Genomic DNA, 72,089 nt, shown 5'->3' with positions numbered 1-72,089 from the left:
ATCCAAAGATGACCTGGCTAATGGACGTTGTTAGGGAAATGTCTGTTGCCCGAAATATCGCGACCCCCCCGCCTCCCCACCCGGCCACTGAGTTATGTCATTATGTCAGTGTCGAAAAATATCCCAAAGTTGGCTCGCTGAATCGGCCCCGCTCAAGCCTGGAGGTGTCGTTCGGCCTTTTCCCGGAGCTAAAGGGCATTAGCCGTTTTGTCATTTCCCTCCCCAAATAAGTCGTCCACTGCTTGACAACAACAAACCACCGCCGCCGCCACCGCCGCCCCCCCCCCCCCCCGCACCCGGGGAACGTTTCATTCCCGGAGCAATAATATGCGAGTTGTCCTGCGAGACCCTCCTGGAATCTCGATGAGGTATCGGGGAAGCGGCCATCAGACTCGGAAAAACCTCCGCTCGCTCAACGTTCCCTTTTAATGACCCTCTTCCAGCGGCGCCCAACGCCGCGATACGGGGCGCCCTCGCCGATAACTCGGCTCGCTGTGAAGCTCGAGCTAAGTGGAACCGAAGAAAAAAAAAAAAAAAAAACTCCCAGAGAGAGCTATCGTGTATCTGTTGGAAACCTGGCCCTCGGGTTTTTGGGTTTTTTTTCTCTTACGCATAACACTTAATCCCTGTTTTTCCATTATGAACATATTTCACGAGTGGTGGTGGGGGTGGTGGGTGGATTTATATTTATTCTATTTTTTCTTTAACGCTGTATTTTTCCATAAGAGCCACTCGCAACATCTGAGGTGAAAGTGAAAAAGCGTCTCCGGTTTCATGACTTATTTCCACAAATTTATTTCATTTCGCGGGGCTGTTTTTAGTAGCGATTAGCGGCGGCCAGAATGACTTGCACCCTACCACTCGGCGTGAGTATGTGTGTGTGTGTGTGTGTGTTTTTTATTTTTATTTTTAATCATCCCTGACCGAAAGCCATCTCGCCGATGCCGTTATGGAAGCCAGGGGGCACACATTGCAAAAAAGTAAAGGATGAAAAAAAAACAAAAAAAACTTGAGATAAACAGCTCTGTGTTTTCCTCCCCTTAAGTGTGCTGCCGAGGGGAAAATGGTGGTGGCTCGTTTTCTAAGCCATCCCTGAGCGCTAAGGCCCTCATCATCCCTCCACCCTAATGCATAGGTAATCACACGGGGTGTCACTGCCCACCTCCGCTTCCCCACCCGCTGACAGCCCAATCCCGCCAGCCACTCCGCGGCATTGAAAGCATCCCCTTTCAAAAACATGGCTTTTTGTGTCTGCGCTTCGGGCGTTGTTGTTGTGTGTTTTATTTTTTATCCGGCAAACCCGTGATGGACGATCGGGGTGGGGGTGGAATGCACGCGGAGGGGGTGGAGGGTGGGGGTACTGTGTGACACTTATGGGGGGGGGGGGTTGACGGGATCATTTCCATGAGTAAAATATCAAGCCCCTTTTGGAGCTGTCAGCTCTGACACGCATACACCACTCCAAGCGCCACAAACACACACTCACGGTCACGCACACGCGCACACACACACACGCACACGCACACGCATACGCACACACACACACACACACGAGTCTGTCTTCACAAGTATTTTTTATCCTTTTTTATTTCATTCTACCGCCTCGCCCCGTCCCCCTTCGGAGCGGCAACGGCGGCGAGAAAGCATTCTCATTCACACCGCTGACACATCCTGGGGAAGCGGCGGGGGCCGCCGCTCGCCACTCACTGTCAGGGTGTATTACACTTTTTTTTGGTGGGGGCGGAGGATTGGAGGGGTGGATGGTGTGGTGATGGTGGGGGGCGGGGGGGGGGGTTAAGGGCCGAGAAATGGCTGCACTTAGCCTCGGCGCGAGTCATTTCGGGGGGGTTTTTCCCTCTTTTTCAGTCGGCACCACTTACAAACACCTCTGTGGGCTCGCGCCCTAAGAGGATTTTTTTTTTTTTTTTTTTTTCGTCGGCCATTTCCCCTCCAGGTGTTATTTGGCTTTCCCTGCACTCTTGTCGATTCTTCGCTTCAGCCGCCGCAACCTGTTTGTTTCGGAGTGACGAGTTTGCCGAGACCTCACGCGGCGGCGTGAAAAGCTGGGGAGCCCTCGGCGGGCGGCCGCGCCAGAAGGGGTTGCGTGGCTATTTCCTTATTCCTGTTTCACCCTCTTTGGGAAATTAAAACGACGCCTCTGCGGCTGTTCTGCAGCTTGTCGAAATGCGTCGACTGACAAAACGCAACATTTCTCAGTTAAATTGGCCATTTTGGTCTTGGCGGTCTTCACTATAACCTGGACATCGTCTAGACACCCCACCTCCCAGGAGGGCCGCAGGTGCCCGGTGGAAGAAGCTGGAGATCGGGTCATTAGCAGCCAGTACTTTCCAGGCCGTGTCCATTGATATGTTTTTAGAGCGGTAAAAAGGTACTTTTCCACCCAAATGTAAGGTCCCAGGACACCTGCTGTGGAAGAATACACAACACTACAGCACGCCCCCTAAAATGTGCCTATAGGGTTAGTTGACCCATCCGTTCATAAATTAGACAACGGGGAGGACCGGACACTGGCTTTGTGACGGGTGTTGTTGTTGCCAACCTTCTCCGTCCCAAAAACAACCCTTCTACCCCACCCTTTTCATCCGCCATCCATCCAATCCGCTCCCTATCCATTTATCTTTGTATCCCTCCATCAAAACCTCTCCCTAACAGTTGATCTATCCACCCATTCATCCACCCACCATCCATCCATCAACTGATCCATCCATCCATCCATCCACCATCCACCCATACATCCATCAATCCACCATCCATCCATTCATCCATCCACCATCACTCTATCCAACCATCCGCCATGTATCTATCCATCCACCATCCACCATCCATCCATCAACCATCCATTCATCCATCCATCCAGTCATCGGATTCTCTCCCTATAAGTCGATCTATCCATCCCTCCAACCGGCCAATGAATCCCCTCCCTCTTAGGTCGAGTTAAGGAATTCACTCCGAGCTCTGATGGAGGACATGAATTAAGCTTATCAGGCACCGGGGGTCACCACCCGACTCTGGCTACATTCCCCGGGCGCTGGTGGAGGCCTAATAAGGGAAGCAAATGCAGCGTGTAGCTGCTTCTTATTTGAGGGACCATCGCTGCCGATGAGCTTGAGCGATAAGCGAGCGGAGCTGGTCGGGGGAAGAAAAACTCCGGGGTTTCCTCGTATTTTTATTTTTTTTTGTTGTTTTTCCTCCCCTCCTGGTCCGGCAGGAGGCTCACTCGCTCGCAAAGCTCGAATAACAAATGTGTTTCGCTGCGGATTTAGCTAATCATCCCAGGCCCCTGGCGCCCACCCCCACCCCATCCCCACCGCGCCCCCAACCCCCGGGACAATCCCGGACTTATCGCGGGCACCGAGAGACGGAGTGGGAGTCAGGCAGACGAGGGTCCGAGCACTTGAACTCCGGACCCCTCGTCCTTAATTAGTGGCGACCGCAAATGAAAAGCAGCTGGCAATAATTACATAATTAAAGTGCCTTAAAGGTGGGGAAGGAGGGGGAAGAAAAGCATAATTTCTGCAGCCGTCGCCATAAATCTTGTGCTGTCCGAGCCCATACTCTTAACATGAACTTTTCCCGAGCAGGTTAATGCATTACTCATATATATATATATATATATATATATAAAAGCACAGTATCCCTTTGTGTTTTGCTTGGACCTGCTTAATACCAAAGAAGCAGGGGCCGAGCCGGGGGCCGGGCGGGGGCCGCCCGCTCCCCGAGAGCGTCTCGCCGACTCTCTGGTGGAGCATGGCAGCGCTGACACCTTCGCTCTAGCTCCATGTGTGAACTTTCTCTCCTACCATTTTCCCCCTCTCTTCCCCCCGTTCTTTCGCTCGTTCTCAGCACAGGTCGGGCCCTCTGCGCGGCGCTCTCCCCAGGTCTGGGGCCCCCCACCGCCTCCCGGTCTCGCTCGCTTACCCGCACCGTAACGCATACTCTGACACGCCTTGTGGCCGGGAGGAGACGGAGTTTTGTGGCGGAGCTGAATTCCGGACGGGCGTGTAAAAGAGAGAGATCTGACGACGGATTCGAAATTAAATTCGAAAGACAAAATGTTGGTTTTTTTTTTTGTTGTTTTTTTTTAATCGAAATCTTTCCTTATTTCCCTAAAAACACGTCCTCCAGAAGACGAACTTCCCTCCGACTCCCAACTTAGGACGAGCAACAAACACCCTTTGGACCAATTGGACATTTGGTTTTACTTTGGGGTAATTCTGCTGAAACTCAAGTCGCGGGTTTAACTTTTACCCCAAAAGACGCCACTGCAGATGAGCAATTAAGCAATTACGGTCATTCCGCCAAGTAAGACCATAAACACCTCCTTTAAGTGTAGCGCAGCACGTTCCGCCGGCCGCTCTCTTTTTGTCAGGATGCCCCTCGCGCCCCTGAGGGGGATGATTAATAGTTTAATTTCTCGAAATTATTTAGACACACAAATAATTTGATACAACGAGGGGGCTATTACCACATCTTGTAATGGACGTGTTACCATGATGAAAGCTTTAATTTGTTTTCAGAGCACTTAGGGGGAGGGGGGGTTTAGAAAAGCCATCCCCGCTCCCCGTCATCAATCATGTGTCACTTAACAGAAGTGTTATATTATGGGGAGTAATGCAAATATTCCAACTTAAGTGGATGCCGTTAGACAGCTGGCTTCCACCCCCACCCGCAACCCCACCGGGTCTTTGAATCCCTGCTTACTGTTTGCGCTGTAAAGAAAATTACAAGTAGTCGCCTGGAAGAGGATATGTCGGCGGCACGAGGGTGTTGGGGGGGGCACAAACGTCGACTTTTTTGGACTAACTTTCGGGAAGGAGATCATTTCGGGATTTATTGATGTGCGGTGAAGTCTTTATTATCCGGGCGAAATGTATTACGTAGGCCTACGTGCAGATTTTTTTTTCTCGGCGTCAGATCTCTGATAAAATGACATTTACTTCCACCTGCAATGGAGTCGAACAGTAACGAAAAGACATTTTAGAGACATAACGATGAAAAAAAAACAAAACACAACTTCGCTTAAAGGTGCAGTGCGTGGAACGTGGCGGTGCCACACGGCCGCCTCCGTGAAGCGTGGCCGCTCCCTATGTAGATAAAAGTGGCTCATTCGAAGGTAACACCAACACAACGATTCAAATTTTAATGGGAGTATGCAGTAATTAAAACATACTTATGAGTATTATATTCCATTTCTGCCAAGTCCGTTCCGTAAATATGCACAATTTCCTGCTCTTGCAATTCGGATTGTTCATACAGAGGGAGATTTGCTGGTATATTGTTTTACTTTTTCTTACATTTATGGTTTACTGTATTGTTCAAATTGTCCTAATTTGTCTTTTCTATTTTTTGGTATATTTGCCCCCAAAATAATTATTTCATATTTTTTGTGAGCTTTTGTTGTGGATAATTTGTTTTGATGTGAGCTGCTGTAACACCGTAATTTCCCTCTGGGGATGAATAAAGTATCTATCTATCAATCTATCTAATAATAATAATAATAATAATAATAATACATTTCATTTTGATAGCACTTTTCAGAGTACTCAAGGACACTGAGTACAGAGACACAGAGTACTCACACGAAACAAAATAAATCACACCATAAAATACAACATTGCATACAAACAACCTACCTACCGCCTACCCCCAATCAAAAGCATTTAGGGCGGTGTAGGTGAACATGACGGAGAAAAATCCAACCAAAAATTCAAAAAACTCATATAAGAAAATATAATAATAATAATAATAACAATAATAATAATAATAATAATTATTATTATTATAAATAAAATAAATAAATAAATACATAAATAAGAGAACTTCAATGTCGCTGGGATAAAGTCCAAACTTAATTTTCCATTTTTATTTTATTTTTTTACTCTAAGTGGATTACATTGTTGAGGCGATGCTCGAGGCCCCCCAACGTTCTTCCCCCCAGGTTGAGGTCTCAGAGTCCCCTCAAATACGGGGGGGGACGGGGGGGGGGGGAACGGGAGTCGTGACATGTGTGTGTGTGTGTGTGTGTGTGTGTGTGTGTGTGTGTGTGTGTGTGTGTGTGTGTGTGTGTGTGTGTGTGTGTGTGTGAAAGTGTGTTTTCTTTTCCAGGAGCGCGGGCAGGCAGAAGGTGTCTTTACCCCGGTCGTCTCTGTTTGAGTTCAAGAGGCGGCGAGCCACTACAAAGGCCACGACGACGGCGACGACGACGACGGCGGGAGGGAGTCAATTAAAGGTAATCAGCCCAAATCTGAAGCAGATTTCTATGCAGCGGTGGGTGAGGGAGGGAGGGTTGCTTTATACAACCAATTACATGCACGGCGCACATTCTCCCTCGGTTTACAGTAAATTAGTTTCTCATTCTTTTGCCGTTTTTTGGGTTTTTTGTTTTTTTTTTCCTCCCTTATTTATTTATTTTTTGTATTTTTCCGGCTCAGCTGCGCTTGTTGACACATCAGCGTGCCACCGCTCGGGGCCGTGAGCATTTTCTCCTCTTTTTTGTTTTTTTTCGAATTTTCTTTTTTTTTCTTTTTTCTCGACCACGCTTCTGACAGACTTCAGGGTTAAGATGTTCTGAATTAGATTTGAATTACAACCGCTAAATGCCCCTGTCAAGGCTAATTACGGCTGACACTCTCCATGTGCGCCTTTTTTCTTTGCTTTTTTTTTTTTTTTTTTTTTTAAGCCGAGCCGGGGTCTTTCCAGCAGAGAAACGGGGGTTTTAAAACAAAGACGAGCGGTGGCGGCGGCCCACCAGAAACTGTCACAGAGCAGAACTTTTTTTTTTTTTATTATATATATATTTTTTTTAAAGGCGGTAACATGGAGGTATTTCTCGGCTAAGAATGCTAATCCAACACTCGGGGGGCCCCGGCAGGATTTTGGGCGAAAAAAAAAAAAAAAAAAACCCCAAAAAACGGAAAACAGCTCCGCGAGGTGTTTTCACCGCCAGAGGAATACGAACGGAAATCGGCCAAGAAGCTATCGAGCGCCATTTTGAAAGACGGAGCGTGGATTCAGCAGAGCCGTCTGATTTGATTTGATTTGACTTCATTTGATTTGGCCTCGTGGGGGGAGACGCTGTTTATTTTCATGCAAGAAAGTGACGGTTTGAAAAAAATTCACATTATGGATTCTTCAACAGTGGTTTTCCATTTTTATTTTTATGAACTTTTTGAAGATGACAAACCGTCCTAATCCAGTCAACAATAGACGTTCTATATCTTTTTAACAATTAGCAGAGAACATTTTTTTCACAGCCACTTCTGCATTAAATGCTAAATGTTTACTAAGCCATAAAAATGGGTTTATATAAGATATTTCTATAAATGGATAGAAATATCATATTGAATTATTTTAAAACACTCATTAGAAATTCATTCAAATTCATTTTTGTTTTCATTGGCGACCCAACTGGAACCTCCTGCGACCCACCAGCGGGCATCGAACCGGAATTTGACAACACCGCTCTGAAGGAAATATAGATAGAAATATAATGTTAGAGACTAAGACTAAAGCGGGGTGACACGCGAGAAGATAATTAAGCCGAATTTGGGCCGACAGTTGTGAGGAAAGTCAAGATTTTTCGCAAGTATTAAAAGTGCTCAATATTTAAAACCCGATATCCTGTCGTGCGGGTACAACCCACAGGACGCGGGCCGTGGATCGCCACGTGGGAAAGACCGAGAGCCGACCGGGAGCCAAGCTGACTGAAACGGAAGACGTTATGAACGCCACAGCAGCCATAGCGGCCAACGCTGCAAAGCATAAAGCTGCAACATGTACAGGCCATGTTCCCGCCGCCTGCGTGACTTCATCCATTGTTTTTTTCTTTTTTCCTTTTGGATTTTCTGTAATCAATAGCGGAAATAAAAAACACTTGTTCTAGCCCGTCGCCCGCCACGATTGTTTCCTCTAAAGTCACGTTTGATGGCGTGAGATTTCCGGTTTTGAGAGCCGGGACACTCGGGGTGATCGGGCGGCGCCGCACCTCTGTGTAGAGATTAGGACTCTGGTTGGCTGATTGGTGAATGGGATCTGGTAGCGTGTGGTGCTGTGGGAAATCGTTGCTCTCCACACACTACAGGAACAAAACGGTTAAAGTCATCATGATATGTCGTTATGTGTGGTCTGTAAAGATTTGGAAAAATCTTGTCGTGTGGGCCAGGCTGTAGGAAGAAATTCTCCAGTTTACAGTTTTGAAGCATTTAGAAATATTAAGGAAGAAATTCTGCTATTTTATTTATTTATTTTTATTTTTTATTTTTTTTCTAATCGACCCAACTGACATCCCCCAGCTCTGCGATACCTCATTCACCGCTACAGTTTGAAATCCCCCAAATCCCTAAAATAAACGAAAGAAACGCGCCGATATCTCGCCAGCGCGCGTCCAGGACCCTTCACATCCCTCACTCACACGGAGAACCTCTCAGGACGGGGCTAAATCGCTCAAATCACTCGCTCGGCGGCCGCAGATGTTTAAGCTCACGCTTCCTGACACGCTAATTGGACACCGTCCTTAAACAACGGCCCCGAAAGGAACGGAGAAAGAAAGAGAGAAATGAAAGGACGGCGAAATAAATTAAAATTCCTGCGTGAAAGCGTGAAAATAAACAGCGTGCCTGAAATGGCACAGAGCGTCCGCGGGGAGGAATCTGCCATTTCTCAGCCGCCGGGACTACCAACGGCGTGGGACCCCCCCCCCCCCCCAAACTCCACCACCTCTCTCTCTCCACCTCTCCCTCTCTCTCTCTCTGAGTCCCAGGTGTGGAAGGTTCACTTCAACCGACTCAAAGGCTTTTTCGCATCGACCGATGTTGAAGAACCAACCCCTCTGACTGAGTTCACCAGAGCATATATATATATACATATATATATATATTTAAAATTTTCCCCTCCTGTGTGAGTTGAAATCAGTTATTTTCCCAAATCAAAATGATTAAATGGTTCAAAAAAAAACAAAAATAAAAACGGTCGAAAACGCTGGTTTTGAAGTTCGTGAAAGACCATTTCTTTCCCGGGCGTCGCAACTACGACATGATTCACTCACAGTGGAGAGTTGGGAGCACTAAATTTGAGTTTAAGTACATATAAAAATAACAAACAAACAAACAAACAAACAGAAAACCCCTCCAAGCTTAAGTACAAATGCTAAAATGGCAAAATGAGTGTATAAATGATACTGAATGGAAGTTGTTTCTTTTTATTTTTTCCACTTTTTTATATAATTGTTACAGATTTGTCGGGCTGTAATGACCGCCAGAGATGTTCCCATTGAGCCCTCACGGAGGAACGCTTTGAGGACTTTTTGGAAAGAATTCCCAAAATGAATAATAAGAAGAAGAAAAATGGTAAAAAGTCCCGCGACTCATTCCTGCCCTTTCCTTCTGTTTTTGTTTGCGGCGGGGAAAAAAAAAAAGCGACAACGACGACAACAACAACCAGTTGAATGGCAGCTCACTCCCTCACCGTGTGATTTACGTCATTTTAAGTAATATTGCTGCTTGCCCTTGGTTTTATTCGACCTCGGCAACGGCTCTCATGGGCTCCGATGATGTAATCGGGCCCTAAAAAGAGAAACATATATATTTAAAATAATAACAATAATAATAATAATTTCAAAATCCAGGTCCAGCAACACCTCGTTATACTTATACCCCGGACGCCCGAGCCAAGCCCTCCGCCGCGTGAGGTGCCCGTTTTCATGACGCAACCATCCACGACCCCCACCGAGAGAGAGAGAGAGACACACACACACACACACACACACACACACACACACACACACACACACACACACACACACACACACACACACACACACACACACACACACACACACACACACACACACACACACACACACACACACACACACACTTTTATTTTTTTCTCAGATAACCATCTCCTCCACCCGAAAATCCCTGCGTCCCCCAACACCCCAACCAACGTGGCACCTTAGCCTACACCCTCTCTCTCACCCATTTTATTTTCGGGCGGGGGAAGGTGGTGTGTGTGTGTGTGGGGGGGGTTACACGGGTGTGCGTTACATGCGACGGGTGCACATTAGGTACGGCGGTAAAACACACAGACACACACCCAAAAGCAAAAAAAAACACTATTACGGGGCAGTTATTATCAGGGGGGGGATTAGAGCAGGGATTTGGCCGGCTGTAAATATATCACAGCTTCGCAAAAAAAAACCACACACACACACACACACACACACACACACACACTGGGGGCCGAGCTGCAAAATAAAATAAAATAAATGGGGAAGGGAATGAGGGAGGGGGTGAGGAGGTGTCGTTGTTTTTTTTAAGGGGGGTTTGGCTTTTACGCAAGGGTACCTGGAGGTGGACGAGGCTTAGCTAATGCTGTTATTCTGGACAAAGGGGTTGGGGTTACGGATGTGGGGGTCTCGGGGGTGGGGGCAATGGGAGCCTCGGAGTAGCAGGAGAGCTGGAAGAGGGCCTTGGCATCCGAGAGCACTTCATTAGGGCATAGACCCCCCTCCACCACACACACACACACACACACACACACACACACACACACACACACACACACACACACACACACACACACACACACACACACACACACACACACACACACACACACACACACACACACACACATGGCTCTAAAGAGGCATTAAACAGCTGAGGGCGAAAGCTGAGAGGCCAGAGCGACCCCCCTCCTCATACACCCAAACACACACACACACCCCCACCCACCCACACACACACACACCACCCAAAAAAAGTGGAGGCCTCTGATTTGGGGCGTTTAGGCCTCATCACGGGGGCCTGGCGGAGCAGCTCGGCTTACAGCGTTGTGGGAGCGCCGCAGTCGGCTGAATTAGCTTTGATGGCGTTTTTTAAGGATATTGCATAAACAGACGGCCGCGAGTTTCGGGGGGATTACTTTGTCCAAAACGATTGGGCTTGATACGCCCCACGAAAAAAGGTGAGTGCGGGGAGGGAGGGAAACAGAAAACAAAAAAGAAAGAATTTGTATTTAATTCAAACCCAGTTTGACCCCTAAACAATCAAAGTGACATTAACATTTTTGGCAATCACCGTCTCGCCTCCAGGAGTCACTTTCTGAGTTTTAGATGAACATTGACGATCTTAACAGCTTTGTCCAACCATTAGTTTGTAGTTTCACCCTTCATTTACCCATGAACTAAGAATACAAATTAGTTTGACATAACTGGTTCTGATATGTTTCTCCTTTAAAAACTGAAAACAAATCATCATACATCCACTGACCATGGAGGTGTCCTGTAGCCCTATGCTGCCAAGGGCCTCCACACACACGCAACCACGCTGATATCTTGTTTATTACTCTGAACAGATACCGGACTCAGTGTTGCTAGAGTTGTATGAAAAAAAGTTGGATGGTCATCATTAACTATTTGAAATAACCTGAATGTCTGTGTTTTCATATATTTTCATTTACCATGGAAACTGCCTCCACATCCAACATCCTTGATCAAGTTCAAGGCCAATACGCACTCCTCCGTAACATTGGGCTGGTTGGTTACGAAAGGTTTTTTTTCCCAACACTGCACACTTTACGATCGGAATGAACTGAAAATAGACTTCAAGTTAGAGACACCTTCATTGAGATCGGTCGCGGAGGGTCGGGATATACATACATATACACATATACACACACACACACACACACACGATGGCTATGATGGCTGGACGACTGAGTCAGAGCATCTCCAAAACGACAGGTCTAGTGGGGTGTTTCCGCTATGCAGTGGTTAGTACCTAACAAAAGTGGTCCAAGGAAGGACAACCGGGCGACAGGTAAACGGGCGACAGGGTCACGGGCGCCCAAGGCTCACTGATGTGCATGGGGAGTGAAGTCTAGACCGTCTGGTCTGATCCCACAGAAGAGCTACTGCAGCACAAATGGCTGAAGAAGTTGATGCTGCTGTGATAGAAAGGTGTCAGAACACACAGTGCATCACAGCTTGTTGTGTATGAGGCTGTGTAGCTGCAGACCAGTCAGAGTGTCCATGCTGACCCCTGTCCACCACTGAAAGCACCTACAATGGACACGTGAGCGTCACAACTGGACCGTGGAGCAATGGAAGGTGGTGGCCTGGTCTGATGAATCACGTTTTCCTCTACATCATGTGGATGTTTGGGGTTAGGGTCCGATCTGATGGAGCATCTGTGGGATGTGCTGGAGCAACAAGCCTGATCCATGGAGGCTCCACCTCACAACTTACAGGACTTAAAGGATCTGCTGCTCACGTCTTGGTGCAGATACCACAGGACACCTTCAGAGGTCTTGTGGAGTCCATGCCTCCACGGGTCAGGCCTGTTTTGGAGGCACGAGGGGGAGCTACACAATATTAGTGCTTATTAGTAGTGGTTTTGATGTTGTGGCTGATCAGTGTATATAAGGGATCCACCAATTTATCAGCCGTACGTCGGTTTTGATCGGTATATTTGCCTTGTTGACTGCCATCGGTCTATCCGCAAATAAGATGACGTTCACCGATGGCACCGATGTTTATCCAGTGTTTCCCACTCATAGGCTTTACTTGGGTGGGCCGCCCATGTAAATTAACGGCCGCCAAAGTATTTTTGGCGAACCCATTTTAGCATTTCAATTATTTTGATCTGTCCAAGAGAATGACGCCGTCCACGATTTTAGAAGACGTGAACATGCATCTGCAGCGCAGTGACGCTGCGTTCAGGGAAACTTGGAACACATGAGTATCGGCAAGAATTTCACAAACGGTGCATCCCAAATAAATAGATACTGTATATTTTTAAACAATATATATAGTGTAGGGTGACAACATTCTCCAACTGCCAAACCGAGACCCTTAAGGACCTTTACGGTACGTTCATGTACACGCACATGCACATACACGTGCATATCCTGATGGCGCTGAATTATTTATTATAATTATTATTAATTATTGTTTGTTTTTAGTAATTATTATTATGTTTGCCCATCTTAATATTATATTTCATGTCAACATTTCCACCGCGTGCGACCGATACTCTTGCAGTGTGTGCAGAACGCAGCATTTTTAAGTATAATATTATTAATATTGTTATTATTATAATTGTGGTGACAACCGAGACAATTTGGTAGTAAATGTTGAAAAATGGGACATTTTAGTGTTTTATTTATTTTGTATTTTTTGGGACCTGGGACACACAGCTCAAAACCGGGACCATCTCGGACAAACCAGGACGTCTGGTCACTCACTGTATTTACTGTAAGTGGTGGTGACGTTGACGTAATGTGACGGGGGTGTGGTTTGTTTATAGCCTGACGTTAGCCTTTCACTTCTGGCGTTGCATTTAAGCTTCATTTGTGAAGATTATCTTGCTGAACAAAACGTGTACGTATCAAACTTTTGTTTGCCTCGCGGCTCATTTTCTGCAATAATCCAAAATCCAATGGAAAAATCCCATTGGCTTTTTGACCAGGGAACCAGGGCAATGCCAACTTCCGGGTTGGCCAACAGAGATACATCATCCCTGCAGCACTCAATGCATGGAAAAAATAAAAATAAAAATCCAAATCGGGGCTTAGCAGGGGGTTCTCAGATCGAATCTGGTTTGATGGATCTCTGGTCTGATGGTATGGTTAGGGACCGCTGGCTTTGGACGACTCAAAATCTTTCATTTCTGCTACTCTTGATAACAGGATTGTGTGGCTGCTGTGACTGAATCACATTGTTCGTACTGGATGTCCGGATGCGTGTGCGTTATGTGTGTATTTTCATCTCAGTTATTTGTCCTCAGGTTTATCTCGAGAGAGGCTCTGGATCCCTCGATCTTCTCCAAGTGTGTCAGTAAACTGCTGTCAATCACAAAGGCGACTGGAAAATGTTAAATATACCGTATATATTAAATATCCCAAGATGATCAACTTCACGGCAGTTTGATAAAGGCAGGTACCGGGGGCTCTCGGTCATGCGATTTTACTGCAAAAGCGAACGATTCTAAATGCCAATAACATCCATATGCATTGGCTGGTGAGGGCTGCACACAGGGAAACCTGCCTGGGAGAAGCCCCGCCGATCAAACAAGCCTTTCAGAAAAATAACTTCTGGCCGGTTTGCATATTTCCAGCAGAAGCATAAAAGTAATAACGCGCGATGACGGAGGAGCCGCCCCGAGCGCCACGTGGTGGCGCGCCCGCCGCGGGGCCGAGGGCCTCGCACCGATACCGCCGCGGCAAATCATTCCGACGCCGCAGCCACGCGGGGACCGGCGAAGAGGTCCTCGCGGCGGGGCGGAGGGGGGGGGGGGGACATATTAGAGCCCTGGCAGCGCTGTAATGTTACACTCGGGCTTATTTTTCCTATTTGCACGGAAAAAAATAAACCCTCAATGTGTCATGTTGGGCACCTTCCTTCAAATATGAGTCGAGGGTTTCTCCTCGCCGCAGCGCTCTCTATCCCGCTCGCCAAACAAAATCGAAACCCGGCTCCCCGTCTCTCCGCCGCCCTCCCCTCCCCTCCCCCAAAAAAAGGGCTGGTAAGAGGGGAAAAACAAGGGGGAGACGGGAGGCTTGGATATCAGATTATCATCAAGTAGCGCCAGAACCCCCGCTATTTTGTCGGAGATTTTGGGTATTAAATCTCCGCTTCAAAGTAGCTAATTACGCTAAGTCCCGATTTCATGGTCACAGCTGCACTGTATTACCAATCACAACAGCCCTACGTAGACAGCTGCGGGACACCACCCCCACCCCCCCCCCCCCCCCCCCACACACACACACACACGCGTATATACACACCCCTCCCCACGCTTCTTCAGAGGGGCTGGCGAGGAGTGAAGTGGATGTTTCAGGGTTTATCTCTGGCGGTATCGATGTCGCTGGAGCTTTGGACGCGGTGGTGGAGAAAGGCTTGGCACTGGCAAGGGAGCACCGTACTACACTACACCACCCCCATATATATGTACACACACACACACACACACACACACACACACACACACACACACACACACACACACACACACACACACACACACACACACACACACACACACACACACACACACACACACACACACACACACACACACACACGACCTGGGATGGTATCGCCCTGAAAATGATGAGTGGCCACCAGGAAAGTACGGTGGCCCAGAAAAGCAGTCAAAGGGCAAATGCGCTGTTTCCACGACCGTTTTGCCCATTTCGTTGGAAGCCCAATACCAAAGAATACCGAGCGTGCCGCGACCACCGAAACCACGGGAAAAGATGCAAAACGGGAACCATGGATACCGTCTATCCATCCTGGTTTTTTGCAGTGCCAAATTTCTTGCCGCATTTTGTATCAATCTTTCGATCGCCGGTCTTGGCCCGCCGCCGGGAAAGTCCAGACATTCCAGAGAACCCAAGAGGTTAAAATATCCGGGGAATATCAACCTCCGTACCTACCTAAATCCCCTTTAAGGGTTGGGGAGGCAGACTATATTTCATCGTCAGCCATCATCCTGTTATCTGCACCTCACTCCCCCCATAAATCCATTTGATGACTCCTCTCTCCCTCTCTCACACACACACACACACACACACACACACACACACACACACACACACACACACACACACACACACACACACACACACACACACACACACACACACACACACACACACACACACACACACACACACACCAAAAACGGCCACCGCCAATCCGAGCTCTGTCGTTCGAGCTGCTTCGTGATTTGCAGCGCAAACATGATACTGCAGTCAGGGGCTTGAAGTGATCGAGTCCTAATTGGAGCAGACACGCCAATTGCTGCGGTGCAGCGGCTCAAAGCGCGCAACAATCATCCCCGCTCGGGCCCTCCGTCCTAATAACGCCGCGTCTGCTGCTCCGGTGGCGCGCCGCGTCTCCCGGAATGCCAGAGGCAATCAGGCTAATATTGTTGTCTCCAATTACAAATGAGTAATAATCATAGGTTTAGATAATGGAAAATAATAAGGTCAGCCCGCTCAAACGGTGAGGGGTCATGCCGTTTTTTGTGGGTATTTTTTTAGAGATGCCCCGTCTCATTGCGATGCAAAAAGAAACCTGGATAAATGCAACCGAGGAAGTGACTTGCATATTGGGTGGGTAATGGAAGGCTGCGCCAACGACTGCTTGACAAATGTCCCTCATTTTAAGGGGGGGGGGTTTACCTAGTTGATAGGGTTGCCCTAGGTGGTAAATAAGGGAATTCTGTTTCCTCTCACATGGCGGTGTTGCCATCATTTACATTCCAGGGCTCAGGGGTTGCCCAGTTGCCTCGGCAACCAGATTTGGGAAAGTGTCGACCATTGACCGTCTCGTTTGCCCCGTTGTCAGCCTTGTGAAATGTAGGGAAACATAGTTCCAACTGTACAAAAAAAAACTAAAAACGAATTAGACAAGATACTGATGGCTGCATTGTTTACCTTTAAGAAGACAAACTCTTCAAGAAAACACCTGAAATATAACCCCAATACATTTCTGTTAATCAATGTTTCCCTCTTCTCTATATCACTCTCTTGATATTGGAATATGGCTTAGAATTATATACAGAATCAGTATCACTCAGTGACTAAGTTATCACAATTCAGCAACCGTCCTGTCAGGTCTTGGCAACCAAAAGCTGATGCAAGGTTGCCGATTTGGCCACCGCTTCCAAAAGTTAGTGTCGGGTCCTGGGTTCCCCAGGAAACCAGTCAAACAGTGGAGCCTTGTAGTATGGAAGGAATAAATACCTCAAACATTCAAGACTTAAGATAAGACCTAACTAATCATTCATTTTGTCTCTGAAACCTCCACGACGTCTTCACTTCAAACACTTATTTTTGCGACAGGGATCTTGCATCGTCAGGACCACTTCCAAGCTGACCCACGTTGGCAGTTTGATGGACAGCTGGGCGGACCAATGAGAGTGCGTTGGGGGGCGGGGCTCCTCGGCCCCGCTGCCCTGGGGCTTTCAAAGACCTTGTTCCGGGGATCTCTGCTTTTCGGAAGAGACAACGTGGAAACGAGGTTACAGAGGGAACTTGTCTGTCCACACACGGATCAGGAGACCAGCTCCTCCGCCTCCAACGCAAATGCTGGGACGGACACACACACACACACACACACACACACACACACACACACACACACACACACACACACACGTCTGAAATAGAGACAGAAGACATTTGTAAATAACCCTTGAAAGCTACACTCCCACAGACATCGAGCATAGGTGCTCAGCAGGCTCGTGAGTGAAATCACACACACACACACACACACACACACACACACACACACACACACACACACACACACACACACACACACACACACACACACACACACACACACACACACACACACACACACACACACGACATTGCTTCTCTCCCCCAGGAGGAGAAGTCAGGAGTCAGGCTGCTCAGCATCACGTCTCATCAAATCCGTTGTCACTGCTTGTGCTCTGGGGAAGGGGGTCGGGGTAGGGAGGAGTGTGTGTGTGTGTGTGTGTGTGTGTGTGTGTGTGTGTGTGTGTGTGTGTGTGTGTGTGTGTGTGTGTGGAGGGGGTTTGCAGGGAAAATTACCTCCCCAGATGAAAGATGATGGGTTTGGCGTGTCCTTGACCACAGCAATCCCCCTGATGTCAAAGAGCGAACCACTCCTGTTGTGTTGTGGAGAGTGTGTGTGTGTGTGTGTGTGTGTGTGTGTGTGTGGGGGGGGGGGGGGGGGGGGTTTACTTGGTTTACAGTAGTCTGCAGTATTGCAGTAAAATGAGTATGAGTATGAGGTATGAGTGGGGGGGGGTTAAGAGTTCACAAAGGGTCCAACCCAGCACCCACTGATAAGTGCACACTTGTGGGTCACTCAGCTCTGGGCTCCAATCGCTGATCTGATCGCTAAAAAGACTCGAACAGGACCCGCTATTTGAGTTCTTGCTTAAATGAAAGTGCTTTTCTCCGTGTGCGTGTGTTGTTTTCTTTATTTTCTCCCAACCTAATGTGGTTCAGTTGGTTTATGCTCCAATGCTCCGCGGCGCATCATCGTCTTCTCTCGCGGCCCTCCTTACATATTATGTGTTTGAATTATTATTTTTCGTGTTGAAAGTTTAACATGTTTTGAACATTAGTAGTGTCACATTTGATTTTCAAAAATGCTGTTTGAAGCAGTACGTCCAGAGCGCAACGTTCGCTGAAACAGGTTGCCGGTAGGATGCGATGCAACTTCCCGTTTCTAGTCTCTTCATTTAGTGCAGACTGAGCCAAAGGTGGACTGTAGATTTAATGTGATTTTTTTTTATTTCGATTAACCGTTTGCCCCGTTGGACCGCATTGAAGCCCAGGGAGAAGCTGCAGCAGAGCGGGACACATTCAACAGTCAAGCTACGGGCGCTTTTAGATGACGGTGGTCGTAAAACAGCCAACCTGCCCTTTAATCGAGTCTCACCCAACACGGAAAGAACGGAGAGAAACGTACCTTTGGTTTCACCGGTGGAATTGAAACCCTGCGACGGCGGTCGCGGGGAAAGGGTTAAACTGGGATTTGAGCCTTTGCGCTTCAGGGTCAATTCACTTTAAATCCAACAGATTTCACGTCAGCAGATTTATGCCCAGAGACGGGCATCCCTCGATCTTTTAATCAGCTTTGGAAAAAACACCCCTTTCCCTCAGGGAAACCTTCCGGACAGAGCCCACAGATGGCTTTTTAATACCGACCTAGTACCTTATCGGTGGAGGCAACAGGTGGTATATATTTAACAAGGATATTAGGAATCCCGTATCGTTGTTTCCCATCGTTGCCTCAGCGCAAGAATCAAAAATCACTTTATCAAGTACATTCACACACACACCCTGCTTTTCCACTCTGCGTTTCGGAGTGGGGATCAACATCCAAATATTACGGGGTCGGGGGCGAAGGGGGGTTTGGGGTCGGAACAAAGGGTTCAAACCCGGGACTAAGCAGTAAGTGCAATAAATAAACAGATAAATTAGACATAAAATTGAAAATAGAAATTTCATTTGGATCAAATTTTTTGGTTGATCGAGCCTAATATGTCCATTGAGCAAAAATCCCGCATTAAATGTAACGGCCCTTCTAGGCCGCTACATTTTGATTCGGCTTTCCCGAGGGCCTACACCTCTCAACCAATCACTTCATTATTTCGGTTAAACGCCAAAACTGAACTAAAAATGAAGTAGAATGAAAGGTGTAATTAATATCATAACTCGCAGATGGGGATATCTCATTCGTCGACGCATTCGGTGCAGAGCGTCTCATTTTAAACCGGCGGACCCCCCTCGTGGAAAAATCTTTTCCCGGGGGTGGGAGGGCGTAAATTGAGAAAAATACTATTTGAAAACGTATAAATGGAAAGAAAGAAATTAAACACCGCGGGGGCAAAAAAAAAAAAAAAAAAAAAAAAAATGAAGTGAATGTGTTACTTTCCTGGATTTCTCTAATGACTCCCAAATGGATGCCTTGGATGGGAGGGGATCAAATCATGGAGGGGATTTATTTTTCTCTCTAGGACCATTACTGGGACATGTTCTCCGTAATGAGGAGAATAGCAGAAGGTGGAACTGATTTACATATGTATTATCTGTGTAAAGACGTGTTTTCCCCCATTCCCTCTCTGGTTTAGAGTGGGAGGGGGGGGGGGGGGGTTCAAACTAGTTTTGGGACTTTGTGGGGGTCGGATTACTTGCTGTTAAACTGCGATCGGAGCCCACTTGGGTGGGCTAATAAAGTTTGGATCAAGCACATGAAATGATAAGTCGAGTGCTTCATTTGGTGAATGTTGTTTAATTCTACAAACGGCGTTGCCAGGACTGACTAATACCTCAGGGGCCTCAACTAAACTGCATTTGATTCAGCTGCATTACTACTAATATAGACAGTGTATCGTAAACATATAGATAGTAACTCAATGTGAATATTTCAATGACAATATTTCCAATTTTCTTTCTAAGATTTTTTTACAATTTATTCCCCCCCCCCCCCATATGATCTGACCTTGGCTGGCTGAATCTGGCCCACAAGCCACATCTCTGACGCCCCTGTTTCACCAATTGCTGGCATCACAGAAAATAACTGAATGTGAATATTTTAAATCAATGCTTTTAAGCTTTTACAATTTATTCCCCAAAAAATAAGCATTAAAGGTCTCAAACAAACTGCAATCGTATTCCGCCGTTTCTGTTATTCATAATAATTGCAACGTTAAGATATAGATCATAGCAAATGACTTGAACGTGATTTTTTTTTTTCTTCATTATAATATTTTCTTTATTTAAAAATAAATAAATAAATAAAAAATGTATTTAAAAAAGGTATTTTCCCGCAGATATAACGACCTGACCGTGAATCCTTTATTTCTTTGTGATCATTTTTGACTTTTTCCCCCCAAAATTGATCCTGGCGGGCCCTCTGATGGGCCCCAAATCCAGCCCACGGAGCCTATCTTTGACACCCGCGTGCAGCGGCGGCGCGTGTCCCCGTCCCTCCATTAACCTAATATCCTAGTATTACGCGCATCGCGCCGGTGATGAGTCCTCTCCCGTTGATGGCAGATTTCTCATTTGCGTCCAATCTGCGGGACGTGGCCGCGGCCCTAAACGCCGCTCATTACCGCCTTCGCGGGAGCGGAGAGAGGCAATTCACCCGCGGCGCGCTGGAAATAAGCCGCGCAGGGGCCAAAACGAGATTCTTAATTACGTGGGCCCCGCCACTGCGCCGCTGCTGCTTCACGCTGCTCCAGAGCCCGACCCCCACGCTCCCGGTGTTATATGAAATAAAAGAGGGAATAGGGAGAAAAGGGCGGCTGCGGCGGCGCGGCTAGGAGCAAATCGGCCGCGGAAACGCAACGATCACGGAAACGCGACATTTCCTTGATTATCTCTCTAAGAGGACGAGTTTTCCTCCGAGCTCCAATCAACGTCTTAATTCTCACGGTGTCGGGGGATTTATCAGGACTATTTGTTTTACGGTGCAGTCTTTGTTGTGGATTGTATGGCCTTTAATAGGCTTTTTATTTGAATTAGTATCATATTTTTACTCAGTTTTTAAGACGCTTTGGCAATATTGTTCTAGTGACTTGTACTTATATTGTTATTATTACTATTATTATTTAGCCGCCTGCGCTTATAATGAATAACAAGGGACCGGTAAGACCTGGCATATCAAAAGTTACAGCAGTTACGGTGTTAAGGTGCGGCCAAACATGTTATTCAAGATTCTCATGTGGTGTTTGGATTTCAATGTACAGTGGTAATCCATAAGATCGCCTGTGTTGGCTGGATTACGCCAAACCTCCCCGATTCCGGGTTTTTTTTCCATTTGTCGTCACTTCTCGAAAGTTAGCCTTCTGCCAATAGATCGATTCGTTAGTTTGTTTGTCTCGGGGACTTGAGGTGGCAGGACTGTTTTGTTCCCCCCGTATCGATAAATCCACCGCGGTCGCCTTTGGCGTCTGGCGCATGGCCAATCGCTGCGTTTCCCACACTGTGGAAGACCCCGGCGACAACAAGGCAAATACACCGAATGGCTGTTTCTTATCAAATCAAATAGGGGATTTCAAAAAAGATTCTTATGGATTACCACTTTAATGGCTGTGTGTTTGTTATTCCCCTTTAGAAAGGCATAAACAGTCACAGACCAGAGCCTGCGGAGTGGTAAATGCGGCTTCACCGACTGACCTCGGCGGAGGAACGCGTATACAAAGCCTCCAAAGTGCCTATTATTACATGTGGCCTGTGTGTGCATACAAATAAGGATCTGCACGCACCCGCGCACACCTGGATGCGGTTAGGGGCCGAGGGAGGCCCTCCCCCGCCGCATGAAGGGCCATCAGTACCGTGGCCGGGTACTTACAACGGGGCCACCGCTCCCTTCATCCGAATTGTCCGGCTGCAATTTGCCGTCGTCCCGACGTCCAAGCACCTCCAGCGTGAGGCGTGCGATTCTGACGACGCCACTCGGGCCCACCTCCTGGAGCTCGGGGTGGGGTGGAGAAACCCCACCCCCACCCACACAACGTGGAAAATAACAAGATGGCGCAAGGTCGAGAGGGCGACGTGACTGAGCGCGTGCTTGCTGAGTGACAGGACAGTTCAGTGCTATCTGGGGACCGGCGTCTTGTGCGGACCCTGGTGGGGAACAATGCAAGCCGCCCCCGCACCCCCACCCCCGGTCATTTTTAGTTATCCGTCGTCTCTTTTGTTTTTACAGCGTGCAGGATAAATGGCTGGAGTGACACGGCATGCGCCTGCACATTGTCAACACAGGTAATAAGTCACCATTAGGGCCAGCCTTTCCCACACTTTGGCCCCGGCAGCCAGATGAAAAAAAACACAAAAAAAAACCAAAAAACACCCCTCTGCCTCAACTTTACTGATTAACTCAACTTACTGAGCTCAAAAGATCAATGTGATCACTTTTCTAGAAAAAAAAAATAAAAATCTACTTTTGTATGGACATCGCCTTCCCAAGTTCCAATGGATCCGTTTAGAGACCTATAAAGAGTCAAAAGTCATTCAGAGCACTGTTTTTGACTGGGCCGACGGGCGGGGTCGCTGGGGATTTGGTTTGGGTCGCCAAATTGCTTCCTTGAGGTTTTTAACTTATATTTCCATCCACGGTAAAACCTTCCAGCCACACGAGGGAGCGTGATGGCCAACAAAAGGCAGAACGATGTTCAGAAGTAGTCGTTAAGGACACATTTGCTTGGCCAAAATTCTGCAACTTATTGAAATATGAAATGCAAAGGTAAGGTTATATGTGTGTGTTCGTGTGTGCGTGCAAATCTGTGACTTTAAACCCATAACGGAAAGATTCTTTGCAGAATATGGACATTGGTATTCTATATTACCCTTCAAGTGTTCTCCTAATTTCAGTCCCATTTAGATGACGATATTATTGTCTGCAGCCATTCGCAAAATGTCAAAATGCATTTATATCTAATAATATATAATTCTTTGTTCTATATCTCAGTGAGTTTCTAGAACATTGTGTGAAGTGAATATACACGGTGTAACTACACTTGAAATTCAATTGTAATTAACGGGATATGATGATGAGACCCATTCAGACTCGCTGATTCAGAGTGGCTGTGCACTGGACAGTAAACCAGCAGGAAATAACACTGCGGCACAGGAAGTGATGCATTTCATATCAAAATAAACATATTCACACACACACACACACACACACATACATATATATATATATATATATATATATATACACACATACACACACACTAACACGTACATACATACATACATATACACACATATATACACACATGAGGCGGGTGTATAGCGTATATAGCATATAGTATACATATAGAGTATATAAAGTGTGACACGCAAGGAGATGCTTGATGCTGAGACGCCGCTGTATTGTACGCAGCGCTCAAAACAGACTGGTCAGAGCTGGTCTTTAGTGCAAACGGTTACACACACACACACACACACACACTAAAACCACCTGCCTGAGCTTATATTGTGTAGCTCCCCCTTGTGCCACCAAAACAGCTCTGACCCGTGGAGGCATGGGCTCCACAAGACCTCTGAAAGAGTCCTGTGGTATCTGCACCAAGACGTTAGCAGCAGATCCTTCAAGTCCTGGAGGTTGTGATGTGGGGCCTCCCAACATCTTGACTCTTGTGATTTTTCTCAAAATTGCTGAACCATTTTTGCAGTGTGGCAGGGTGCATAATCCTGCTGAAAGCCATGAGGAAATACCGTTGCCATGAAGGGATGTTTTTTTGTCTGCAACCATGTTTAGGAAGGTGGTACGTGTCAAAGTAACCACATGAATGCCAGGACCCAAGGTTTCCCAGCAGAGCATTGCCCAGAGCATCACACTGGCCCCACAGTCGACTTGCCTTCCTCGCATAGTGCATCCTGGTGCCGTCTCCTCCCCAGGTAAACGATGCACAGGCACCTAGTCATCCACATGCTGAAAAGAAAACATCACTCATAAGACCAGGACACCACATTCCATTGCTCCATGGTTTGCTCTGACGCTCACGTGTCCATTGTAGGTGCTTTCAGTGGTGGACAGGGGTCAGCATGGACACTCTGACTGGTCTGCAGCTACACAGCCTCATACACAACAAGCTGTGATGCACTGTGTGTTCTGACACCTTTCTATCACAGCAGCATCAACTTCTTCAGCCATTTGTGCTGCAGTAGCTCTTCTGTGGGATCAGACCAGATTGGCTAAAATTCGCTCCCCATGTGAATTAATGAGCCATGGGCGTCCATGACCCTGTCGCTGGTTCTCACCTGTTGTCCTTGCTTGGACCACTTTTGGTAGATAACAACCACTGCGTACCAATAACATCCCACAATTGTCCCACGCCGGCCATTTTGGAAATTCTCTAACCCAGTCGTCCAGCCATCACAATTTGTCGCTTGTCAAAGTCCCCCAGATCCTTACGCTTACCCATTTTTCCTGCTTCCAACACATCAACCTCAAGAAGTGCCATTGGTGCCATTGGAAGGAGACGATCAATGTGATTCACTTCACCTGTCAGTGGTTTTAATGTTGCGGCTGATCAGGGCATATATACAAAAAGTTATTTGTGCTGCAATTTCGATAGACGGAAGGCATTGTAAGAAATCAGACAAACTATTTGTCGGGAATATTTCAAACCAAAAGCCGTTGGGTCTGTTCCAATTACTGGGATGCAACGTGCCAAAAAATATTACCGCTATTTTGGAACCTGGAAAATGCATGGTTCTAAGTGCGTCAGGGTTTAACAGACGGAATTCTGCGAAAAATTGGATTCCGTTTGGAGTATCCCTTAGGTGGAGTGGATTCGTCCAAATCCTGCTTCTTTACATTCCCCGTTCAGGCGAAGGGGCCTGACACAGCAGCGACTGGCCCAAGGCTCCAGCTCCCGGGGTCAGGGGGCGGTGTTGTCGGCTCACCTCAGACGGTGCAAATATAGCGGGTGCTGCTGATGAGCCTCAGGCCCCCGCACGCAGGGAGAACTTCTGGGAGGGCGCGGGGATCAAGACGGCGGGATCTGAGCTGCGGCGGCACCGTTCATTTAGTCAATGCTTGGATTGACGAGCTGTGGAGTCCTGTGTGTGGGGAGAGGATTTGAGAGGATATTCCAGTAGGATAGGGTGCTGTAATAATCCACGACTGTTAGTGTAATCATTTAAGGGATGATATATTAAAGGTTTTTTGTCCCGATTGGAATTTTTGTTGACATTACTTCTAAAAGCCTGAATTTTAGTTGCCATGTCTAACATGAGAATCGTTTTTTTAACTCACATTAATGCTAAATTCAACTTAAAAAAAACAACCCACAAATGACAAATTATTTCAGTGGTATGAAGAATTTATAGAGAATATTTCCGCTCTAAATTTTAATGAGAAATTGAGTTTCAATTAAACAAAAAAAAAATAAAAAAATGCACAAAAGAGAAATCATTTCAGCTGGGATGTACAATCTAGAGAATATTTCTTTCCTCTCATGAAATTTTTCTTTTCCCTTTATGCTTAAAAACAATTAAGATGACTCATTAACAACTTAAAAGTGTGTTGTGGTATAAACACAGGGAAAAGGGGACGTTATTTATTATATTTTTCTCCTCTTGTTTATTAACGGCAAGTTCAGAAACCTCAGGGAGGGCGTTTTTTTTTTTTTTTTTTAAACAAACGTAGTCATATGGGACCGACGTCGCTAAACAAACTTCCACGTGACGAGGAAACAACCATATCGTTACTTTTATTGTAGATATACTCGGCTACAATTATTCAAGAAAAATAAAACAAACAAAAAATAAAAATAAAAAAAAAATAAAAAAAAATTAAAGGTTGTTGTGATCCATAAGGTGCAGACCGCAAACCACCGCAGCACGGTTATTACAGTATGAGTGAGGAGCTCGTTCTTTCATTTCGGTACATTAGAATCGTCCCTTAAGTCGTAGTTTGTTTGTTTTGTTGCTGCAGGTTATGGCCCATCGTCATTACTCCCCGCCCCCACATCCTCTAAAATACCATCGTTCCCTCCCGATGCTGGTGTTCCGTCGCTTTAGCTGCATAAAGAGTCCACCCCCCCAGTCATTCTATCGTTTATCACAAGGCATTTCATTTGTTTTGGATGGTTCAAACCATTGGCTGGTGGAGGGGGGGCTGGATCATACAAACACATTAGAGGGGTGGGGAACAAAAGGCCAAAATGGGGCTTCTTGCCTGGACAGGAAATCTTGTAAATTACGGAATTGCAAATACTTTTAGGTTTTGTCGGTCAAGGCCCCAAATCGTAATAATGGTGGTGGTCGGGGGGGGCGGGGTCGGGGGGGGTCTTTTCAGTGTATCCTTCCGTCTCCGTCGTTTGACGCGACACCAGCGACGCAAAGCTTGACCCACGAGTTAGTCCTCCCAGCGAGACAGCATATATATCATATATATAGATACATATATATATAAATATAGCTTTTTCCGTCTTCCCTCCCTTTCTGACATGAGGTAAAGTATGGCGCCCGAGTGCAATGTTCAATTGTGCTACATGTATTAAAAAAGAAAATAAAAATAACATTACCAGTAAGAACACAGTCCTGTTGCAAAGCCCCCCCCAAAAAAAAAAAAAAATTAAAAAAAAGACGGCAGGACTGCCCCTCCCCCCGTGATGACACGACCCCTGCGCGTGGTTGAGGTTGCATGCTAGTCATGCCTGGCGAGTACGTCCTCTCTTAGAAATCATTCACAGATTCAAATAAACAAACAAACAAAGAAAAAAGGAAAACAGTTGGGCGAGGCGTCCTTTGCGAGCTATTTCACATTCTAATTGAGTTGTTGTTTTAGTCGCTTTTGTCTTCGCACTTCCGCCTTCGCCTTTCAGGGCCGACGCGGTTCAAGTCCTGCTCATCCTTGTGAGAGGACGTGGGCTCTAGTGCTTCCCGACTCCGGTTCTGAAGTCTTGGCGACGCCGGTTCCCTTTTGCCATCTTGTTCTGGAAAGGGCCAAAGGACAAAAGCCGCTCCCTCCCCGCAGCAGGGCCTACGGGGGCTTCGCATTTTTGGGGGTTTTTCCACTCAAGGCTCTCAAGGGGTCCAGATTGCACTCTGGTCAACCGTTGCCGCAGAGCACGACGTATGGAATCATGTAGCTTGTGCTTCCATTTCAACACTTCTAGACTGCGAAGTCAACTCTCGTGTTTACATGGTTCTGAACTTCATTAATGCCATATTAACCCAGAGAAGCTGAAAAGGAAATGTCTGGCACCCGACCTGAGCGCTGCATTCCCAAATACCTGATCAGAAAACTCTGGACGAGTTGAACAGAGACTGCTACACACTCGCAGTAAATACAAGTTAAGGGTTTGTCACGGTGTTTGTCAGGGGTTTCCTTCAGGGGTTTGTCAAGGGGTTTCTTATGGTCATAAGGCACTGGGACGAGTTTGTCCAGGCATTGGTTACAGATACACATGAGGGAATGTAGACCAAGGAGATAATGCAGCCTTAAATAGGGTTTTCCCCACAGATGGGATCTCGGGCCAGATTTTACTTGAGACATAAACTTTTAAGATTTTGGGTAACAATGCGAGATGCATGAACAGTTTCAGTTATAGGGACACAACCCAATTGAACTGTGAGCCTACAAACAACATTATTGGACAGGTCTGATGTCACAGAGTGCAATCTGAACCAAACCAGCACTTATAGAGCCACCTTCCTCAAATTTCAACCCCTGCCGCCTCCCCATCTACCGATTAAATTGACCAAATTCATAGCTGACGAATGAGAAGGGAAAACAAAAATCAGGATTAATGGAATAAACTGACAATGCTAAACCTCCCCTCCCTACTCTTCCTCTACAGCCTCACGGGCTGGACAACCGAAACCAAAACAGATTTCAAACATTAAAAAAAATAAAATAAAATTAATGAGAAAAAAAAAAAAGGTCAAATAAAGAGGTATTACAGTTACAGTGCAAAAAAAGATGAGAAATTCAAGCTTTATACAAGAACAATAGCACCAAAAAAAAGAAGAAAACAAAAACGCATGCAATTAACTGAGGTATTTGAGTGACAAAGGGCTTATTGATAAGGAAAAAAACAAAACAAGACTTATGCCTTAAACTAAATAAAAAAAAAAACAAACAAAAATAGACAAAAAACAAACATGACAACAAGAAGGCTGGCACCCCCCCCCCCCCACACACACACTCCTTCCTCCGCCACTAAGGAACCGATCTTGCCCTCAAAGTGCCACATCTGCAAAAGCTTTGGTAGGTGAGGGGCAATTTTATTTTTTCTTGAGATCATCCAATTTAGACTCCATAGAAAAAACGTCTGCAGCATATTGTACGGGTGATATGTCTCTCTCTGTCTTTCAAATTGGCCGTTATATATATTTATATATCTAAAAATGTGTTTGACGGAAAGGTGTTTTAGTGCTCGAGGATGACCCGTGGTAGTTCAACGCTTCTCCCTCCCACACTCTAGTGATACCGATAGCATTTCATAATGATATATATATTTATTCATATTTATATATATCTATGTATCATCCAGTTGTCACGGTTAATACATGTGTCACATGAACATGCAACCTCAAGTGCGGTTTTTAAAAAACAAGTCTAAATTACAGTAACTGGGAATGTCGCCGTTCCGATCCACTCCGCTCCCGCCATTTTGCTCAATTCGTGTAAATTTTGTGATACACTTTGCTACGCTTATCAATTTGGTGTCGATCCGACCGCGCGGCCCCGCGGGATAACAGGCCCTAATGAAATAAGTGCAATAATGATTTAAGAATACCATTTGGATACGGTCAGAGGTGCCACAAGGTGGGTTGTATAGTTTTTCGGGGTTTTTTTTTTCCTTTTCCCCTGTGGTCTCTGCTTAGCCACAGCCATCACGGGCGTTATAAAAAGAAAATCAAACAACAAAAACAGAACAAGAATATGCTTTAAAACTGGCACTAGTGCACAGACTGAGGAGTTCAGCCCCCCTCCCCTCCCCACATAGCTTTGATTTACACCCTTTGTTTCAACTTATTTACACTCTAACACTACACAACAAGCATAAGCCTCATCGCACCGACTGAGGGTGTGTGTTGTTTTTATTTTTTTTTTCCAGAAGTAGGAAAAAAAAAAAAAAAAAAAAAAAATCAAAAATAAGGGAAAAGAAAAAGACGCTGCAACCTGACTTTTGTTTTTCTTCCTTTGAACACTTTTGCTAAATGTTAATAAAGCACGCCTGTGATTACACAAAGCAGAGAGAGAAAAAAAAAAAAAAAAGGGGGAAAAAGATTGTGTTTGCGCAAATAAAAACAAAAAGAAAAGAAACAGGATGTGAAATCTGTTATGAGATCAGTTAGCTTCCACCTGGATCATCTGTCTGTCTGTTGATGTTACGTCAGCACGCTCGCTCAGCGCCGCTCAGCTGCTCTGGACCTGAGGTTGATTGGCCTTGAGGCTGCGCAGGGCGCGCCGGGCCGCCGCCGACTTGGCAATGCGGTAGCTGCGGCCCACGCCTTTGAACTTGCCCTTGCCCACCACCTCCACCGTCACGCGCACCTTGCCGTCGTACGTGCGCTCTGCCGGGCTGCGGGGGCGGGAGAGAGAGAGAGAGATAAATAGAGAGATACAGAAAGAGATAGAGAAAGAAAAATACATATAGAAAGGGAAAGATATAAAGAGATCAGGAAAGAGAGAGATGATATATATATATATATATATATATATATATATATATATATATATATATATATATATATATATATATATACAGAGAGAGATAAAGATATGGATATATAGAGAGAAAGATAAAATATAAAAATATAGAGATGATATAAAGATAGAGATGAACAAATAATTATAAAAAGAGATAAAGAGAGCGATAAAGAGATAGCTATACGGAGATGGGAGATAAAGAGGTGAGAGAAATAATGATAAAAAGATAATTATAAAGAGATAAAGACATAGATATAAAGAGATAGGGGTAAAGAAATCGAGATTAAGAGATAAATAAAGAGAGATATAGATACAAAGAGGTAGCAATAAAATGATAAGATAGAAATAAATAGATATAAAGAGACAGATAAAAGAGAGATAAATAGATATGAAAAGATAAAGCTAAAGAGATGGCTATAAAACAGTGAAATGGTGAAGTACAATAAAGCTGACATCACATATGAGCTCAGCCTATAACACAGCATGTGGTTTAAATGCCATGGCACTGGAAAAAAAAAAAAAAAGCGGCTGATTTTATATCTTTTTAAAATCACAAAAATAGAATATTGTTGAGGGTTCGTACCTGAACTTGGCTGTTTCCGGTTCCATTTCGAGCAGCTCGCGCACCGGAGAGCGCGGCACGTTCGCAGAGAATTTCTCTGCATTGGGGAGAGGCGGGTGGAAATGAAAAGAAAAATATTAAGTAATACACAGAAACAAAATCTCAAATTCCACACACACACACACACACACACACACACACACACACACACACACACACACACACACACACACACACACACACACACACACACACACACACACACACACACACACACACACACACATAAACACAGCTACAGCTGATCAGCCACAACATTAAAACCACTGGCAGGTGAAGTGAATAACATTACTCATCTTGTTCCAGTGGCACCTGTCAAGGGCTAGTATATATTAGGCAGCAAGTGAACAGTCAGTTCTTGAAGTTGATGTGGTGGAAGCAGGTGAAACGGGCAAGCGTAAGGATCTGAGCCACTTTGACAAGGGACAAATTGCGAGACGACTGGATCAGAGCGCCTCAAAAACGACAGGTCTAGTGGGGTGTTCCCACATGGTGTGCAGTGGTTAGCAACGACCAAAAGTGGTCCAAGGAAGGTGAACGGGCGACAGGGTCATGTGCGCCCAAGGCTCACTGATGCACGTGGGGAGCCAAGGCTAGACTGTCTGGTTCCATCCCAGAAGAGCTACTGTAGCATAAATGGCTGAAGAAGTTGATGCTGCTGTGATAGAAAGGTGTCAGAACACACAGTGCATCACAGCTTGTTGTGTATGAGGCTGTGTAGCTGCAGACCAGTCAGAGTGTCCATGCTGACCCCTGTCCACCACTGAAAGCACCTACAATGGGCACGTGAGTGTCACAACCGGACCATGGAGCGATGGAAGAAGGTGACCTGGTCTGATGAGTCACATTTTCTTTTACATCATGTGTATCGCCAGGTGCCTGTGCATCGTTTACCTGTGGAAGAGATGGCACCAGGATGCACTATGGGAAGAAGGCAAGCTGGCGGAGGCAGTGTGATGCTCTGGGCAATGTCCTGCTGGGAAACCTTAAGTCCTGGTATTCATGTGGATGTTATTTTGACACGTAGCACCTACCTAAACATTGTTGCAGACCAAGGACACCCCTTCATAGCAACGATATTCCCTGATGGCAGTGGCCTCTTTCAGCAGGATAATGCACCAGGAATGGTTTGAGTAATATGACTAAGAGTTCAAGGTGTTGACCTGGCCTCCAAATTCCCCAGCTCTCAATACCATCAAGCATCCGTGGGATGTGCTGAAACAACAAGCCTGATCCACAGGGGACCCACCTCACAACTTACAGGACTTAAAGGATCTGCTGTTAACGTCTTGGTGCCAGATACCACAGGACACCTTCAGAGGTCTTGTAGAGTCCATGCCTCCACGGGTCAGTGTCATTTTTTTTTTTTTATGAACTAAACCCACTGCTGTTCGGCTCTAGACCAAAAGTTAGAAGGTGAGTCACACGGGAGGGGAAAGCGGCGGTGCCGATGCCGAACCGATGCCATAGTGAGGCCGGGTTGAGGTACGCAACCCAAACATCCCGTGCATGATCATGTTTTGATTCAGAGTGTGCACGGAGAAGAGGGAGACAAGGAGAGAAAGAACAGGAGGGGCTGAGCCAATCAATGCGCTGGACGCAGCTCTACAATAAAATACGATTTTAACCAATTTAGATAGTAAAAAAAAAAAAAAAAACATCAATATGTGGTTGATATAGTGGCGGGCCGCCACATAGAAATCAATGTATGGGAAACACTACACACACCAATTTTTTCTTAACGGAATCTCTCATATACGTACGCGCGCACACTCACATAAAATCACTGAAGTTCCTGAGGTGAACTTCTACACAATCAGGGAAGGGAAACACACACACACACACACACACACACACACACACACACACACACACACACACACACACACACACACACACACCTCTCTCCTCACCTATAAGTGGCCTCATCATTGGATAATACACTTGCCACACCGTCTCCAGCGACATCCTGCTGTCCATGTAAATTGCTCCGGCAAGCGACTCGAAGATATCCCCCATGGCCTTGGGGACCTCGATGTCTTCCTCCTTCTCCTCGTCCTCTTCGGAGCGACGCAGCTGAGAGGAGCGGGAAGATGAGGGGGGGGGGGGGGGTCTCGTTATGGTAGTTTAAAAAAGACGGGGCTGCCGACTGAGCACTTCAAAATTGACATCTTGCGTCCGAAAGCAAAAAAAAATTAGAATGTAATATACAGCGCTGCTAGGCAAGGATCCTAATGACACTGAGTGCAGGAGTCACAACACAACAAAATATTGTAATATTTTGTCTTTTACCCATCAAGTGGAGTAATGTCAGCTCTTTTAAAAACGCACCATTATCATTTCTTATTAGATTTGCAGATTTCTTTTTCTCTCCCCCCCCCCCCCCCCAAACATTTTTAGGCATGTTTTCTCTGTCCCTGTGTGTCCCCTGAAGCATTAAAAACAACCTCTCCATCGGCACGAGGAGAGATTTGGTGCCAAGACGGCCATTTCCCCAGACAATTTCAATCCAAATGCAGAAAATAACAGTCGCTGGTATACGAGACAGATTCAATAGAAACCTGGCTCGCCGCCTCTCTGCTTATTCATCTATTCCTTCTTTCTTTCTTACATTGTTCACAATTACGACAGGAAAAAGGCGACTTAAAGACCAGGTCAATAGAAGCGGCTTTGATGACATTTCGTCCGGCGAGGGTAGATTGTGGCTTGAGTGGTGGCGTGGACTTTGTTTTTTGTTGTTTAATTTCTTTAAGAATCGGATATGTTCTCACGACATTCATCATCTGAGTTTATTCTGGCATTGCAAAATGAAATTTAATGACTTTCCTACTTTTTTTTTTAAAGCACAATTCTATTCATTTTCAAGGACTTCGCGCAAAACAAATATATTAAATTGTCAATGTGATCCTTATTATTATTATTATTATTATAATATATATATATATATATATATATATATATATATATATATATATATATATATATATATATATATATATATGCCATTGTCATCTACTATTATAAGTGTCTATTTCCAACCATGCTGGATTCAATTTCCATTTCCCTGCATCAACTATGTCAAAACGATTCTGGAAAATGTCTTTTACATTATGGTATGAATAACGAAACCCGGGGGAATACCACAGGTTTTTCAATGATCGCCTTTTTTCAAGGACTTTTCAAGCACTCCAAAGCAAAAGGGGCTATTTTCAAGGTATCCCAGTACTTACATTTCTGAGGGCGAAACTCAAGCACCTAATAAGAACCCTGATTAATATTATAACAATCTATGGGATATAATATAATGGGGCATCCTAGGGTAAAGGTATAATATATATTCTAGAATGAATATTGTTGCACATGTCATACACATGACACACTTCAATTGTATTTTTGCTGATTCAACTTCTAATGGATTCTTTTTTTTTTTTTATATTTTAATAAGATTCCTGACCTTTGTCAGGTTTTTCAATTATATGATTTTGTTGATATGTCTACATCTATGTCTCTGTTTGTAAAAAAGTATATTTTTACAAAAAAACAAAACAAAAAAAACCAAACATTTCCAGGACATTTTGGGCTATTCTGTCATATTCCATGACGGGAAAACCACACAACAACATTCCCGATTCACCCACCTCGGAGTCCATGCCCTGCATCTCATTTTTCTCCAGTTGGAACTGCACGAAGTCGTCGATGACGTGGAAGAGCTCGGGGGAAATAGCCTTGAAGTACTTGTGGTAGTCGTACTTGACGGCCAGCGAGGCGAAGATGGTGTTGTTGACCAGCGCCGAGCGCAGGTCGGTCAGCACGCCGGGGGAGTGCTGCCGCGGGTCCTCGTAAAGGTGCTTGGTTATGAGGTAGTCGAGGATGGCATCGCCCAGGAACTCCAGCCGCTGGTAACAATCTGTAACAAAGTTATTATTTTAGAGAGGCAGAGATGGGAATACATCGGTTTCAGGAAACCAGCGCAACTTAGTTCAAATGAGGCTGGGTGTTGATGTTCAATAATTTTGTATGGACCAATTGCATCAACACTATAGAGCAAGGGTTCCCAAACGATAGTATATATTCAGATTTGCCGACCGTGGGAAAATATTTTTGAGTACCACAGTAGTGTAACAGGGAGTCTCACATCGTATGTGAGCTACTACGGCTATATAACTGTATACAGTATACTAATCAATCACATGAGAATATACCCCTTGAAATGCATCACCTCATAAAGTTACGAACATGTTTACCAACTAGAGATGCACCGATTGTTATTTTCTAGGCCCTTTCCAGTCTGACCTGCCGATTTTCATTCAAGAGACTTCTGCTGTAATTTTCAGTTACCACAATTGTGAGATTTCACAATATGTGTTTATTATTGTTCATTATTCACCATGGAACAATAATAGAACATGAAACTGTCCCTGAGTTCCAATAAAACTAATTACAACATGGAATGGTCACTGAGTGCCAATAAATTGTTCACTTGCTGCCTAACATATCCCACCACTTCACACGCGCCATTGGAATGAGATGATCAATGTGATTCACTTCACCTGTCAGTGGTTTTAATGTTGTGGCTGATCAGTATGTATGTATGTCAATCATTTTTGTTCAATATTTTATATATATTTTTTTATTGTTTGTCTTTTGCTTTGCCTTTCACAAAATATATACACTTAACCTCACCAATTATGTGTATCTGTTATTGTAACTTTTGCACCTTTTGTTGGGATGGTTTAAGGTAAATTAACTAAAGATATATTAGATAGATATATTTTAAAATAAGAAAGAAAATTGTACTGAAAAATATAAGAATCACTATTCAAGTCAAGGTATCAATATTGAAATATTTGAACAATAACCAGTGACAAGCATGGAAACATTCTGGTATTACCACTGCAGCTCCACCCACCTGTGATGGTGTTGTAATGGTAGGAAGCGTGGGTGAAGGCCTGCAGAAGGTAGGCCTTGTTCTGGAAGGTGTAGTTGATCTTCTTCTCAAAGTTCTCGAAGCCGGAGATGAGGTGGTTGAGGGTGCGCGCGGCGTCCGGGTGCTCCAGCATGCAGCGCGGCGGGATCTTCAGCCAGCCGTAGCGGAGGTCAAGGGTCGTGGCGGCGGCGGCCGGAGGAAAGGGGACAACCGCCGCCACCATCTCCCTTGTGTTGCTTCTCTCCACTGGCAACACCTGAGTAGTTGTTTTGGGAGGACAGAACACACAGAACACACAGATATGAAGGAAATGGCTTATTTTAATTTTAGAACCTCCCTGTTAAATATAAAAAGTTATAAATATATCAGTACACTTGAGAAGAGGAATTCCTTTGTTTTCCGGTACTGTATTGAATAACCAAATAAATAAAAGTGGTGATCCACAATATCTTGAAAATGTTTTATAAAAATAAATCATTTTACTTTCTAATTTTAATGGTTCTTTAGAAAGAGACATTAATTGCGTTTGCACAATGTATGTGTTCCTCTTTACTCCGTTTTCATTGTTGATTTGCCGGGTCCACCAGAGACGTGGAATAAGTAAACGGAGTCAGCCGCATTGAATTTGGCAAACCAGCGTAGCTAGTTGCAGTCACCAAACTGTCGATATGGATTCATAAGAAAGAACAGCACCCTCGGATGAATAAATATTCCCATTACATCACGTGGCCGAGAAAGAAAACCAAATGGTCGAACATGTCACTTATCATTAGAAAAATGCAACACACCACTACATTAAATAATAAACCAGTCGCACTGTGGTGCATTCAACCATATTCTACATAAATGTATGTATATTAGATAATATTTTTTTTTATTTTATGTGCCCCTGAATCGACGCTCCAACCTTGAGGCCCAGCGAGCAGAGGAACATTTGGGCGGCCCGCTCGCCACAGCTGGTCAGGTAGCATCCCAGCAGCGCCTCCACGCAGTCGGCGATGCTCTTGTCGGCGATGCACTGCTCTGTGTGCAGGTCGTAGGAGATGGACTGCTTGCCCAGCTCGGCGCCACAGCTCTCCTCCGACGGGTTCCAGAAGCCCACCACAAAGTCGTCCTCCTCGCCCGCCTTGCTGGGGTCCAGGTAGCACATGGCATCCCACGAGCTGTAGTCGAACTCCTCCGAGGTGTGGCCCTCCGGCTGCTGCTGCTGGGAGGGGTGAGGGGGCTGGGGGCCCCCCGCCGGGTGCGGGGGCTTCCTGGAGGCCTGGCGCCACTCGTAGGGCAGCTCGGGAGCCGGCGAGGAGGCGGAGGCCGGCGTGGTCGGAGCCGGGGGGAAGGTGGCCAGGGAGATCTTCTTGCCGAAGGCGCCCGAGCCCATGAGCATGTTGTCAATGAACTTGATGTGCTCCTGGTAGTACTCCAGGTCGTCCTCCATGCTCACCTCGTCCTTGGGCTCGCCCTTCAGCATTAGCTCCTCCTCCTCCTCTTCCTCCTCCTCCTCCTCCTCCCCTTCCTCCAGCTCCTCGTCGTCATCGTAGTCCTCCCCCGATCGGCCGTTAGCCAGGAGCTCATCTTTGGCCTGAACGGTGAAGAGGATGGAGGAGGAAGAGTGAGTGAGTGAGTAGCGCGGTCAAGAAATTGTTTATTCTGCTATACAGTCAGAGAGTAAATAGTCAGATTGATACAGTGTTAAATTAAAAATAACTTCATTGGATTTTAATGCCTGTTTTGACTTGGTGAACTATAGTTGGACGCCAACATTGAATTATGTATTCAGAATCAGAGAGCGTATTATATCTATTTATTACATGGCTTTGTGGAATACTATGTAATGATTGGTCAATTGGTGCAATCAGCGCTCAGTTATTATTAAATAATGACCGTCCTGACGGGGTTATTTTGCTGATAGTGATCTGGCTGCACATTACACTTACAAAGTGCAAAATCAACCACTATTGGTTGATTGTTTTGGACCAAAATCAGAGATCAAAGTAAGGAGGGGGCGCTAAAAAAGGAGAAGTCGAAATGCCAATTTCCACATTTTATACATGTTTTTTTCTCCAGGGTGAAGAGACAGAACAAAATGCAAAATAAGTAAAGTTATCAGTGATGGTGGAATATATTGGCGTTTCAATTTATGTCCAGACGAACGTTGTTAATGACAACATTTTTCCAGGTTTCATCACACACTCACCATTCGTAGATTTCACATCGGCCTTCAAGTACATCCCGCCTTTTGGCAGAATAAACTTACTGAATTGATTTGTGGCACCTGAAGAATAAACCTAAATGTCTGTACCCCGATGACGATCGGGTGATGTCGCTTAAAAAAAATAAAAAATAAAAAAATAAAAATAAAAAACAATGCATAAAGAACTAGAAACCGAGGCCAGACGCCCCTGGCTTCTTGACAAACCTCCAAACACTTGAGGTGGCCCAAAATGATGAGAGCTCCCAGCATCTAATCACCGCCGCTGATTCTTAACTATTACTCTGATGTAAATACCGATGGCGGACGAACCGAGTATTATTGCTGCACTGGTCTGAGAAATGCTACTTAATATCAACCGGAGCCTGATGATGACTTTATATTTCGAATCAGCGCTACGCTTTTCCATTTCATCTCGGTTTGCAGACGTCCAATATTGACTGTGTGAGCGCACTTAACCGCACTAAATCGCTTTCCAGGGCAGGTTTTGGGAGTCTGTCAGAACTGGTTAACATGAGAAATCCTGCATTAGGCCAAGAGCATCCTCACCAACTGTGACCGACGCTGGCGATCGTAAATAGTTTTTGTTATTGTTTGGTTTTCATTTTGCTATTTCAATGCATATTCAAGGTCAAGAGATTATTTGTCACATACATAAACATACGGTCACACATATGCAGTGAAATTTCTTAAAACCTGGTGAATACGCACAATAAGCTCTAAAAATACGGAAAAAAAAAACTAAAATGTGTGAAATCGACACAAGGTGCTTGCTCAGGTAGCCGCGAGGGGCGACACCACAACGTATAACTATATACCGTATTTTCGCGACTATAAGGCGCATATAAACGTCTTTTTTTTTCCTCAAAATGTGCGGCGCGCCCTATAGTGCGGTGCGCCCTATGTGTGTAGAAGAAGACGCAGCTGAGTTTCCGCGGACATAAGGCGAGGTGGCCCGAGTTGGAGGAAAGACTCGAGTGGTGGATCATCGAGCAAAGAACGAGTGGGGCGAGCGTTTCGACGGTCACTGTTCGACTAAAAGCAGTAACGCTAGCGGAAGAAATGAAAATTGAACATTTTCAAGGAGGTCCGTCGTGGTGCTTTCGTTTTATGAAACGGTGCCATTTTTCCATCCGGACCAGGACTACAGTAGCGCAGCAACGTCCGGCGGATTATAATGAAAAGCTGGCGAGCTTCCACTCCTACTGCAGCAAACACATCGCCGACAAACGCATCCAGCCAAGCCACATCACCAACATGGACGAGGTGCCGCTCACTTTCGACATCCCGGTGAATCACACGGTGGAGAAGAAGGGGACCAGCACGGTAGCGATACGCACAACGGGGTATGAAAAGGCGTCGTTTACTGTTGTGCTTGGCTGCCACGCAAATGGACAGAAACTGCCGCCTATGGTGATTTTTAAGAGAAAGACTTTGCCTAAAGAGACTTTTCCAGCTGGAGTCGTTATTAAGGCAAATGAAAAGGGCTGGATGGATGAGGAGATGATGAAAGAGTGGCTGAGGGAGGTGTATGTAAGGAGACCAGGTGGTTTTTTTCCACGCATCACCATCGCTGTTAATCTGTGACTCCATGCGTGCCCATCTCACAGCCGATGTGAAAAACAAGGTGAAACAAATGAACGCTGTGCTTGCTGTTATTCCGGGAGGTCTGACAAAGGAACTTCAACCGCTCGACATCGGTGTGAACCGGCCGTTCAAAGTAAGGCTGCGAGCGGCGTGGGAGCGATGGATGACCGACGGAGACCACAGTTTCACGAAAAGTGGAAGGCAGCACCGGGCAAGTTACGCCACAGTTTGCGGATGGATTGTAGATGCTTGGGCTAACGTGTCTGCTGGCACTGTTGTTCGAGCTTTCGCAAAAGCCGGCATCATTTCCGAGGAGCCGCACGGCACGGAAAGTGACTCTGACAGCGAAGAAGGGGAAACTGGCATGTCTGATTTAGCGCAGCTGTTTAATTCAGAAACAGAGGATGATGACTTCGATGGGTTTGATTAATACTTTGTAATAAATACATGAATAAAGCACAAACACTCAGTTTTGCTCCCGCTCTATTTTTTAATACGCAGTAGAGGTATTTAAACGTAGTAGAGGATATGTACCGGTATATAAAACCCGCGCCCTATAATCCGGTGCGCCTTATGTGTGTGTTAAATACAGTAATGGCACACATAACTGAGACTGCGCCTTTTAGTACGGTGCGCCTTATGGTCGTGAAAATACGGTAATAGAATTAATTGTTTGTGTTGTATTAAATATACATTTAAATCCTCCTAAATGAAACTTACCTTAATGTTCCATGCGTGCTCAATTGTTATTTTTTGTCGGTTCTTTTAACTTATCTGTGTCATAACAGGGCGGTTTCGCAGACGGGTTTGAATCAAAATCAGGACTAAGCCAATCCTACTTAAATCAACCCAGAATTTAAAAATGCCTTTTCTGAGAAGATGCCTGATTTAAGATTATTTCGTTCTAGACTAGTAATTCATTAGATTAAGGTTGTTAAGGACGAGTCGGCTCCTTCTGTCCAGTCTTTGTGCTGGTCTTAGTCCAGATCAACCATGTTCTCTGTTGTCAAGTTTGACCTGGATGCCCACATTCATTTATCCAAAAATCCAATTAAACCGGACTCTGGCCAGATTTAACTTAACCCTTCACTTAGACCTAGATTAGCTATAATCTTCTGTCTGGAAATCCAAAAGATTTTTGGAACTATTTTAAACCAGGAGCGAAAAAAGCCATGTCAGTTGGTCCAGATTAAAAGTATGATTTAGTCTAAGATTAGGCCTAATCTGTGTAATCTGTGTCTTTGTGACCCAGGGGCCTGGTCAAGACACTGAAGGGGATTTGGGAGTGATTACATGGGGTTTCACCTAAAGCAGCACCGGGTCAGTGAAATAAAAATGCAAAACACATTTTGGCTGGGCAGTGGAGGCAGCTGGGGCCCGGCCAAGTGCATGACTCACGGGCACATTAGTCCTCTATCGCTGCGAGAAGGTTCAGTGGCATTATAGCTGGAGTCATAACGCTGAAGCCGTAAATGCAGAACTGACACTTGTTAACGAGAGCGGTCGTCATGCCAAACATGCAGAGCCCATGCCATGACTAACCAACGCTGGAAAATGGAAACATTGCCATTAATAGTTCCTGAGCATTAATCATCCTCTGTAGAGTCTCAAATTCATCATTAAAGCATAAAAAAAAACAGGATTCCTGTACACATAATATTATTACTATTTATTTTTAAATTGACAATATAAACTTTAAGTTGTTAGCAACATGGACACGCCACAACAGGACCCAACACACACACGAACATCTTCATTCCTAACACACTACGACAGCAAGATCCTGAAATTTAGGTGACACATCGCCCTCTAGTGGCTGGAAGCAATGGAGGCAGGCAGGCAATAAGGTTAAAAAAAAAAAGGTTGATTTTTTTAAACTATCAAAATCTCAACATTGACCACGTACAGATCTTCAATTTTTTTTTTTTTACTATTTAAAATGGGTAAAATCTTATTTCATTGTAATGTCTCTCCCCTCCTACTACTGACAACATTCGGTTCATACAAACTGTCAGTTTGTTAACATGTAACATGTGAAAAGTAACAGACTCATGGGGTTAGTTCATAAATCTCAAATGGCCCCGATTTCATTTCTTTTTTTTCTTTTTAGAAAAAAAATGATAATTAAAGTTGCAGGCAGCGATGACCGGGTCCTCGACGTGCAATTGTCGGTGGGACCAGAAAAATCCTCAAGGAGGAGTTTGAGTAAATACGGAGCATGAAAATGACCAAAGAAAAGCTACGTAAAGAGCGCCTTTTCCCCCCCCAACATGAAATTCAACGCTTTTCAAAGCCCACATCATGTGACGAAAACATTTTCTTTTTACTGACTTTTAAGCGTGAAGGTGTCTGGTAGACACTGGCAAAGTTCAAAGTCGATCTGATAAATCGCCTAGGTGAAGTGACCAAAATGGCACCTTTAATTAAATATGGTCGACTAGCGGTGTTACATATGTGTACAAATTTTCATGAGTTTTGGTGGGCGTGGGCAGCTATTTTGCCACGCCTGAACCCATAGAATATCATATGACACACCTGGACTGACGAGCGTGCAAAGTTTTGTACGTTTTTGAGTATGTTAAGGCCCCCGAAAAGTCGACTTAAAAAGGCTGAAGAACAATAACAATAGGGACGCTATTGTCTCCCCACATTCTGTGGGCTCAGACCCTAATAAAAAAAACTGCCCCGGGTCTAATCGTCTGTCATTCCGATCAAGCATTAAGGCCCTCGAAAATAATAATGTATAATATAGTTGATCAAAAACGCAAACAGGTTTTGGGTCCTATGTGTGTCCTCTGAGGGAGCAATCTAAGCCTCCGTCTCCCTCTCCCCATTCGTAACGGAGACATTGGAGAGGGAGTGATTGCCTGTCCCGTTCCTCTAAATAATACTAATAAAAATATTGTTCATTTTACTCAATTTCCTTATTGAACGAAACAAAAACAAAAAAAGCACTGTGCGTAACGGGGACACTCAGCATCACCGCCGCCCCCGTACTTGTCACCCGGCCTAACAACCCTGAAATGTGTCTCAATCCATATAAAAATAATCTGTGTATTGACTGACCTCGTCCGAATCCCATTTGTCCGTGGTACTTTTGTCCTGGTTGACCACGTAGCCGGGCGGCAGCCAGTTGACCGGGGGGTCGAAGATGGACACCACCATCCTACTGGGAAGTCCCTTCTTCTTCCCCAGTCGGTAGAGGTTACAGTTGCTCACCTGAGGGGAGGGATCGGCAGTGACATGAACGGAAGCCGCTTTTCTCAGATGCAGAAAACAGGTAGGTGTTGTGCTACACAATTCTAAATATTGTCCACAATGTGTTCACCACGTTATTCTACAAATATTATGGCATGAGTTTGGGACCTGCAATCACCCACTAAGGTCGTTATAGCCCTTGTGTGACAAAGATAACTGGGAAATAAGGAAATATGACATGCGGCACACCATGAGTTTTTAAAAATAAATAAATAGAGAGTTGAAAAAATAAAATTCTCATATGTTGAATTATGGAGACGGCACATATTAGAAATACATCACTGTAACAGTTATTGAACTCCATATCATGGCTCAGAATTAAGGCTTGAGTATTGGTCGCGATTCTTACGATTTGATTTCGATACAAAGGTGTCGCTTCGATGTCATGATATTGACATTTTACACATAAGATGCAGATATTTTAAATGTTTTAATTAAGTAAGGATTATCTGCTTTATTTTCCCAACCCCCTCATAAGAGTTATGGATCAGGACAGAGAACTCAAGTTGTAAATAAGATAACATAAAATTGTATTAATCCCCGGAGGGAAATTCAGGTGTTACAGCAGCAAAATATACAACCATAAATAAAGAAATCACTGTAAATGTAAAAAAACAACTTAAAAGCCGGCCGGACCTTCTTGCTGCGCATGTAAGAGAGCCGGCCCTCGTGCGCATCGGGGTAGGTGCAGAACAGGTAGGTGGTGATGGCGTGCTTGAGGAAGGAGTCGCCCAGCATCTCCAGCCGCTCCAGGTTGAAGCCGTCGCTGGCGTTGGACAGGGTGAGGGCCTGCAGGATGAGCCCCGGGTTGGGCCCCAGGCTCCTGGGGGAGTCGGCGCCGGGCTCTTGGGGGCCGCAGGCTGAGGTAGGTTGGTCCACGTGGTCTGAGGTCCTCCCCGCTCGACATTCATCGCTCGTCGAGGGCGGAGAGCCGGGAGGGGGCCGCGCGGGAACTGAGGTAGTTCTTTGTCGGGGTTCGGGGAGTTGGCAATTGTCGCGTTGCTCAAGGTGCTGTTGCGGATGGCCTTTGGGGTGGTCGCTGCACTGGGCAGTGCCGTTAGGGAGGTTCCCGGCGCGGTCGGCCTCTCCAGGCTCCTCGTGGGGCCCCCCGTTCTCCCGGTCGGGGCTCTGGTGTTCGCAGAGGCCGTCCCCCTCGTCCGCACAGGACTCAGGGCAGGAGACGAATGCCTTGCTGTCAATGGACCTCTTCCAGCCAAAGTCCAGATTTGGATACCTTCAGAACCAATCAGAGGAGGAGTTATTAATTATGAACAACCGGTTTCTTTTCATCATGCCTCTGCGAAGTGGTTGACTAGAAATTACACTTTGGATTTTACAATAATTTGTAAAAATAACAGTTGAATAAAATAGTGATAACTAGGGGTTGGCCGATTGATCGGATAAAACGACTATCCAAAACGGATATTGCATTTTGTCTGATCATTTTGAGTTTATATCTGTGAGAGAAAAGGAGAAAGTGTGATTGGATATCTCTGCTGTACGTCAATGACAAATAACATTGCATGATGTGATCATGCTTAAGTGACAGGACAGCTGCATATCCAAAGCTCATTCACAACATGTCGTAATGTAGTAGTAACATAGCGCAACGTATATGGTTAAAAGAAGTCAGCGTGCCTAATATTGTGGAGGTCCTGTAAGTTGCGTGGCCCCCATGGATCACACTTGATCAAACTATGTTCCACGGATCCCACAGATGTTCAATCGGGTTGAGATCTGGGATACTTGGAGGCCGAGTTGATGCCTTTTACTGTCATCTTCCTCAAACCATTCCTGAACAATTTTTGCAGTGTGGTACGGTGGATTATCCTGCTGAAAGAGGCCACTGCCATCAGGGAATATCGTTGCCATGAAGGGGTGTACTTGGTCTGCAACCATCTTTAGGTAGGTGGTACGTGTCAAGGTAACATCCACATGAATACCACGCTTGCCTTCTTCCCATAGTGCATCCCGGTGCGATCTCTTCCCCAAGTGAACAATGCACACGCACCCGTCCATCCACATGATGTAAAAGAAAATGTGACTCATCAAAGCAGGCCACCTTCTTCCATTGCTCCATGGTCCAGTTGTGACGCTCACATGCCCATTGTAGGTGCTTTCAGTGGTGGACAGGGGTCAGCATGGACACTCTGACTGGTCTGCAGCTACACAGCCTCATACACAGCAAGCTGTGATGCACTGTGTGTTCTGACACCTTTCTATCACAGCAGCATCAACTTTTTCAACAATTGGTGCCACGGTAGATCTTCTGTGGGATAAGAAGCCTTCGCTCTCCCATGTGCATCAATGAGCCTTGAAGGTGACATAAATAAGGTGCTGCTTTTTTATTTTTTAGGCAACTTCCAATTTTTAATTCCGACCATCTGATCATGACTATTGAGGTACTGTTTATAGATACGAATTTGATCACAACTACGATTGCCCCCCCCCCCAACCCTCACAGAGATAAGTCATTTAGTAATACAAGGCAAGCCTTCCTCCATACTATACAAATAGGTGTTCAACTTTATTCTTAAAAAAAATGTTAAAATGTATTACTCACACCTAAGGAACATTTTATTTTTTCAAATTATCTAATACCTGAATCAATGTAGCCTGAAACTCAATTTTGCATACATGCAATTTGCATGCAATTTGCATGTAGATTAAATGTAACAGTCTAACTAAACACTAGACGTTTGGGTTTTCTTCAGAGTAGTGCCTGTATAATATATTGGACAAAATAACTACCCAAGTTAAAAATGACCTGATTACACCTTTTAATTATAAGCCAAAGCGCACCATTTTTGGGTTATTGTATGGTTGAAAACGGAATACTAAATTAAACATTGGTATTTTCTAGAACCTACCTGAAGTCAGGGGGGAGGGTCTGGGCTCCAACCCCAGCATCGCTGGCCGTCTGGGCCCTCAGCTCCTCTGCGGTGAGCAGGCAGTGGAGGCGGTACAGGATGCTGGGCAGACACACTGCCTTCCTCCACAGCGATGCAGGGATTGGGTGGATGGCGCACAGCTCTGGAACCAGGATCTGCAGAGGGCGAGGCGAAGCTCCGGTCAGAGGAGTCCATGATGGAGTAGGGTTCAATGTACACAGGAGGCAGTAGGGGGTGCCAAAAACACTCAGCACAGTAAAACAGGCAATCATTTTTCTCCTCTCAGCCTTTTTTTTTTTTTTTTCTTTCTGCTTTGGTGGAATCTTGTTCTTTATAAATTGACCTAACATGGCTGAACAACATCTGACCCATCCAGCCTATTCTTCTATTTTGGAATGTTTTTGGCGGGTGTGATGGGGAGGATGCGTTCACCTGTTTGTTCTGTAGACTCTCCCACTTGGCCTTCCTCTTCTCGGCGCTGCTGAGTGGCAGTGCTTTGCCCTTCTGGTTGAGGTGACGGGGAGTCAGCAGGTTCAGTCTGCGGAGACAAGACTGTCCATGATGACCACAGATTTTGCACCATATGCATGTATTCTATCTTCTTTGTTTAAGGCTATTTTTTTTACGTCCTGAATAGTAAAAGTAACACTTTTACCTTGAATTATTTGGTGTTATTTTGTGTGACACTCATTTTGGATCACAGACAAAATTAATTGATTCATGTGTGGTTAAGCTATCTTGGTTCCACAAGAGTTTTTTATTTATTGCCAACAGCCTAATTGTGCATCTTATTGGCTGCTTCATACATATGTGACTGCTGAACGGTGGACTATGTTGAGAAGTCCCGCAAAGCAACTTGATTGTTTTTTTTAGTTTCTTGTATTTTATTTTTTTTCCATTTTTTTTTATATTACCAAAGTTTAAAGGTTGAAGAACCCACTCAATATAACAAACACCAGTTTTAGGATGACTAAATACTTAGTTTGTCACCAAAGGAAGCTTGTTTTCGTCTATGTGTCTCGGTCTGGGGTGCATTTTGTGGGCGTGGTTATCTATTTGCATCTTTGGTGTCACTGGCTGTTGTTGAAGGGTTTCGTTTGAAGCCCCTCCCATAAACAAAACCCAACGTGGCATCGTTGTCAACAGACACGTGCTTGTTTTCGATCTATGATGAACGAAAGTTTCACGAGTTCCTAGAGGTTTTTATTTTCAACATCATTTATTTTCAAAACCATGACTCCAAAACTGGAGTTACTCACCCGCTGCTGAACCCGGAAAAACAGCACAAACGGTTCCTTTGATGCAAACATGCAGATCAAGATCATCCTTCCATATTCTGTGCGACCATTTTAATATAATAAGGTTTCAATTAACTCTGACTACATCGGGTCTTGGCATTGTAAAAAAAAAACGGGGCGGCGCAACGCATCAGAGCACACAAAGACCTGACGTTTTCGTAACAATGTTTTAAAGAAACAGATAAACCCCAGAAGCAAGAAATTTTACTTCTCCGTGAAAACATATCGTCCCCGTGTTGTCATGGATTATGAGAAGAGGGCGGCAGAAGCTCTCAATTATATCTCTGAACGCAATGTGAGGTGGGGTGCTGCCAGAAAACAACAATTCCCAGAATGCACTGGTTATAGGTTAGAAAAGTGAAAGATCTGACAAGTGCCATTTTCTTAAAACTATCATTGTTACAAACAATAAAGGCGGGATGTGGGAACGTTTAGAAGTTACAGAATAATAAAGAGGTTATGGTACTATAGTGAGCATTAAAAAAAATTATTTAACTTAAAATTAAAGGTTTAATTTAAATTATGCATTTTCCAATATCTTTATCAATGAATGATTCAAATAAATAACACACTTCGGGAGAGCATCATATTTTCACATTTCTATATGGGGGAGTGGTTGGGGGAGGAGTAAACCAGTTATCGTTCCCACCCATTACCTAGAGGAGTTTAGATGTACCAACATTTAAATAAGCATATCTTCAGATTTCAATGTATGACGTAATTTGAAAGCTTACAACCTGCACATTTATGATCTGTAAAAAACTGAAAAATGGCCTTGGCCTTCTTGAGACCCAAAACACCAGGCACTGTCACATAATCACTTTGGTTGTATAAGATGTACACTTTCATTGGATGGGCATTAAAAAATTCTAAAAAAATATTAATTTCCACCGATGCACTAATGCAATTTTGGTTCAAGGTGTGTTCAAAAAGCATAACTTTCTAAAATATTGGCCTCTCAATATATGTCTCATCAGAAATAAAAAAACAAGTCCTTTATCATCAACTTGTTAAACTAGCTTGAACATGCTTTTGGTGAACTACAACTGTAAATCCTGTTGGAGCTCACCTGGAGGAGGTGTGGTCCACGTCCAGCAGCGGCTGGTTCAGGTTGGACAGGTCCAGGTTGTACTTGGTCTTGTAGTATTCGGCAAACGTCTCGTACTCGGGTGATGGGAACTTGCTGAGCGGCGTCAGGTCTGTGTACACATCCGCCACGTAGAAGCGGTGCGGCTGGTCGAAGTTGCGATACCTGGAAGGATTTGGACAGGTTACTCGGACTCCAAGGGGGAGGTGTTGGATTAAAAGGGGTGGACTTTTATGTGCCTATATCTTTTAAAAGGCATCTGGAGGAAAGCGCCTGTGAGAGGTTTAACACCATTTACCTACCAATGTTTTTTGTTGATGCATCTAAATCACAGATAATCAAATAAGACCATTGGCAAGAATGTTGGCATTTTTAGGATATAATGATTTTAAAGTGGTTTTATTTTATTGAAAAAAAAAAATCTGTCTCTCACTTTCCTCTCTGAAAATAATACATGCTGCCATAAGAATCCTAAAGCAGCCCTTAAAAATGTTGTCTTCAAACTAGAGACTACCCATTAAACACCCCTCCCTCTCCCTCCCCCTCCCCCTCTCCCTCTCTCTCTCTCTCTCTCTGTGGTTGGTTCAATTAAGTCCATATTTTTTTTATGATCATAAACATTTTCAGCGCTGTTGGGCCCTGTGACAAGGTCAAAAAAGTAAATGACAGTATTTGATTTTGAAAACAACAATAACGTTCCATTAGATACAACTGATCCATGATGTGAATAGAGATTAGGGAGTGTGTGTTTGCCAGTACCTTGGAATGATGACGGCGTCCTGGTAGTCCTCCAGCTTGAAGGTGAAGGGGTTCTGCTTGGTGTACTGGGTGGTGGGAATGCCGATGCGGGCCTCAGACTTCTCAATGTCCTCCATAAACTTGAAGTCCAGGTCCAGGGTGTTGGAATCCCCAACTGTGGGAGGAAAAACAACAACAGATCTTAAACTTGCCAAAATTTCTCCCCAATTATTATTATTATTATTTTTTTTTTTAAGCGGTCTCAGGCCGTTGGCGGGAGTATCTCACCGACGTTCAGTGGCAGGACGCAGTAGGCGGAGTCGGCATGCGTGGGCTTAAACTCAAGCGCCGGCTTCTCCAGGCGGAGGATGTGGGAGAAGATGTACTGGTGGAGGCGCGTGATGAGCTCTAGCTGCGCCACCGTCAGCGTGAAGCCTGACTTCTGCAGCTCAATAGAGATGGTCACCTCGCCGGAGCGTGTGTACACGGGGAAGTGGGGTATCTGGGGGGGAGGGGGTTACAAGAAGGAAAGGGGATTTAGTACAAAACTAAGCCCCTTTCGCACCTACAGTCTATTCCTGAAATATTCAGGAACATTTCCTGCAGGGGGTCATATGTGAATGGGAGCAGGGAACAATATTCAGGGAAGTCTGTACTGCCAATTTCCCACCTTAAGACCAAGTAACATTTCAAGGAAAATGCCGGCACGGCTGTGTTGTGAATGAAAGCAGTAACATTGCAGTGACAAGCACGTTAAGGGTAATGTCCATCTGACGAAAGACTACGCTGATGACATATTTGAATCTGCGACTTGTTCACGGTTGCATGTTTCTGATTCAAGTAGATCACAAAATTCTTGTCTTGCAAACTTGTTGAATAATAAATACAATACAAGAACATTGGCACCGGACAAAAACTGCTCCCTCTGCCATGTTCCTGAGAATAATAAGAGACATCTTCCGCTGCGTACACTTGGGCCCTTTCTCAATCTGCGTTCTTGTCTGTACTGGTGAACTTGTGAAACGTCCTCAGGCGCAGCCTAAGTAGTTCCAATTCAAAGTACGCATCAAGCCAAGTCTCGTCCAAATGCCCGGATCTGGACTTGCTCCGCCCATTTGATCGAGGATACATCGGTGGTGACTTGTGTGGACTTGGGACAGCCAAGTATCCCAGAATGCATTTCGCAGAATGACCGTCCTGCGTCCTCCCGTCCCCGGGAGTCTGTACTCCCGAGTCGAACTTGCCAAGTCTGAACTAAGAACTAAACTAAGTCCACAAGTCCGGACTTCGCATACTTGGTATTGAGAAACGGCCATGGCCTTGCCACATCATCTCCTTTGGATGAGGTTTATGGTGGTTGGCACCCCAAAGTGTTGCATTATCGCCATTTGCTGCACTGTACCTTGCCCCATCTATTCCGGCATTGCCATGGCATGTGTGAAAAGGCGCAAGACGGAAATGTTCCTGAATGTAGCAGCATGTGTACATTTGTACATTGTACAGTGCATTGCACTGCTGTCTCACAGCAAGAAGGTCCTGGGTTCGATTCCCGCCTGGGGCGCTGTTGGCACCGTGCTCCGGCGGGTTATCTCCCAAATAGGAGCCTTTCTGTGTGGAGTTTGCATGTTCTCCCCGTGCTCACATGGGGTTTCCTCCACCTAAACGTCAGTAAGGACCCCCACCAAAAACATGCACACATCATCGTCTGACCAGCAATGGACACTCATCACCTGGTCCCCAGGCGCGTCCACGAATGCTGCCCACTGCTCCCGGCTGTGGCCCCGGAGGAAGGACAAGCCAGGATGGGTTAAACGCAGAGGCCACATTTCACCGGCCACCATCCAAAGCGTGTGCGTGCACCTGTTGTAGTGTGGTGTGCTGTGTGACAATTAAAGATTGTTCTTCTTCTTCTATTTTTAAAATAACCTTAGTTGGTTTTGAGTACCAATATGAATGCTGAGATTTTCAGTTACTTTAAGTAGTAAGTTTGCAGATTTCGAAGGGGAAAACATGAGAATGTATTGTTCTCGGGATATAATTTCCCCATCACACACAGCAGAAGTCAAGTCAGTCACTTTCCAAAGTTTGATTTCAGACCCACATTGCAGAAACCGAGAAGCAGAAAAGCAGCCAAGCAACAATGAATAGAATACATCCACAACTCCGGTGTGCAGTCATGAAAATATAAATTTTGGAGTCAAGAAAAATTGTCGTCGTTCCCCTCCCAATTATGTGCCAAAAACATTGATAAAGCCTGCAACGGATGAATTGGCGAATTGAGTATTAACCAAAATATTTTTGTTATAATCAATTTATGGTCCAAAAAAATTTCTGAAAGGACAATATGTAGCTAGGAACATCAGATGACTTATTTTTCTTAGCTAATGAGACGGGAGCCCTTACCCGGGGTATGGGCTTGGCGGTGAGGATGCCGAAGCAGCGTGTGGTGTCTTCGGGGGGGTAAAGCTTCCTCCTGCGAAAGTTGAGCTCGTCTGGGAGCGGCGTAGTGAGCACCATCCCCACCACATACAGGTAGTAGCACTGCTCGGGCACCGCGTAGCTGTCCCGCAGGCACTCTGGGATCTGTGGGGGGAGGGAGCGTAATGAGTCCCACTGTGTGACATATACTATCATCAAGTCTATTTCCAACCATACTGGATTAAATTTACATTTCCCTGGCATCAAGTATGTTGAAAAAGCGACTCCGGAAAATATTTATTATGTTACAATTTGGATAATAAAAAAAAAAGGGCGAATATCACAGGTTTCCAATGATCAGGTTTTTTTTCAAGGACTTCTCAAGCACTTCAAGTACAAAAGGGGCTATTTTCAAGGTATTCCACTGCCTAGATGTCTGAGGATGAAATTCAAGCACTTCAATCAACTCAATGAGCTGGTAAGAACCCTGTCGACTGCAGCATTAAAACGGCATCAAACTCAATTCGACACAGTGGAGATTAGTTTAGAGTTTAATTTGGTGAACCTCTAATTAGAACATCTTCTGTTGTGTTCCTGGTTCTTGGACCTTAGTGACCGAGCTAAAAGTAGAAATGGCCCCCCTTACGGCTTTGGGGTAGCACTGCCTCCGCTTGGTGGAGCCAGGCCGGCCAGGGACGCTGGTTTCCTCCTCATCGTGGAGATCCAGCTCCTCTTCGTACTTCACCGTCTCCTTCCCCACGGGCATCAGGTGGTCGTCCAGCTCCCCTGGGGGAGGAACGTACATCCACCAAGGTTAAAAGAAAAAAAATGGTGATCACGAAAAAATTCATCGGTAGCAGACCTGCCAACCTTGAGAAAATATTTTGAGTACCACAGTAGTGTGACAGGGAGTCGCCGTGGTCAAGTTACTGCAGCTTAAAGACTCATCAGCTATTCACACCGTAGTCGTCTCGCAACGAGGTCAACCGCATCGTATGCGAGCTACTACGCCACCGTATACTGTAACAGTATACTAATTTACCTCATTAGGATATACCCCTTGAAATACATCATCTCGTAAAGTTACCGAACACGTTTACAGAGTGATGCCATTTTCTAGGCTGATTCTTATTTTTTATTTATTTTTTTTATTTAATATAAGTCTGAGATTCCGATATCCAATCTGCTGTAGGTCAATGACAAATACATTTTGTGATCTGATCCCGCTCATGTGATTGGACAGCCGCACATACGGACGACCGCTGCAATTTTTAGTTTCCACAATAGTGAGATTGCTGATTCTGACACTGTTTATTAATGTTCATTATTCACTATGGAACAATAATAGAACACGAACCTGTCACTGGGTTCTAATAAAATATAATATGGGACTGTCACTGATTTTCAGTATAATTCAACCTATAACTGGACACAACATATAACTAACATGGAAAAGTTCAGTTCAAATGAAAGTCCAGTCCATTTAATTGCAAATATAACTTTCTATCATACCCCTTTTCTACTGCACCAAAAACCCGCTAACATCCGGCATTTGTCGCCAGTGGGAAAGGAGGGAAAAACCCGGTCGCCCCATTAATTTTGGCCCCTTCCGCTACGCGTGTTGGAATTCCGGACGCTGGCGCATAAATAGAAAGGAATATCCATGTATCATTCCACAATTTCAAATCCCTTTTAGAATCCAAAATCAGAAGTTATTGACTATTTTCCGCATGGGGGATCCCGAAATGTTGAGAGGGATGTGTGGGGATCGCACCGTGGGGAACACAGCGGGGAACCCCCACGCTCCTCGCCGGCAGAGCAGACGCTCCGCTGTAGAGACAGGGATAGAAACGCAGTCTGCACTAATTAGAATATTGTCAGGCCATAAAATATTTATCCCATCTTTGGTTACCTTGAAGTACCTCCAAACAGCCGCCATTTCCTTTCTTTCACTTTATTTTTCAGCATCAACTACGCAACTACTTTACATTACGTCCGTATGGAGTTTGAGTATCAGAGCATCTTTAAGAGTACATGAGCACAGTGTCGGACTTATACATTTGACCGTCAGAGAATCAGACAATATATCTGATCGGCTGGTCACCGGTCATGAAAACTGGCCAATCGATCGGTGCATCCCTGTTCCAAAAACTTTACATGTCAACATTACGGTCACATTTTTATGATTATTACTCCCCCACTTACCACTTCCCATTTTACCACAGCAATGTAGCGTCGGTGGATAATAAAGTGCCACTGTGTATAAGTGGATGTTGAGTGGGAGGAGAGGGCTTACAGGACCACAGGTCGTAGCATCTGGTCCAATCCCAGGAATGTAGTTTAAATACTGAACAAATGTAGGGTATTGTTTTGTATGGATTAATTTGTTTTCCATAATTAAATTACAATTAGATAGATAGATAGATAGATGGATGTTTTGCTTGGTTTCAGCTGGCATTTCGTACCTGCATATTTTGACTAAGAATTGCGTGGTTGGTTCACAAAATGCGTGCAGGTTGGCAGGTCTGCTGTATTACGTCCTCAATCGTGAAGGTTTTACCTATTTTGTGAAGCTTCTCGCAACACAGTAGTGCAACTGCCTTCTCAGCCAGCCTGGAACAGCTCATTATAGGACCCTGTGAAGAAGGAGGACACAATCAAAGCAATTTAAAATAACTGTCACCGATCGTAAATATGGTCACGCAAAACTGGAAAACCCAATTCACAAGTGACAACACAGATAGAATAAGTACAGTGTTTTGAACTAACGTTAAGCTGTAATATAGGGTTATTGAATATGCAATTAATGGAAGCCGAATAAGCTACTGAATACATTTCAGTAGCTCCCAGAGTAATCTCACACACACACACCATATAGCCCTGTTCACCCCAACCCCCGAGTCAATTTCTCAGTATTGATACTCTGCATCACTGTGTTCCAAAGCTTGCTGTTAAAGAGATTTTCTTGGCTTCCGTAATTCCCCTGAAAGTAATTTGCACTGGGGATCCCAGAGTTAGCGGTAATAAATGATTTTACTGTTTTGGATAATGGATGGGACCGGAGCCATACTCCATCTTTCTTTGATGTTGCTAATCTCGGTGGGTCTTGTCTTCATTTTGTTTTTGTCTTTGTCTTGGCTGGCTTTCGTGAGGTTGCACTGGGCAAATGTTGTGGAGGTCCATAAGTTTGGTTACTGTTTTGTAGTTTGATGACTCACCGGTAGTTTGATGATTTACCATAGACTGCTGCAAATTCCCTGGGATCTTGTCACTCTCAGGTTTGAAGCGCTGACATACTTGACAGTTTTGGATAAAATAATTGACATCAAGGCTCATGCGAGGCCAATATGACAGCTTGCCGTCTCTTGTAGGTTTTTGTACCTGCCACGGTGACCAGCCAAGGCGACCTCGTGGATCATCTGCAGCAGTTGTGGTCCAAGACTCCGGGAATGAGGATTCGATAGGTGGTTTTGTGAAGCAGCTGGAGCACTCAATAGACTTTGTCCTCCAAAATGGTGTACTTTGTTGAGTCCGTTAAGGTTACTGCTCCTCCGTCCATCACAGCCTGGTACAAGTGCTGGCAGTCGTCCTGCTGTGCACTCCATATCTGGGCATCCAAGATGGGGAATCAACGGTAAAGCAAAAGGAAATCAGGCCCTTCCCGGTCCATTCGGTGAAGTTGTGTCCTTTTCAAAGCAATATTTTTTACGGAAAAATTACAAATTCTGTCCAATATCCATTTGGTTCAGATTCATGAAATCCAGTCCCAGGACTATGAGAAAGGCAAGGCTTTAGGATGAAAGAACTATCACCCAGCTAAGTACAAGTATGATCCTGCAGTTTCACGACTGCATGCCACCGCAATGGCCATCTCTCCCCCTTGTCAGCTAAACCCAAGGGTTTCCCCATCACAGGGATTTTAGTGCTTGTCCTCCTCCTTAGTGGCCCCGCACAACTCCTCATGCAGAGCTAATGGTTATAGGATCCACCAGTTGGCGAGGAAGAGGTCTGGAAGCAGAGAAGGGGAAATCTCTCTTCCCTGGCTGCTGATGCAGTACATCGTCATATTGCTGCTGGAGGATGGGCGAGATGGAGGTGGAGGTTGGGAGGTAGGTTTGAGATTCTTCCTCTTATTAAAAGAAAACCAACAATTGTGTGGCGAATTGGGTCCTTTACACCACTAACAGAAGGTTCTAGCAAGTCTTGTCAAGTGGAAGATGTGTGTGAGGTGGTGTTGAGTGTTCCGGGGTGTATCTTGCTGCAACTGCTTCTCTCTGTCCTTTTCCTTCTGCTGGCTGAGTCTCTCCGGGGCATCCACTGGTGCCACCCCAATGCTCCTCAGCTGACTCGGTAAAGATGGGCGTATGTTCATTAATATGAGCTGGATGATTTTCCCTCCGAGATATCCGTTTTCCACCGGCGTCAGAGGGCTGGATAGATGTAAGCAAAGTACTGGATGCATCACTCCTCACCTTGCGCCCATGTCCTGATCCGCTCTTCCAGTTCATCAATATCGTACTCTGAGAGAAAGGCCAGCAGACTTGGTCTCAAAATCCGTCCATGTTAATGTTTCCAACCTCAACACATCCCACCAGTCGTGAGCCATGCCAAAAAGGACCCTGCCAAGGGTGGGGAGAAACCCCTCATCTGTGAGGGAGTTCAAAGCCAGATTGTCTCGACACTACTCCTGGTACATCAGAGGGTCAGTACAGTCTGCCAAAGCAAGGAAACTGCAATTGAATAGGGCTTCTCCCAATAACCTTCTTCCCAGGTCTCCCTGGATAGGCGAGCCGACCGTGGAAGGAAAAGGCGCTGGACAACCACCCGGTTGCATGGTGGAGTACAGTTGCAGCCGAGCTTCAACCTCTGGTTGTACTGTTGGTAAGGAGGCAGATGGAGGTGGGGGTGGAATGGTGGTAGTTTGCACTGCGGTCGATTGCAATGAAGGGTGTGGGGTTCCAAGGGTCAGTTCCTTTATGGCACTTCCCACGTCCCTCAACCATACAGTGCAATTGCTCTTTAAATGTTGTTTCTCCCTGTAGGTGTGTGACAATGGCCACCATTGGAGTTATTACATCATTGATGTTCTTAACCATCTCAGTATGGTGACAGTCTCCACTTGAGTGTCTGAAAACTGCATCCTGGGATACTCTGTATGGGGTATAAGCAGTCTTGTACTTGTTCCTGCATCCCATTAAAGGCATGTTTAAGGTCCGAAATTATGTCTAGCATTTCCTGATAATTAGTTGGTTGCTCTGCTTTCCATTGCAAGCCTCCCTAGCCAACGAACTGAACTCCTTTTATGCGGGGTTCGAGTCTGGCAACAACACCGCTAGCTCGCCGGCTAATTGGAGTTACACCGCTGGGGATGAGCGTGCACTCTCAGTGTCCGTGCACGATGTCAGGCTCTGATGCGGGTGAACACCAGGAAAGCTGCGGGCCCAGATGGCATATCTGGACGAGTACTGAAGACCTGTGCTAAGCAGCTAGCTCCGGTGTTCACTACAATATTCAACATCTCCCTGGCTGAATCAGCGGTCCCGTCCTGCTTCAAGAGCTCCACCATCGTTCCTGTCCCGAAGATCATTTCTCCTGCCTGCCTGAATGACTACCGTCCGGAGGCCCTCACCTCGGTGGTCATGAAGTGTTTTGAGAGGTTGAATAAGGATTACATCTGCGCCTCCCTCCCCCGCACCTTGGACCCGTTGCAGTTCGCGTACCGGCAGAACAGATCCACAGATGACGCGGTTTCCCAGGTAATGCACACCACGCTCAAAATCTGGATGGCCAGAAGGGGGCCTATGTGAGAATGCTGTTCATCGATTACAGTTCAGCCTTCAACACCATAGTCCCCACCAGACTGGCTGTCAAGCTGAAGGAGCTCGGACTGAATGCTCCGCTGTGCGCCTGGATCCTGGACTTCCTCACAGCCCGCCCCCAGGTGGTCAGGGTGGGCAAGCACACGTCAAGCGTCCTCACCCTGAATACAGGATCCCCCCCAGGGCTGCATCCTCAGCCCCCTAGTGTACTCCCTGTACACACGACTGTGTGGCCAGGTCCCGCTCCAACACCATCATCAAGTTTTCTGACGACACCGTTGTCGAGGGCTTGATCACTGACTGCGATTAGAAGGCCTACCGCGAGGAGGTGGCTGACCTGTCACTCTGGTGCCAGGACAACAGCCTCCACCTGAAAGCCAGCAAAACTAAGGAGCTGATTGTGGACTTTAGGCGAGGATCACAATCGAGGATGCACGTGCCCCTGATGATTAACGGGATTTCTGATGACAGGGTGAGCAGCTTCAAATACCTGGGAGTCCACATCATAGAGGACTTAACATGGACTTTACTGTGGTACACTCTGGTGAGAAAGGCGAGGCAGCGTCTTACCACCTCAGGCAGCTGAGGAAATTCCGGGTCTCGGTGAGGATCCTCAAGTCCTTCTACTCTGGAGCAGTGGAGAGCATCCTCACAGGCAACATCACTGCCTGGTTTGGGAGCTGTACTGCTCAGGACAGGTGGGCCCTGCAGAGGGTGGTGCGTTCAGCTGAACTGGAATTACCCTGCCCCCCTTGCAGGAGTTATACACCAGGAGGTGTAGTAGCAGAGCCCGCAGGATCATGAAGGATCCTCATCACCCCAACAACGGACTGTTTCAGCTGCTGCGGTCAGGCAAGCGCCTCCGCAGTCACGCAGCGAGAACAGAGAGACTGAGACTGAGTTTTTTCCCGCAAGCCATTAGAACTGTCAATGCTGACCTCACCAGGGGTCCTCACTGAGCCACACACATAGGCTCCACGACCTACTTTACTATATGTAGCATACTGTACCGCATACTGTGTCACTGTTCTGGGTTGTTCGTGATGCCGTATTGCTGCACCGTACTGTTGTATACTGTGCTGTGTTATCCCAAGCACTACCTCACTTTATTCACATGCCACTTTAATGCACATATCTGTATATAGATAATTGCCTATTCCATAAACATAAGCATATTCCTTCTACCTATTCCATTATCTTGTTTTATTTTATAGTATTTTATTCTATATATTTTAACTTTATTCTATAAGTATTCAACGTACTGTATTGCGTTTTAGGAGTCAGTTAGTTGGTCTATTAGAAAGAATTTTTTTCTAGGACATAGTGTGTTATCGCCGGGTGCGTTGCATCACATTTCACTGCATATGTATGAAAGTATGTATATGTATGTGACCAATAAACCTCTTGAATCTTGAATCATTGATGAATTATGCAATTCATTTCTAAATAATCTTTTTGTAGATCAGCTGAGATGTATGCATTATTGATCATGAGGCTTTAATAGTGGAGCAGCAAGAGTCTCATCTCCTGTGAGTTCCATGTCCAGTAATGATATTTATTCCTTTCCATTCCTTTGTCCAGAGTTAGGATTATCTTGTTGCCCAGCAGTGGGTGGGACTATCCGACTGGAGATATTCTGGTTTACAGAGGTTAACGGTTGCAGTTGTTCCTCCTGGCCAGCAGTGGCAGTGCTTCCCAAGAGGGATCCAGCAAATCCAATAGTTCAGTTGTCTGTTTTATTGTCTCTTGAATAGTTTGCGTTTGGTTGAGTAAGTGTTTTTGAATGTAGCCTCTTAACGCCTTTGCTTGCCCTTAAAACCAGGGCTTGGATTTGGTTTGTTTGGCGTGCGCAAGACCAGTTTGAGAGATTCTCCAGATTGTTAACGTGTAAAGTAATTAACGATAAATGGTTTAGTTCATTAAAAGCACTACTTCACATTTATCTTTAATACAGATAAGATGGAAAAAATATGACTGTTGATCGCATTGTCGATTTCAGTGGTGCTGCTAAATGTTGTGCTGCTGTTCCTACATTTTTTTAACGAGGGAGCACCAGTACTTCTAATGGAAAAAGTTAGTCTGGAGCCCTGCAAGGCCAAATTGTGATGGCTAGACGATTGGGTCAGTGCAACTCCAAAATGGCTGGTCTTGTGGGGTGTTCCCAGTATGCAATGGTTAGTACCTACCAAAAGTGGTCCAAGGAAGGACAACCGGTGAACAGGCGACAGGGTCATGGGTGGCCATGGGCTCATTGGTGTGCTCGGGGAGCGAAGTCTGTTCTGATCCCACAGAAGAGCTACTGTAGAAAATACTCCTGAAAAAGTTGATGCTGCTATGATAGAAAGGTGTCAGAACACACAGTGCATCACAGCTTGCCGCATATGGGGCTGCGCAGCTGTAGACGGGTTAGAGTGCTCATGCTGTGCAGCGCCACAAGTGCCTACAATGGGTACGCGAGTGTCAGAGCTGGATCAGGGAACAATGGAAGGCGGCCAGGTCTAATGAATCATGTTTTCTTCTACATCATGTGGATGGCTGGGGTAAGGTTCAGATACGATCAAGCATCTGTGGGATCTGTTGAGATAACAAACCCGATCCATGGAGACCCCACCTCGCAACTTACAGGACTTAAAGGATCTGCTGCTAACGTCTTGGTGCCGGATACCACCGGGCACCTTCAGAGGTCTTGTGGAGACCATGCCATGGTGACCATCCATGGGTCAGAGCTGTTTTGGCGGCACGAGGGGGATCTACACATAATTAGTGCTTATTAGTGGTAGTTTTAATGTTGCTGTTGATCGGTGTAGTGAGACATGACAACAAACGCCATATATTGACCCACTCAACCCAACCCCCTGAGTCAATTTCTCAAGTTCTCTGTTTAAGCAAGATTTTCTTGTCTTCCGAAGTCCCCCAAAAGCACTTTGCTCCAGGGATTCTGGAGCTACCTCCTGTACTCCGTTGAGACGAGGTGGAAAGTTCCCGGGAGTGGACTGCTCCCGGAGTTGATGGGTTCCAGGAACGGATGGCCCAGGCGATGAACGAGGGAAATCCGGTGGATGCCGTGGTGAAAAGCGACCAGTCGGATCCGGTCTGGACGGAGAGACGACGGACTAAGCACACGGCAGACTTTAAAGCGCTGCCAGGGGTAGACAGACTTACGACCAGCACTTTCTGAATGCCCCCTTAGTTCCACATAGGGGTGTGTGTGTGTCTGACGTAGGGGGTTGCGTCCTTACAGGCGCAGATGGCCACAAACTCCATGACCAAGGCATCAAAGACAAAAAATAAATGTCTGGAATTGAAACAAAATAAACTCTGTAACCTGTAGGAACCCAGCATGTGTTCAGTGCTGGCAATGGATAGAAGCGCCAACAAAAAAACAACGAGAAAATCCCTTGAGGCTTCACCTTGACAGGAGCTCGCAGCGGGGAGTTGATGGGCAGGTACAGCGTGGACTGGTAGCGGCCATCTTTAATCTCTACCGTCTTGCACTTGGGCGCCAGGTGGGTGAAGGGGTCGCTGGGCAGCCGAGCGCAGTACCTGGAAGCCAGAAAGGAGAGGACAATGGATTAGTATCACCACCAAATCTAGTTAGTTGTAGATTCCCACTTTGTTGTTTTGGAAATACAACTGGTGCAAATTATGTTCTGGGATTTCTACACTGAATAGTAAGCACATTTGCAAATTAATCTATAAAATCTTGGGAGTTGGCTACAAAGAAGATGGAGACATCCCACGGCTCAGACTCGCACCTGTTGATGTGTCCAATAGCCGTGTTGATGGTTACTCTGGGGCCTCCGTCCTCGGACCGCAGCACATAAGGCGGGATGATGTCATCGTCGTCCAGGATCTGCTCCACTTCAAACTCGCTCACCTCCGCCGACTTGGAGCACTTGTTCCTCAGGATCTGTTCAAGCCAGGAACCATACTTGTAGTTAACTTTCAGTCACAAAACATAAAGACCCAAGTTCCAGACTGAAGACCACACGGAGCCGTGGAAGCCTAAAAATGCCTGGTGGAGTTCTACCCCCACCAAAAATGACTGCATTGACCCAGATATCCTGGCGTTTCATTACTTTACAACAAAAGGAAACAAGCGAGCAGGGTTCGTGGTTCCCAAGCAGGGAACGCAGGTCCTTATTTTGAGAACTTTGCATCGGTCAAAAACAGTTTGTCTCTGGGAACCCAATCCAAATTATTTTATTGTTATATATAATTTAGTCCCATCTTCCATACCTTACTGTTGCACATTCTCTAATGGCACAAATGTCTTTGATATTAAATACTGGTAAAGTTTAACTATTTTCCCGATTGGGAACCAACACCCACTCAAACACTGATCCATTCATTCTCACTCCGTCCATCTTACCTTCTCTATGGCCTTGTAGGTCTTGAGGTCCTCCTCGAAGGTTGTGGTCCGCTCGCTGTCGGCCAACATGATGTAGTTGGAAACGGGGGCGCGCGCCCTGCCTTTGGACTGGACGTAGGAGCGGTACTCGGTGGGCAGGTCGAAGCGCACCACCAGGTTGCACTTGGGGATGTCCACGCCCTCCTCCACAATGCTGGTGGCGATGAGCAGGTTGGTTTCGTGGGCACGGAATTTGCGGAGCACCTGTAATGACAGGCAGATGTCAAAACATCAATGTGAAAAAAGGCAAAATAAACTGTACCAATAACCGACTAATAGGTGGAGTAACACAATTGATTATAACAGTGTGTGTGTGTGTATATACATACACCGATCAGCCACAACATTAAAACCACCTGCCTAATAGAGTGGTACCTCGACTTACGACTGTAATTCGTTCTATAAGAACGGTCGTATGTTAAAACAGTCGTATGTCGAAGCAATTTTTCCCCATACACACTACGCTCATATTTTTCTATGATTTCCTTCTTAGTTCCAATGGGAATCATTTCTTTTTCCCATCATCCTTCTTCTTAGGACTCCTCATGAAGGCATGAAAATAGGCATCTTGAAAATAAACAAACTACACAGCACAAAGACAGTAAATAAGAAAAAAATATATCGATAAGCCACGAACTAGGCGCACACACGATGTAGGTTGCCCGCTGACTGACTGCTGACTGACTGACTGCTGTCCGACTGCTGACTGACTGCTGACTGGCTGCCGACGCGCCAACTGCAAATTTCCACGGTGGTATCTTGGAGCAGTCGGTTGCAAGTCGATACAAATTTTTGCGACTATCCCTCTCCTCTCTTGGATTAGTCGTAAGTAGATGCAGTCGTAGGTCGAGCTACCACTGTATAATGTAGGTCCCCCTCGTGCCGCCAAAACGGCTCTGACCCGTCGAGGCATGGACTCCGCAAGACCTCTGTGAAGGTGTCCTCAATAACGGGCACCAAGACATTAGCAGCAGATCCTGTAAGTTGCGAGGTGGGGCCCCCATGGCTTTTTGTTCCAGCACATTCCATTCTCGATCGGGCTGAGATCTGGGGAGGCCAAGCCAAAACTTTGTACTCTGTCACGTTCCTCAAACCATTGCGGAACAATTTTTGCAGTGTGGCAGGCGGATTATCCTGCTGAAAGAGGCCACAGCCATCAGGGAATACCGTTGCTATGAAGGGCTGTACTTGGTCTGCAACCATGTTTAGGTAGGCGGTACATGTCAGAGTAACAACCACATGAATGCCAGGACCCAAGGTTTCTCAGCAGAACAATTTGGCCAATGTCAAGTGGCTCAGATCCTTATGCTTGCCCATTTTTCCTGATTCCAACACATCAACTTCAAGTACCGACTGTTCACGTGCTGCCTTATATATCCCACCTCTTGACAGGTGCCATTGTAATGCAATGATCAATGTTATTGGCTGATCGGTGTGTGTGTGTGTGTGTGTGTGTGTGTGTGTGTGTGTGTGTGTGTGTGTGTGTAATATACAGTATATATATTTCAAGTAGAGCAGGGAAATAGGTTCAATAGCATTGTTTATTGTATTTTATGGTGATGAAATAAGCATTAAACACAATTTTGTACTCTTAAAATAATGGCATAAATTAAAAATGAACCAACATTTCCCACAATATCAGACCTAAAATTTTGGAGTTTCATTTGAAAAATCACAGTTTTGGTTCAGCAGTTCTTTGGGTTTAACTTTCAGTTAAATGTGAGGAACTTCAGGTAATATGAAATCTTAAAAATATCCAAGAAGACTACAATTATACAGGATATTCCCACTGAATATGGTGTAAAATTCCCTACTTAACATCACAAATTACTTAAAATGACCCAACCTTTGTGGCAGTTTAGCTCGTTTTGTCAAATAATTTCCTCCGGTCCTGGCAACTGAAGCCGCTCTGTACTTTCCGCTAATGGTTTGGGCTTTTGTTTTGCTTGTTGCCTAACAACCATGTAAAATGTATTTAACTGGACTTTCGGAGGTGTCCATTAGTCTCAACCGCTGCCTGCAACTGCAACCCATGTGAGCACAGTATTTTATAAATCCTTCTGGACGCCTGCAAGTCGATCGGTCCAAGTTGATCAGTGAAGCTTTGTTCGTTTTATTGGTGAAATGACACAGCAAGATAAAATCTATTTGTGTACCTCCTCCTGTTTCCTGAACTCCACCTCCATCTGCTTGTTACGTGGCTGGTTCTTGCCGATGCTGTGGCCCGTGATGAAGTTGCTGCTGATGTAAGCCAGCTCGGGGTCCTGCTTCCCTGCCTCCTTGATCAGACTGAGGATGGAGAAGAAAGAGAGAATGACACTGAGTGATGAATAACAAGTTCCACTACAGAGACAATGCAATAATCCCGCTGTAAGAGTCACATGAGCTTGACAGTTGTGGGTGAATTCCAGTATTCCTAGCAGTCTTTCGACCCAGACCTACATGGGTCCTAGGGTTGGGCGATCGTTTCTATCTTTATATCGTCAAATCGTGGCAACTCAAGCGTGATATGCGATCTGATCGCATACAAACTGGATATGCTCAGCCCTTCTTATTGATTTTATCCAGTCCATGCCTCAGAGGCAGAGAAAGAGAGGTAGAACTATTAATGTGATTGTTTTCATTGAATAATTTATCTGTTGAGCATTTTTTTACACATACATAACATAACATAACAATAACAATGTCTCTATTTAAAAAAAACTGAAAAATGGACGACACTCGAACTGATTAACGGGGCTCAGTTGGGGGGACATGCTCCACCACTCCAGAAGAAACATCTCTAAATGCACAGTAGGGTGCAGATTCTAGAGATAATCCTTTCGATCGTCAATATAAGATCCGATGGCAAATCGGCAAAAGCCTAATGGGTTAGGTAATAAACTAGTTCCAAAATATAAATAAATACTGACTCAACCTGTACAGAAGGTAGGGGAAGCATGGTACAGAGTGCTGAACCTTAGGCATCATCGAGTGGGAGTGGCATCAAACAAGAACATTGAAACTGTGACTTAACGAGTGGCGTTCCATTCAAGTTTGGGGTAAAAAAGTTATCTTCTCGTGAGTACGTAAAGCAGTGAACCAAACACTCACCGGTTGAGGACTACAGCAGTGTAGCGCCTCTCCACAAAGACGATGCCGCACAGGATGTTGGTGAAGGGCGAGGGAAAGTTGGCCTCGGGCTTCTCCTTGGCCTCGGCCTCCTCGTCCTCGTCTTCGTCCTCCGAGTCGCTCCACGACACATAGTTGTCCTGGTTGCGGTTGTTGTACCACTCCACGCTCTCGAACTGCTGGCGCTCGAAAGGCTTGTACTCATGCAGGATCTCCAGCAGCCGCAGCACCTTGGGCGTGACAAACTTGAGATCGAGCGCGGCGGGTGAGAAATGCTCCTCGCAGAGCGCGTGCACCTTCCGCAGTGCGGTGTCGGTGAGCAGCAGGAACTTGCGGTGCAGCTCCTCCTGCTCATGCTTGATGTACTTCTGCAGCTCGCGCACCATGATGCCCGCCACCTTGTCGGCGCACCAGGGCCCCAGCACCAGCAGCACGGCCCGGCAGTCACTCAAGATCTAGGGAGCGGAGAGGTTAAAAGTGCTGTGGTTAAAAGAAGCTAACAAAAATAATAATAACACTACTAAAGGTCGCCAGTAATGCCTGGCGCAGGGTTCAAAAGATTTTTTTGGCCCATGACCACGTTTTTAGGTCACAAAATTATCACCAACACCAAGAGAGACAAATTACCATTTTTATGTGTCACAATTCATATTTAGGACTTAACGCAATATATTGAGGCTAAATGAGAACCTTTCCTGCTGTCCTTACTTTCAAATGAAGTTACTCCATTCATAGCCCAAGTGCAGATATTCCACATTGCATATTAGGGAACTGTTTGATGTGAATTTAAGTTAAATCACAGAGCTGCAAATGGATTCTATAGAAATTATGATTTATAAAAATTAAAAAAAAATTCCGTAACACATTTAAGTGGAAATACTTGTTTGTCTGAGCAAATTGCAGACCTAGAGCTTAATACATAAGCATACCTGCATACTTGTGAGTGAGAACCAGGCTTTAAAAACTATTCTCTGAACTTTAACCACGTTTCCACCCAGCTAAAGGAGGTTTGTGTTCTCACTTGTTTGGATATGAAGGTGGGGTCCCGGTCTTCCCTGGCCACCGGGACGTTGCAGTCGCCGAGGAAGTGGAGCGCGTCGTCCAGCTCGTGCTGCAGCCGGGACGACAGGCCGCTCTTGTCCAGGTACGGGCCGCAGTCCAACACCACCTCCCTGGGCTGAGAGGCGTACCTGCAGGCGGGGAAATCACAGGTTTCAATTCCAACTTGTTTTTCTCCCCCAAGACCGTTTTCCACAGTGTAATGGTTCACGTCTGGGTTCTGTGTGAACCGATGAGAGTCAAGCAGCACAATTAAGGTGCTTTAATAGGTGAGATACCGGTCCAACACCACCAGGTCGGTGGCTGTCTCAGCGTTGCTCCTCAGAATGCGCTCCAGGTTTAGGATCTTCTCCTCCAGCTCAGACGGGTCGCACTTCCCGTTCAGGATGGAGGCGGTGAGGCCCAGAATGCGCGGGCTTCCCGCCGAGCCTTCGAACAGCTGAACAGTAGAGAAGGAAGAGAGAGGACGGGCTGATCCTTTACTACAGGCTCACGGAAAGAATCTGGTGAAGTTCAATTCACCTTTACAATCATCGTTTGAGACCCACTTTCATGGAACTGAAGTGAGCTGTTTCGGAGAAAAAAAGGTTTGACCTCAAGCCTGACTGGGGACTCACTCTCATGATCTCCCGGTAGGGGTGCTCCGTGATGGCCAGATGGCACTCGTCGAAAACCACCAGGTTTATTTTACACAGTGGCAAGATTCCGTTCTTCAGAACATGCAAGAATATGTGGCACGTCATGACCAGCACCTGCACATGGGGGGGGGGGGGGGGGGGGGGGATGGCAAAGGTTAATATCGAAAACAGAAAAAGGTTGATGGTGAAATCAACCGTGTCACCAGCAGGGTTGGGGGACATTGGAATCAGTTCTAAATGTATAAAAAAATAAATAAAAAAGTATTGAAGCACATTTACCTCCCACTTACAATCCAATTACAAGCCGCCCACGAGAAGCTTTATTGTTATTAATGTCTTTTCGTGGCTATGTTGGTCATATTGGATTATTCACACTCCAATGATGATCGCACACGTATTGCTCTGAGCTCAAATGGGTAAAATGAAACGCGATCCTGGCATGTGAAAGGTGGAAGACGCCATTGACGAGAGGTAGTTGTTAAGGGATTGCACCTGGTTTTCTTCCATCTCGTGGCTCCATCGTTGTTCTGTCCAGGCGGAGGTCTCCTCCACGCTGGTGTACTCCCCCACCTGGAGGTCAGAGTGGGTTCGAACCGCGGCCGCCTGCTGAACCACAGACGAGGCTGGGAGGGTAAAAAAAAGAAAATGACCAATTCAATGTTCTCGTTTTTACCCAAGAAGCAGTATTTTAACACTTGATTCCAGTGGAGTACCTTTAAGTCTTGAAAATCTAAAATCGTGCACCATCACGTGGTTACCTGTATTGACCAGAAATATGGTCCTCTTTGCATTTTCTTGGAAGTCCCCTCGGATTTGGTGGGAGAGCTCTTTAGTCAAGAGAACGGCAATGAAGGTCTTCCCTGAGCCAGTGTTCAAGCAGACGATAGTGTTGTGTTCAAGAGCTGCTTCAAGAAGTTCTACCTGCAACACGGGAAAGAAATACTTTACTGACAATGTACCAATAAAGGTAATACAGACCTGCCATCCTTGGGAAAATATACCACACTAATGTAACAGGGAGTCTCTGTGGTGTTTGAGTTACTGCAGCTAAATGACTCCATCAGTTATTTACACCGTAGTCGTCTCGTAACGAGGCTAATCACATGGTATGTGAGCTACTATGGCTATATAACTGTATACAGTATACTAATCAATCTCATTAGGATATACCCCTTGAAATGCATCATCTTGTTAAGTTACCGAACATGTTTACCAACTAGAGATGCACCAACTGTTATTTTCTTGGCCGAATTCCGATTGAAAAAGTAAAATTTAAAAAATCGGACTTGTCGATTCCGATTTTGACCGATTCTGATTTTCATTCAGTTGTATGTTTATAATAAAACATTGACTTTTAAATATATTTTACATTGTCGTCCGATCATTTTGAGTTCATATCCGTGACCGGAGAAATTACATTTTCTTATCATTTGGTCTCTTGGATATATCTGCTGTATGTCAATGACAAATACATCATTTGCTCTGATCACGCTCACGTGAGTGAACAGCTGCACATATAGACTACTGCTGCACTTTTTAAGTAACCACACGCTGATTTTGACACTTATTTATTGTTCATTATTCACTATAGAACAATAATAGAACATGAAAATGTCCCCAAGTCCAATAACATAAAATACAACATGGAATGGTCACTGAGTTCTGATAAAATGTGACTGTCACCAAGTTTCAGTATAATTCAACCTGTAACTGGACACAACATATAATTAACATGGAAATGTCCAGTTCAAACTTCAAATGAAAGCCTTTGACATTAAGTGCAAATATAACTTTCTATGATATATATACTGTATGGTACTTGATATTCCAAAATAACATCCGGTTCAATTCCAGGGATGTAGTTTAAATACTGAATAAATGTAAAATCGTGAAACAAAGGGTGGTAATCTACTCTGAGCCGCTGGAGGCGTATCCGCTGAAGGTGCTGAATCCACACCAAATCATGGGCGCAGCCTCTCTCAAGTGTCAAATATCACTCATCCAATAAATACATATAGAAATCCAAATTTAGAAAAACAACAATGGGCTGTTTTTCTTTGTTTCTTGCCTGATATTTCCTTGGGGTGTAGATGTTGTCGTGGATGGCCTCTTGCTGCCAGGGCAGACCGAAGAACGGCCCCATGGCTGAAGAGGCAGGGGTGACGAGCTGCAGGCCGGCCATGCTTCAGTTAGACACAGGAGAGAGAGGGGGGAGGAGGAGGAGGTGGGGGAGTGGGCGGGGGGAGGGCGGGCGGAGGTCGGGGCTGGGCTCCACCTGTCGTCCGCTTTATCTCATTTCATCCTCCCTCATGCTTCAAAAGTTCACCTTTGCCCAAGAAAAGAAGGCCACGGCTTACAGACGACAGCTCAGATGCGACTGAGTGTTTTTCCGCCTCTGCGTCCTGTGTTTACTCACAGATAGGATCAGAGGTTCTCTGGGGAAGGAGACAGCGATCAACCTGGGCTTCATGATCTCATCGTCAACTCCTGCAGCTCTGTGGTGTCGCTCATCGGGCCCTGACCTGGGACACAAGACACGGCAATGTTAGGGAATCAGATACTGGGCCCACTCAAGTCCTGTTGTTGGTAGGGCTGTGCCCCGGTTTGAAATGGGTAAAGACTGGCTTATTGATAAACGCAGACGTCAAACAGTTTTCGTTCAGCTCGCACAGAAAGAGATGTCCTATTATTTTAGGCGACATAAACGCCGCAAGCATAATATCGCAGCTTTCATCTCTCTGACCACCCAAAGTAGATGGCAAGAATGCTTGTGGACACAGGTGCAAGCTTTTTGCATGTAAGGGAGGGAACACATTTTTATATATATAAGAGTCAATTCAGTTGTAAATTAGTCCTTTATTGTTCAAATACGACAAAGAAAACGGTATTGATCAAGTAACGGACCAATAAGCGCTATGGATAAGATTAGAAGTAGTAGTATCGGTAAAATGCTAATACCCATCCCTAAGTTGTTGGCATCAAACAACACCCAATACCAAAAAATCAGATACCAAATAAAACACGTCAGACCGTAAAGAAAACCAACTAGGTTTTTTTAAAGCATATAGCATGTCAGATTTCTCCAATAGAGAAATAAATGTCTTAATTGTCCATCCTTATGTTTCCAAGGTGTAGTTCACAGCAACAGCACTGTCACTATTCAAAGTGGCCTCTTTGTATATACAGGTACATCTCATAAAATTAGAATATCATGAAAAAGTTCAATATATTTTGTCACTCATTTCAGAAAGTCAACCCGTATATTATATAGATTCATTACACATAAATGAATCAGAGTGAAATATTTCAAGCCTTTATTTCTTGAATTCTGTGCATCTCCACTTTTCCTCCAGACTCTGGGACCTTGATTTCCAAATGACATGCAAAATGTACTTTCATCTGAAAAGAGGACTTTATACCACTGAGCAAGAGTCGTTCTTTTTCTCCACAGCCCAGGTAAGACGCTTCTGACGTTGTCTCTGGTTCAGGAGTGGCTTGACACGAGGAATGCGATATTTGTAGCCCGTGCCTAGGATTGGTCTGTGCGTAGTGGCTCTTGATGCGCCGACTCCAGCCTCAGTCCACTCCTTGTGAATCTCCCCAAATTCTTGAATGGATGTTGCTTGACAATCCTCTCAAGGCTGCGGTTGTCCCTTTTGCTGGTGCACCTTTTCCGACCACACTTTTCCCTTCCACTCAACTTTAGATGAATGTGCTTGGATACAGCAGTCTGTGAACAAGCCGATTCTTAAGCAATGAGCTTTTGTGGCTTACCCTCCTTGTGGAGAGTGTCAATGACTGTCTTCTGGACATCTGTCAAGTCAGCAGTCTTCCCCATGATCGTGTAGCCTACTGACCCAGACAGAGACCATTCAAGGCTCAGGAAACCTTTGCAGGGGTTTTGAGTTCATTAGCTGATGAGGGTGTGACACCATGACTTTCCAATATTGTACTTTTTCACAATATTCTAATTGTCCGAGACACTGAATTTTGGGTTTTCATTATCTATAGCCACAATCATCTATTTCAAGAAATAAAGGCTTGAAATATTTCACTCTATGTGCAATGAATCTATATAATATATGAGTTTCACTTTCTGAAATGAGTGACAAAAAACATTGAACTTCTTCATATTCTAATTTTATGAGATGTACCTGTATACAGTGATAGTTAAATAAAAGGTGTTTTATAGCAGAGTTTACTTTTTTTTTTTTTTTTTTTTTAATTGAATGTGAATTGACCAGTGACAAAATATTTGCTTTTAGAATAATCACACGACGAGCAGAGTCAAATTTTCCTCTTTCTTTCAATACCTGAGCAGATCATTCTGCTTACACATCAGCTACATTAAAACCAACAGCCTAATATTGTGTCGCTCCCCCTCACCGGTTGTTCTTCTTTGGACCACTTTTGGTAGGTACTAACCACTGCATACCGTGTGGGAACACCCCACAAGACCTGGCGTTTTGGAGATGCTCTGACCCAGTCATCTAGCATCACAATTTGGCCCTTGTCAAAGTGGCTCAGATCCTTACGCTTACCCATTTCTCCTGCTTCCAACACATCAACCTCAAGAAGTGACTGTTCACTTGCTGCCTAATAAATCCCACCTCTTGACAGGTGCCACTGGAATGAGATGATCAATGTGATTCACTTCACCTGTCAGTGGTTTTAATGTTGTGGATGATCGGTGTACAGCGGTCACTTGCCAAGCATTTCGTATTTCAGGAATGTTTAAATATACATGGAGAGAGGAGTGGGCAGTAGTCTAGCATAGAGTTTTTCAGCCACTGCGCGATGAAAGCTCGCCAGGTGTGCATGAAAATGTTTCAAAATCCACTTAAAATACATCAATGAAAACTGTAACTAGTGCTGCAAGGTCAAAATTGCAAGGCTGTACTAATTCATTAGCTCCAGCCAGAATAGCAGCTCTGTGTACAGCGGAACAAGGTCAAGTTTCACACTGAAAGTGAGAACTATTAGTTAGTGATGTATGGTTGGACTCTTTTTTTGAGATTGGGTTCATGAGTCACTCAGTAAAGAGTCGTTCGTTTTTACGACTCTGGTTCCATTATTTCGTTGGTGTAACACACAGTGAGCGAGGGAGAACTTGCGAAGAGAATCCGAAGAGCCTGTCAGCTCTGAGTTGCAAATAGAGTTCTCACAATAATCATTTAATTCTGCCCAAATTATTCTTTTTGGTGAAATGCAAAGGGTAAATCAGTAACATCAGTCACATTCAACATGAATTATGTCCAATACCAAGAACTTTTTTTGCCCAGAATTTATTTTCAATTTCTGAGTCGAAGATCACTCGCTTGGCAATTCTTCTTACGGAGTGACTTCATGACTCATAAAAGATTTGTTCACGACAAGTTCAACATTTTTGTGACATTTCTAGTGGTTTAAGAGGATAGTGGTGTATGGTAGGGTTATTTAATTGAGAAAGGTGTGCCGGGGCAGAAAAAGGTTGGCAACCACTTGTCTAGCTCAGGACAGACGTACTCCAGCACTAACGTCAGGCTTTTCAACACACGACACCAATTTTCGAGACCGCACATCTTCTCCTGCAACCACCGCAGCGCCGCACAGCTGCAACCAATCCGACCGGTCGGCTCAACTCAGCCGACACACGCCGTCACTTTAATGGAGCGCTAACATTTGCTCGGCCCAACGTTGAACCCAGGCATCAGGCCACAGCCGAGCGTTAAATTATTTCCAACCTGATTATTTATTGGGGGCGCGCCAAGAAGTGAAACGCAACTGCGCCGATGTAACTCAAATCCTAAATATTCCACTGCCGGAGCCCCTCCGCCACATCGCTGGAAGTCAGACATATTTCAAATGTATGAAGTGATGGCAGCTCAGATAGAGGACTCAGATAAATCAGAAGGACTGCGCTGTTTTTAATCAATCCCAGTAGGGTTTGCTTTTTTTAACCAATCAGGGTAGCGGCGCACGGCATTGGTTATCTGTCCTTCTGGGGCCGTACTTTATATTGTACATACAACAGGGCTGCAGGAGATATGGGAGAATGTATTCTAAAGAGAGGAAAATGTTTACACAATATAGATGTACATCACAATGTGTGCGTGAGAAAACCCTGTGAACAATTCCAACAGACGTTTGTCACAATGAACAACACAGAACGATTAAAGTACCTGTAAAGTGAAAATAAAATTGTGTTTTGAGTATTTCGCAACACAGAAAAATGTGTTATTAATCACCCAGCTTTTAAATGGTTAAAAAAATAAAAACATATAAATCATTATGTATATAAAATGAGGTTTCAGA

The 72,089-nt window shown here is 45.2% G+C and overlaps 1 protein-coding gene across 1 annotated transcript; it reads right to left on the bottom strand.

Annotated features, from left to right (window-relative positions):
- Positions 1-29,428: 29,428 nt before the first annotated feature.
- Positions 29,429-67,977, bottom strand: dicer1 (dicer 1, ribonuclease type III; the record flags this gene model as incomplete). The annotated part of the gene is made up of 27 exons (XM_080011741.1): positions 29,429-29,594; positions 30,306-30,381; positions 32,258-32,420; positions 33,983-34,251; positions 35,254-35,527; positions 36,179-36,850; positions 42,134-42,286; positions 42,962-43,559; positions 45,196-45,371; positions 45,649-45,754; positions 47,584-47,766; positions 48,361-48,514; positions 48,628-48,841; positions 50,743-50,922; positions 51,404-51,543; positions 53,318-53,393; positions 59,987-60,119; positions 60,332-60,486; positions 60,949-61,191; positions 63,144-63,276; positions 64,081-64,553; positions 65,120-65,288; positions 65,436-65,596; positions 65,775-65,909; positions 66,288-66,418; positions 66,554-66,716; positions 67,864-67,977. The coding sequence occupies 27 exons, from the start codon at positions 67,975-67,977 to the stop codon at positions 29,429-29,431; spliced, it is 5,610 nt and encodes a 1,869-aa protein (XP_079867867.1).
- Positions 67,978-72,089: the final 4,112 nt, after the last annotated feature.

The sequence above is a fragment of the Zeus faber genome, assembly GCF_960531495.2.
Source record: "Zeus faber genome assembly, chromosome: 13".
NCBI classification, from domain to species: Eukaryota; Metazoa; Chordata; class Actinopteri; order Zeiformes; family Zeidae; genus Zeus; species Zeus faber.
Note: the sequence above shows the minus strand (reverse complement) of the source record. Positions and strands in the feature narration are given on the sequence as shown.